The sequence below is a fragment of the Bidens hawaiensis genome, unplaced genomic scaffold (genome assembly GCF_021521415.1).
Source record: "Bidens hawaiensis isolate Kalapana, Puna unplaced genomic scaffold, B.hawaiensis_p1.1 tig00021192_1, whole genome shotgun sequence".
In the NCBI taxonomy this organism is placed as follows: Eukaryota; Viridiplantae; Streptophyta; class Magnoliopsida; order Asterales; family Asteraceae; genus Bidens; species Bidens hawaiensis.
The window spans coordinates 1-72,089 of NW_027493280.1; the positions used below are offsets into that span (position 1 = coordinate 1).

The 72,089-nt window shown below is 33.2% G+C and overlaps 6 protein-coding genes across 7 annotated transcripts in view; 4 read left to right on the plus strand and 2 right to left on the minus strand.

Annotated features, from left to right (window-relative positions):
• Positions 1-8,794: 8,794 nt before the first annotated feature.
• On the plus strand, positions 8,795-10,577 carry LOC143562984 (transcription factor TCP8-like). Its single transcript, XM_077050637.1, has 2 exons — positions 8,795-10,414; positions 10,490-10,577. Exon 1 carries the CDS (start codon positions 8,958-8,960, stop codon positions 10,407-10,409), a length of 1,452 nt encoding a protein of 483 aa, XP_076906752.1. The 5' UTR covers positions 8,795-8,957; the 3' UTR covers positions 10,410-10,414; positions 10,490-10,577.
• Positions 10,578-23,652: 13,075 nt separating this feature from the next.
• Positions 23,653-27,517, minus strand: LOC143562985 (protein EI24 homolog). Of its 2 annotated transcripts, none has more exons than XM_077050640.1 (11): positions 27,371-27,517; positions 27,231-27,296; positions 26,515-26,622; positions 25,528-25,580; positions 25,298-25,432; positions 25,169-25,232; positions 24,985-25,070; positions 24,716-24,798; positions 24,552-24,628; positions 23,892-24,007; positions 23,653-23,794 (listed from the first exon to the last, which is right to left on the minus strand). In XM_077050640.1, the coding sequence occupies exons 1-11, from the start codon at positions 27,428-27,430 to the stop codon at positions 23,728-23,730; spliced, it is 915 nt and encodes a 304-aa protein (XP_076906755.1). In that variant the 5' UTR covers positions 27,431-27,517; the 3' UTR covers positions 23,653-23,727. The 2 variants fall into 2 exon arrangements, with proteins under 2 accessions (XP_076906755.1, XP_076906753.1); XM_077050638.1 differs by having other exon boundaries at positions 26,475-26,622.
• Positions 27,518-31,206: 3,689 nt separating this feature from the next.
• On the plus strand, positions 31,207-33,336 carry LOC143562986 (nifU-like protein 2, chloroplastic). Its single transcript, XM_077050641.1, has 4 exons — positions 31,207-31,343; positions 31,417-31,507; positions 32,570-32,880; positions 32,980-33,336. Exons 1-4 carry the CDS (start codon positions 31,224-31,226, stop codon positions 33,169-33,171), a joined length of 714 nt encoding a protein of 237 aa, XP_076906756.1. The 5' UTR covers positions 31,207-31,223; the 3' UTR covers positions 33,172-33,336.
• A 2,544-nt stretch (positions 33,337-35,880) lies between these two features.
• Positions 35,881-36,729, plus strand: LOC143562983 (agamous-like MADS-box protein AGL82). The gene has a single exon (XM_077050636.1). It carries the CDS (start codon positions 35,884-35,886, stop codon positions 36,727-36,729), a length of 846 nt encoding a protein of 281 aa, XP_076906751.1. The 5' UTR covers positions 35,881-35,883.
• Positions 36,730-41,081: 4,352 nt separating this feature from the next.
• LOC143563004 (YTH domain-containing protein ECT3-like) lies at positions 41,082-45,028 on the minus strand. Its single transcript, XM_077050655.1, has 9 exons — positions 44,930-45,028; positions 44,529-44,577; positions 43,882-43,943; positions 43,643-43,784; positions 43,156-43,523; positions 42,244-42,708; positions 41,731-41,943; positions 41,511-41,642; positions 41,082-41,407 (listed from the first exon to the last, which is right to left on the minus strand). The coding sequence occupies exons 2-9, from the start codon at positions 44,554-44,556 to the stop codon at positions 41,309-41,311; spliced, it is 1,509 nt and encodes a 502-aa protein (XP_076906770.1). The 5' UTR covers positions 44,557-44,577; positions 44,930-45,028; the 3' UTR covers positions 41,082-41,308.
• A 26,825-nt stretch (positions 45,029-71,853) lies between these two features.
• LOC143562987 (uncharacterized) overlaps positions 71,854-72,089 on the plus strand; it is a 725-nt gene continuing 489 nt past the window's right edge. The window contains exon 1 of the mRNA XM_077050642.1: positions 71,854-72,089. This exon is cut by the window's right edge and continues 154 nt beyond it. Coding sequence (XP_076906757.1) covers positions 71,947-72,089 — 143 coding nt within the window. The 5' untranslated portion in view covers positions 71,854-71,946.

Genomic DNA, 72,089 nt, shown 5'->3' on the forward strand with positions numbered 1-72,089 from the left:
CAAAACTACCAAAACCTCATGGAGAATCCACACAAGTGGGACTCAACGCTCCTGACTTGCGAGGAGGTTACAGACCTACCCGCATCATACCCAAAGACACAAGCAGGAAACTCGGGAATTTCTGCAAGTGACAAGGACTTCCGCGGGAATAATCCCATGGAAAACCTTAAAAAACCCTTTTCAAAACCCTTTGCTTAAGTCCAAAAGTTCACCTCACTTTATTAAACACGCATGAGAAGAACATTGGACTGGGGGGACTTGAAGAGGTAGGTCCCAGCAGAGCCCAGTTGGACCCGCGAGACTCACCTTAAACAGGGATGTCTGCGCAGAAACCAACTAGATCCGCAGGACCAACCATGCTCAGAGACGTGACGTCCTTACGCGCAGTACGCAAGCTGGTCCCGCAGGAAATGCCTCCCAATGGTGAAGAACTCCGCCTGTCCCCGCAGCCTCGGATACAAGCCATTAGGGAAGGCCACCCGCGCAGCAAGGCTACACGCACAAGACACTTAGCTCTCATTCAGTGTCACCTGAAGGAATGAGCGAAGCCGGGAACAATCCCGCACAAGGGCGGGAGGGGGAATACTCCCGCCCAAATAAGCCAGTCCGTACAATACGGGAAGATCTTCTGTACTGTACCTGACGAGGTATGGGAAAAAGATCTGACTAAAGATACGACAGCTTATGGACAACAGTATGGCAAGCAGCATGCTCCTACACTGTATGTCACTATTAGCCGCTGCCTACTCACCAACTCTTGTCATACCACGTGCGTAGCCGGCAGTTGGTGGAAAAGGAATAGTATACAGCAGGCCTGGTCGCTATCAGCCGCTACCTACCCACCAACTACCAGCAGGGCACGTGCGTAGGCCACTGTTGGTGGAACAGGAACACTGTTGCAGCCGGCCATACCTCCTTGGAAACCTACCTTCGGCTATAAATACCACAAATGGTATGATCATCATATCTTAACATATCTTATCATATTATACCTGATATCTGCTCTAGTAATCTCTTAATATACATTTATATTTAAAGAGCAATCTAGTCTGATTCTCACGCCGGAGGGTGGTCACAAGGAGGAACCCCCCCCCCCTTCTCGGTGACAAGCTCACGGTGTCTGTTTTGCAGGTTATCAGAAGAACCATCTTCTCAGGGTCTAACCCCTCGTGGGAAACATCTATCTAACCCCAGGTTACCAGTAATCTGCCCGGGGTCCGGCTAGTGTTTCTTCACCATCCTTGTATATGTGAAAACATTTATTTACTAAATTTTCCAACAGACTGGCTTCTCACAGAGCATTCTCCGTCTAAGTTCACTTAAACGAAGCTTGTGATATATGTCACAGATTGTAGTTGCTTGTTTGTGTTGACTCAATCATGTTTGAGAAAGAAAAAAAAATAAGTTCAAATAATGAAGGCATCTGGATGGGTTGCTGGTCAAGAAGCACAATTGGGTTAATTATATAAACATGTATGTATGATTTTAAATATATAATAAATATATAACTAAATGTAAACTTAGTAGACATAAAATATCCCCAATTTAACAGAACTTTTGGATTGAGCCACCTCTACAAAGCCCGCCCATCCCCTTAGCGATGCCCTCCTTCGCCCCTTCAAGCGTTAACTGGCTAGCACCCCTGCCCTTCCCGCCCCTCCGGCATGGTGTTTTGTTTCGTGTCACTCCACCTGCAAAAGTGTTGCTAACCAGGGCCGTCTCCAAGAATTTATATGCCTCGGTCGAGCCGAAATAAAAAGGCCCGTAGACCCTAACGAGTAACGAAATATAAGCAAAAAAAAAATTTAGGCCTTATGTAAATGGTTTTTTGTTTGGTTTAAACAATTAAATTTTTAAATAGGCTTACTTGGTTAGGATTTAGGTTGTGTTAAAAACTTTTTGTATAAAAATAAGCTTAAAAATGTCTTAGGTAAGACTACGACCTACAACCTTTTAGTTAGGAGTCATACCCTTTGTCACTATACCAAGCTAGTTATTGTATAATTAGGGTAAAACATTAAATATACATATTTTTTCATAAAAATATTTTATATATAAAATATATATGTGTGTGTGTGTATAAATATATATATAATATTCTCAATATTCGTTTCATGTAACATTCGTTAATTTATGTTTTTATTCGAATTTGAATTTGTATTTGCATTCGTTAAACAGACCCGATTTGTCGTTTCAATGTATTCCTGTTTATCGTGCATCATTAATATTTCAATCTTGATGATTTACGTTTATCGATAGCTCATTTTCTATTCGTTTGTCCAACTCACGAAACTACGGGATTTAATTTATTAATTAAACGATCTTCAAACAATACGAGTATAATATAACAAAATATCCAAGTTTATAACTTATTGTTACATTTTTATAATATTTTAAAGTGTAAGGTTCAAATTGTAATTTTACTTTAATTTTCTTTCTTAAAACAAGTTGATTTTGCAAGGGCCTTAAGTGTAAAATATTTAAAATAATATATAATATTATTCTTTTACCCAGCCCAAACCCACCTGTCACCCCCTACCTCGATTTTTCGGCGACAGCCGGAATCCGGCGAGAAAAGTCCGGCGAACATAAAAAACGCCTTAAAACGTACGTTATAAATCAATTAAATCTCGTAAAACATTTAGACTATAACGGAGAAACATTAATCATCGTTCATTAGCGTTATAACAACATATTATGTGCGTTTCGATCCCGAACCCGCCGGAATTTTTATAAAATCGCAATAATGATTTTTAAACATTATACGCTTCAATTAATTTTGTGCCTCTGAAGATTAAGTGCCCCGGTCGGTTGCCCGAATTGCCCTATGCCCCGGCCGGCCCTGTTGCTAACTAGGACCCTTCACGCTACCCTAACAAAAAATAATACATGTATATGTATATTATAACTAAAAAAACAATCAATATAAATAAAAATAAAAAATAAGTAAAAACAAATCATGCTCGAGCTAGAAAAACTATTCATTAGCCAGATAGAGATTGAAACAAATCGAGCTCAAGCTCTATTTAAACATGTCAAGCTCGAGCCAGGTCGAACTCGAACGTCGCTTGGCTCATTTAAGGTTCGTATGTCCACATTATGTGATTGAATTATTTTTGAGATATTTAATACATCAATAATGCATATAATAAATTATTTCAATTTAATGAGGGAAAATGACCATATTCAATCATCTCCAAATTTTGAATTGGTACGTGTGACATTTGGAGGTAAAGTAGTCGATTCAAATTTAAAACCAACCATCGCACAATCACCCGCCTACCTTTTAATTTCTTTCATAAATCGTCTATAAATTATACAATATTTTTACTTCACTTTTAAAATTTGAAAATTCTTTGATTATGAAAAAATATTTTAACGTGGTTAATACTACAAATTTGTGACATGGGACTCCTGGGTTTGACAATTAGGGGCACGTTAGGTACAAACCCATTTTTAAATATGAAAATGAGATTCACACAACACATCTTGCTAATATATCCGGAAGCAAAGAAAACCTATCTTTTCTCATAAACCAATCAACGTTTTCAAGATGATGAATGACATAAAATTATTGAGATATTTTTGGATAAAAAACTGCTCGACCTTCAAAAATATTAGTTGGCTTGATTGGTGTAACTGCATGTTGTAACATTTGGTGTTTGTTGGTTTGTAGCTTCTGTGCTTTTCTAATGAAATTTGTCGTTTCAAAAAACCAACATATTTTTATGCAACACCTTGTTTTTAATCAAAAGAATAATGAAAATTAAATACATAATTGAAAATTGACATCCACTTTGATGAGGTGGTAAAGTAATTAGATTACTCTTATTAATGAACTAAAAGGTGGTTTGGCATAATAGAAGGTCATGGGTTCAAACCCATTAATGTGCAAATATTTGGTCCTTTAAAAAAATTAAAAATTGAAAATTCGGTATGTGTATAAACTTTCTTTATTTTACATATATAAAGTCATTACTTTATTACATATGTATATTTAAAAAATTGCATATAAATTCCACTAATCCATTTTAGTTAATTCCGATTAATCAGTGGTACTTCCCGATCGCTTAACTCGCATTTAGCGATTTCAACCATAATGCATCTAATTAACTTGTTTATTACACTTCAAACAAAACATATACATTATACCAGCAATGACTAGAAGCGCCAATTTGTTAGTTAATATTAAAAAGTTAACAAACGGTTAAAAATGTACCAGTACTTTTTATTATTGTTTTTAACATGTCCTAAATTGAATATGATTTTATAAAAAGTTTTCGTATTTGTCAGAGCATTTAAGAGTATCAATTCAACTATCAATGTTACACTAAAATAAATTCAACACGAAATCTTTTAAAAGCGTGGACACTCGAAAGGTTTGTTTCAATATTTGCATTAAATTTTTAACTAAATATGCTTCATTTAAATTTAAAACACATAAATTTCTTTTTCAGTTTAATTAGTTTATTATATAAATACCAATTCATTTCAATTTATTTATTATGTCATTTTTATGAGACGAAACAAAGCTATATTATATAGTTTACCTTGGTAAAGGGACTCGGGTACCTCTTGCGCCACCCACTCGCATAGGAATATACCAACTTATGCAATTTCATCCTCACGCATGACTAACATGCGCAGTGTATACATTGATGCATACACTCATAAAATGGGCCTCCACTTTCATGACAATGTTAATATAGTGTATAAAAGTGTTTAACTTATTTATGGCTTATGTAACACACTTAACGTCTCGTTGTTAGCAGGTTAATATATTGAAATTCCATGTTTATGGCCCGTTTACTTAACCGACATAGATTTGAAAATGATAAATATGGATTTTAATTTTTGATAACTTTTGTTTTTTTAATGTATCTGTATCTATTTTTATACATCGTTTAGTGATTTGTGTCATTAATCTAGTTAAATATGTCACAAGTCAGTGTTATAGGATTGCCTTAAAACATGTTGTGTCATTCATATTATTGAACTAGTTATATTTAACCATGTTAAATGTATCATATCATGTAATCCTCTTATTAAATATGTCATTAAAAAAGTTAATGTTTAGTTAAGTGCACGCCTTTTCTATTATCTAGTTTCGTCAAACATGAACTGTTTAGTATAACACGACATGTTTGAGAACTTAATAATCATGTTAATAAAAAAAATAAGAAAAAAACTCTTCAATGGATAAAGTTGTCCATGATACGATCTATGGTTGTATAATAAACACTTATTGCTTTTTATTGTCTAAGTATAGGAGAAATAAGTAACTGAAACTAGAAGTTCCAATTAATAAACATTAGCCCATGTGACATCATATTAAATAGTGTATATTGTGTATATTTCTTAACAAATGCAGAATAAATATATATATTTTTTCAAATATAAATGTTTACATTTATTTATATACCTGTTTAATATAAATTATAAATTATAATTATATGTTAACACAATAATCTTCGAGTCATATTATTATGTATAGTATTAACAAAGATGATACATATTTAATAATTAGTTCACTTATTGTTGTTTAAAAATGTTAAATATTTGAATAAAATAAAATTAATTACTATTATAATTACTGGAGTACTCGCTTTGCAAGTACAAAATATGGATGGTTGGTGGAGATGTAAACAAATGTCCTTTGTATTAGGCTGAGGGGTGTGGAGCGCGAGAGGGGGCGCGAGCACCACACCACCGAGGCGCGAGAGGGGCGCGAAAGGGGCGCGAGCACGCAGACCAAGGCAGGCGCAAGGCCAGTCACGGCTGAAAATGGGCGTAAAGTTGGCTTGGGAATGCGTGCAGAGCCGTTGGGGCTTAGAAATAGAGCCGTTGGCTCTTTAAGTTTATTAAAAAAAAAAATTTTTTCTCTATATAAACCAATATCAACCCAATATCACATACCACACCCAAAATCACATAAAATACTTACCACAACCTCAAAAAAACCCAAATCACCCCATCTTCCAAACCTTTTTTGTTAAACATGGCTGGAAATTGGTACCCAAACCTAGATTCAGATTACAGTTACGACGATTTATGGTCGGCACCGGACCAACCGATGTTTTATTCGGGGTCGCAACAATCATCCGGCTTTCAACCATCCAACATACAACCGTCTCCTAACTTTGTTGTTCCGGAGACACAAGAACCAGAAGGTGAAGCTGCGGGACAAAGAAGGCGCGTCCACCGGAAAAAACAAGTTGCAACGGACGGGTCGGGTTCGGCTTCGACTGGAAGGACGAAACGGAAAACCACTCCGTGGTCATCGGATGAGAAGGAAGCCCTGTGTCGGGCTTGGATAGTCATTTCTGAGGATCGGCGTTGCGGTAATTGTTTTAACGTTTTTAAAAATGATTTTTAATAAAAAAGTTTTTTAATAAAAAAGTTAAATGACTTACAAATTTATTTATGCATTTTGCAGCGGACTACCAAAAGAGCAAGGTCTTTTGGACAAAGGTTAGGGAGACGTTCTATTCGCTCGTTGGGAGTACAGAGCGGAACGCCGATATGATTTCGGGTCGGTGGACCGAAATCAGAAAATTTGTCGGCTTGTTTACTAATCTGTTCAACAGGAACGCCGGTCGTATGAGACCAAGTGGCAGTGACGATTTGGCGGTTTATAATTTCACTGTCGAAGAGTGGAAGCAGGAGTGCCTGCGGAGGTATGGGACGGTGAAGACGTGGGACGATGTAAAGGTGTGGGAGAGGTTGAGAAGGTGTTCTAAGTGGGTTGAGCTGGTGGCGCCGGACCTTGATGCGGAAGTAGGGCCGAAACGGACTAAAACTAGTTCGTCTGGAGCGTATAGCTCTTCCGCCGGGTCGGATTGCCGGGTTGGATTCGACCTAAACGTTGCGGGGGAGGAAACGTCTTCACCGCCGAGGAGGCGGCCATTGGGAAGGGACGCCAGGGGGAAAAAACCGGCTGAGGGGGAAGCCGTAAACATCACCGATCTTGTTGAATCCCTCAATAAATTCAACAAAACCATGGAGGTGGTCTCTAATGACAAAAAGGAAAAAAAAAGAATGAGAGATTTGGACTTCCTTACAAGAGACTTCAGTAACCTAAATCCGGTTGACCAAATGCTGATGGAAAAACAAAAGGAACGTATCCGGAAGAGGTTGATCGAAGAAGACCAAGCCGAAGAATAAGAATAATGTTTTTTTTAGTACTTTATTTTTTTTTTAGATATTAATGTGTTTTTTTAATTAATGTGTGTTTTTTTAAATAATTTATGAGTTTTTTTAATAATACGTTTTTTTAATACATTTATAAAAAAATAAAAAAAAAACCGCTCGCGCCCCCTCTCGCGCCCCTCCACCGCTCGCGCCCCCTCTCGCGCCCCTCCACACCAGGGCCCGGGGCGCGAGCACCACAACCAACACCCATCTTATCAAGTTTCTCTCTCTGCCACACGTCACAATATTATTGGCTGGAGCCCCCACTCGCGCCCCCTCTCGCGCCCCCCACACCCCTCAGCCTTATTAGGCTGTCTTAAACATTCTGCACTAGCCTTGAAGTGAGCACTATTTCCACTATATTTAACCCTCAAATATCGTTCCACTTTTAGAAGCCCATGATTAAATACTGCCCTTTTGAATAAAACACAATATAAACATTTAAATGTAAGCATATAGCACTAAAATTTAAATAATTGTTATTAAATTAACTTAACTAGACGAATAAAACACAGTAGCGGGTTTGATTGTCCATTGATTCAGCTTGAGATTGTACCAATTACAAAAACAAGTAAAATGATAGAAGTTTAGAAAACTTGAAGACTAAGAACTGAATCTTTATGAAATGATTAATTTCAATTTAAGCAGGTTTTCTTCAATACATGAATTGATAATAGATTTACTGATCTAGGATTACTAATAGCTTAGCAATATACCACATCTTATCTAATAATGTTAAAACCATTACTCCTAATGTCTAACTAGAAAGGTTAAATAATATTAGATCACTTTTATTTATGTAAATAAGGTTTTCAATAATGGTCTACTGTTATGGTGTTCATCCTTACAAAATGAATGTAGTGGATTTAAATCCTTGCAAGTACAAGATTAGGTGGATTTTGGTGAAAATAAATTTGCAATTCAAAAAAAAAATAAGACAAGAAATACAGCCATAATAAATAATAAATACAGATGCAATATATAAACTTTAAAAAGTTAAATTATTAAATGCATTATATCAACAAGACAACTCAATATTCAATGTTTTGTCATATGCTTCATTCCAGGAAAAATAATAATATTTATTTATCACAAGAATAAGACATTCTTCAAGCATTATTGAAATTTATATTTCATATCATTTTAACTAAATATTATGCCCTTTTTTCTGTTTAATGTATATCTGTAAGCCTTTAATACTGTTACAGTAAAATTTTTAGATTCAAATATTGCTTTTACTGTTTTCTACTAGAACATGTTAAACACAAATTTTGATTTACTTGATCCTGTTAAATACTAACAGGGAAGATTAAAAGGTTCTAAAAATTACCAACAACTCTTTTAATAATAATCCAAAAGTGTGTATAATATATTAGCATAAAAAGACAGACAGAAAAATAGAGGAAAAGGGTAAACTATTTTTTAACATTCTCCAACTAGCCACACCCCACCTAGGTACCCCTAACCCACCCCACCCCACCCCCTTCTCTCTCTTCTCTAGAATAACCAGACAAGAGTCAATCAAAAACCCCACAAACTCCAACTCCTCTAGCTGTTTTTCTCTCTCTAGACCCCCCTCTTTTTAATTATTATTATTTTTCTCTCTCTCTCTCTGACCACCCAGCCCTTGGCGGCGGAGACTGGTGGTGGCGGCGGTGGTAGAGGAGATGATGATGCTTCTGTGTTCTTGAACCCACCACTCAACTCCACTTACAAAAAGGTTATCTTTTTATGGAAAGAAATTAAAAGTACAACAAAAGTAGCACATGGAACCATCAGATTTGCAGCAGAGCAATAATAAACAACAACAAAACACAACGAGTCCACAACACCAACACCAACACCACCACCGCCACCACCTTCACCACCAACAACACATGGTGGTCCCATTTGATGGCCGATCTGTTGTTACCCCATTCATGGGCTCCATAAATAATAATAATAATAATAATAATAATAATAATAATACTTCCAACACCAACAGTACAACCACTAGCTCACCTCCGACCACCACCACCACAACTCCGGTGGACCCATCACTAGCAATCGCCACCAGATCCGACGATCTGACCAAAGACCCACCTGCGCCGGTCACCGCCGTACCACGAAAACGGTCAACAAAGGACCGGCACACCAAAGTCGACGGCCGTGGCCGGAGAATCCGAATGCCGGCCACGTGTGCGGCTAGGGTTTTCCAGTTGACCAGAGAATTGGGTCATAAGTCCGACGGAGAGACAATTGAGTGGCTGTTGCAGCAAGCTGAGCCGGCAATTATAGCCGCCACAGGCACCGGAACGATTCCGGCGAACTTCTCGACGTTGAACGTGTCGTTGCGTAGCAGCGGCTCCTCGCTGTCGGCTCCGGCGTCGAAGTCGGCGGCTCATCAGTTTCACGGCGCGCTGGCGCTTGCACACCACCCGTTTGAAGAAGGGTTTTCACAAATGTTGGGGTTTCATCATCACCAGCAGCACCACGGCCAACACCCACATCAAAACCCTAATAATAATATTCTCACCGCCGACCAGATCGCCGACGCAATTTCCACTGGCGGCGGTGATTCAACCGATTACATGAGAAAACGGTACCGAGAAGATTTATTCAAAGACGAAAGTAATCAAACCGAAACAACCGTCGGAGCATCGTCATCCTCACCGTCAAACAAACAGTTAAAAACCCAGCAAGAAGCCGGTCCTTCCTCCGGCAATAATATTCTACGGCACAATATGATGCCGACAACCGCCATGTGGGCGGTCGCTCCTGCCGCCGCCACCGCCGGAGCCGGAGGTGGCAACACGTTATGGATGCTACCAGTTTCCACCAGCAGCAGCAGCAGTAACCACCACACGACACCGGAGTCTCAGCCGATGTGGCCGTTTCCGGCAGCCGGCGGCGGAAACACGATACAAGCGCCACTACATTTTCTCCCGAGAATTAATCTTCCAGGGGCAAATTTGGAATTTCAGCAGAATTCGAGGAGTAATCCGCTGCAACTCGGGTCTATGATAATGAACCAACACCCTCAGCAGCAGCCATCTCAACATTTGGGACTGGGAATGAGTGAGGGTAATTTGGGTATGTTAGCAGCTTTAAATGCTTATTCCCGAGGTGGTCTGAACATGAATTCCGACCAAACTCAACAACCTCTTGAGCACCATCAACAGCAACATCATTCACAAAACACTGACAGTGGTGATGAAGACCAAAATGACTCCACTTGAAACAGGTATCATTTCACTTCCAAAATTAGCAAAAACATAAATATTAATTTAATTTAGTTTATTTTTCTATTTTTATGTAGATTTTGAAGTTGAGTGATGCAATTTCACAAGATGAAGTGAAAAGGTATATGCTATGATTTTGATTATTATCATCTTTTTTTATTATTTAATTATGCTTTTGTTTTTAGTTTTGAGAATTTATGTTTTGATTGTGGTGAATGCAATTTGGTAGGTTTGATGGAAAAAGATTCAAGAGAGATTGTATAGAAGGATAGATTGATTTGTGCTTAGTATTATAATTTTATAAATTTGGTTTGTTAATTAAGTCCAATCAAGTGAGGGGGGAAATATCTAGAAATGTGATTGACAATCAAGTGTTTAATAATTAAAATTTTGATTAGGGGTTAGATGATGATGATGATGATGTTGATGTTTCAATTTGCGTCTTTTGCATGTTGTACAAGTCAACTTATTATGTTTTGGGATTTTTTAATATTGTATTAGTTGTGTCATATGACTCATATCTTGAGTTTTGATTTGAAAATCATTTTTACAAACTAGAAAGACTAGAAAAGTATAGATCACATATTAATTGTAGCATTACTTACACTCAAGTTGGCCAATACAATCAAAACAGCACAATTTTAATAATTTTTTTTAAAACGTCGACTTTCTTATGTGTTATCATCGCACTTTCTAATATGGAGAGTTCCGTTGCCCTACTCTGTCAGACTATGTTGTCTTAATCTGGCTTTTGCTGGCTTGGGAGTTTAGTTTGGGCATTTCCCTGGGAAATCATACCACCAATTGCCACTTAACAGTCGTTGTGCCGTCACAAGAGCATAACTTTCTAACGTAACACGCGATATGACGAAAATTTTGGTGGACTCGGGAATAAAACTGAAAGCATCGCAATGGCTAGCTCAAATCGCAGGCAATATACGATTTTATATTGCCTAAATCGCAATGGCTAGCTCAAATCAAACTGAAAGCGTCACAAGTGGTCTCCATTGGAAAATCCGAGCCTCCTACCACTAATTATTATAATTTAAAATGTTAATATCTTAAAAATGCAACTTTACTGTAATCTTTTCAAAAAGAAATGCTCATGTGGACCATCTCTCTCCATTCAATGACCAAGTTAAGGGGGAAAGATAGGGCCAAAAATGCATTTACCTTGTTGGAGGATAAGAGGATTAAACACATAGATTCCTACTTTTTTATATCCTTTAAAAACTGAATATATCACTAATTTTTATATAAATTTTGTTAAACATATATGTGTTGCTTTTTTTTCGCATTTAATTTGTAGTTTCTAGGTATTATATTACATTTTTACTATTTATAGAGTACAAAAAATATATAATTGTAACAGAAAAAATATCAAATAACTACGTATACACATATCATGGTCATCTATAAATATATACACGTATACCATAAAGTCATAAACCATGTATCTATATTGAATTGACAAGTCGAATATGTTTTGTTTATTTGTTAGTGGGCATTCCATTTTAGAAAATTATTAAATAACAATTATTACAAATGTTCATATATAGCTTGCTTTGAACATGGGTAGATTAATTACATACTTAAATTTCATGTTACGCAAACAAACATAGATAGAAATATGCACCTTACATGATAAGGAATTTTGAAACGATGTTTACACAGATATAGTCATTGTTTGTCTAATGGGCGCCACTTTTCATTAAAGCGAAAGTTATTTGCGTGTGTGATCCATGTTGAAGATGATGGTGGAGATAGATTGGTTTTTGAACGTAAATTTTTTGTCATTTGATGGTTTTGCTTAGTAAATTTTTACAAGTGGTATCGGTGGTGGTCCATTATTTTCTAATAGATATATTATTTTTTTTGCATTTCTTTGACTAGAGAAGGTATGAATGTTTGTTCCCCAATTCCTCTTCAAAGATTATCCAATGTTTGTTATTAAAGAAACCCCACCTGGTCCTCAAAATCTTGCTAAAATCAAGGGAATTTTAAGTGATTTGTTGATTGATTTCAAATCACGAGTAAAGTAAACAAAATCCATGAAAACCTACCAAAAAGTGAGATGTTTGATAGGTTCATGAGTGGAAAGGAAGGTTTTGTTTTAAAAAAGAATATATTTTTGAGGGTGAAAGGGAAGTGTAGCACTATAATGTAGATTTAATCAACATGCAATTGTTGTGTTCGCCCTCAATGGTCCCTTAACTTTTAAACATGACCAATTAATATTTGTATGCATGGTTGAAATGCATAGTTGACCGTTTAAATAATAATCAATCAATCATATCATGAGGGTTTAAATGACATCTTACTCTCTATCTAATGGAAAAAGAGGTTGCTCATAGCGAGACCACTATTTAGATAATAACATGGCATGTATCTTGATTTTTATCGAAGGATATGATGAATCGGTAGACGTCAGTAAGGATAAAAGATAAGTTAAAAAATATGGTGTGAAAGTTCTTAATTCTTATGCTACTTCAAAAAGGAAAAGGTATAAAACTAAAGTAGCTAATAAAGTCCAAGATAAGCATGGGGAGATTAGAAAGAAATGCTGAAAGGTTAACAAGTAACGGAATGAGAATGCTGATCTAGTTGTCACTTGTCGTGGATAACATTGTTAAATTAAGTATTTCCAATTCATGATTCAAATATTATTCGGAGAATAAAGAAACCCAAATGTGGGTGAAAGATACGAATCTGTTGTATATTGAAGATTGCATGAGTCCCAAAAGTTTGTAATACTTGATTCCTATAGATAAATCCGAATGTTGATATTAAAATATGCTAGGACAGTCTTCTACCGATTCGAGTTATTTACTTTGATTATTAAGGGTGTACTCCCCTAATCATATGTTCTATCATGTATGTCATTTGTTTGAAAATCGGTTAAGATTTTATTTTTACTAACTTTTGACACAAATGAAATGAATGATAATATATGGGTTTGTGTTTCTCATTGTGAAAGTATTCTTAAATAAGAGTTTTACGATGAGCTATAATTTGTCTAAAATGAAGTTAATAAACTTGAAAGAAGAAACTAGATGAAACAATGTAAAGGTTTTGTATGAATGAAGCAAACATTATTTTTTATAAAATTCTACCCATTGGTTTACTTTCACACCTATGCACACACTTGGGGTGCATTATTTGGTCTGGATGATTCATAAATTCCATCATGTAAACTTTCGCTAGTTTCTCAGGTTAGAGAATAGAGAAAAACGTTCACACTGACATTGGACACTTCAAGGAGGGCACAATAATCCAATTGGCTCAAATTGAATGATCTAATCATTCACACTAACATATCAGTAGATTGTCTCTCGGTTTTAGCGCATTTAAAAACCATTATGAGCGCTAGCTATAGAATTGAACTTTTTTTTTTCAAGGCAAATATGAAATAAAAAAAAACTTTACTTGGTTAACAAATCCTATCAGGGAGCAAGAAAAAGTTGTATTTAATCATGTTAAGAAGTGGATTTTTTAGCCAAGCTACCTGATCTAAAATAAACTTGTTATCACACTTTATAAACTCAAAAGCATATGGTGACACATTCAGACAAATAAAAAGTTTACTCAATCGAATATAGATATAAAAGAAAAAAAAATACTCTTGTATCTTTTACACATTATTGTAAAGTATGCTATTATATTGTATTAAACAGTTTTCAGAATTTAACAAAACTAAGAAATTATGCATCATCATTTTCCGTCTCACACGTATATTGCTTTTATGTGCAATTGTACTTCTCTTTTCAGATATTTGACTCATTTCCTTTAATCCGGACAATGGGCTGTTGTACGTATAATAATACGCATCATTTTCCATCTCACACGTATAATAATACTCATTTCCTTAATTGACTCGTTGGTTAACATTCTGAAACAAGACCATTTATTTACCAACCAATCTATGGCTCTCTACTTCTTTTAGGTTTCTATCTTACTGCTCTTATAATAATAGTAATAGCAACAATAAATTATTATTATTATTATTTGAAATTATTAAAACGAAAACCATTTAAAGTTATAATAATAAATTTTTGTTATTATTATTTGAAATTATTAAAACGAAAAACAGAAAGGGGCAAGCAACCCAAACAAAGCAAAGACAAAGAAAATAAAGAACAAAAACAAAACATATGAAAAATTAACAAAATTGAACTTGCACTTCTCTCAAACAAAATAGCCTTTCGTTTACTTCTTTGTTTCGCCCATAAGAAAGAGGTTGATTTGATGCCATCCACTAATTTCGTCATCACTAAAGGAGCATTATTAAAAATGAGATCATTCCTTGCCAACCATATCATCCGACACATCACAACCGAAATAGCTTGAACGCATGACACTTTTCTTTACAATTAATCTTCTTACTTGGGTACGCTAGAATCTCCTCCACCACCTCGAAGTTGGTTCGCCTTAGAATCTTGACCCAGTTGGGTATTATTGGCTAAATTCCATTAATACCCTTGCAGTCATCAAACAGATGTTGTAAAGTTTCTACCCTTTCGCTGCAAAATACGCGCCACAAATCATCAATGGTGATACCTCGTGTAGATAGTGCATCTTTAGTCGCAATGCGGTCCAACAACAATCTCCAAATAAAACAAACTAATTTTAATCGGAACCCACTTAATCCAAAATGTGAAATTTTGTACATGATTATCCGCATTGCCTGTTTCTCATCTCAATGATCTAACAGAGAAAACCGAGCATTGACCATCAGTATCTTGTCACTTCCATGCATCTGGATTAAATGAGGCAACAATAAAAGAAATAAGATTTAACACAATTACGTAAATTAATTTGTAACCCAACTGAGTTGGGCCTTTTTTTTTTCTATCTTCATTTCACTTCATTTTCTTTTCTACCCACTCATAACAATCAATAAGACAATAAGCCACATCCTTTTGTTTTTCCAAAGCAAACAATGATGAAAACACCATATAAAGCGGTTGTTCACCGGCCCAACAACCAAGCCGAATAGTGTTTTATCCCCTTGTGGTTTAAGTCGCTCTACCACGTTTCTCGTAATGCAATTTTCCTCACTATTCAGCCGACCCATATGTTTCCAACCCCTAATTAAAGAAGGCTTTACCGGAATAGCTTTCCTTTTGTGTGTCCCTCTATATATTGCTGAAATAGCTTTTACCCAAAGTGAGTTATTACTTGGGTTTATACGATACAATCACTTTGCTATAGCCTTTAAACTGCCAACACCTATTCCCCCACGTTCTTTATCCAATATAATTTTACTCTGCGCCACTCAACTTATCTTCTCATTCGCATCCAACCCTCCCCATAAAAAGCGTCTTAGTTTGCACATATGCACTAAAAGATATTTTGTAATTTTTTTTCTTTTCATTTTTCTAATAAGTTGATATTCTTTTTAAAAAAACCGTCGATGCAGTGCATATGTGCAATATATGTATTGCATATACATACAAAAGTGTTTTATACTGCATATAATACAACATAATTACATTACACATTACACACCATTGAATATATGCAAATACAACACTATTGTTTGCATGCAATACACACTATTGCATATATGTAATACAACACTAATGCACATGTGTACTATATTGATTTTTTATTTTTGCATATATATGTGCATATACAATATACACAATTTCGTATATGCTATTCAACGCTATTGCACATATAAAATGCACACTAATGCACATATGCAATAAAAAAAAGTCGATGTGTTGCATATATGCACTACAACGAGTTTTTTTTATCTTTTTTTAATATATATTTTTTCTGTTGAAGAATAACAAATATATAAGAAAGATAAAAGAAAAAAAGTTATAAATATTTTTTAATTAAATTAAAAATATTTTCTTTATTGGTTTTTTAGTTTTCTCTCTAAATAAAAGTTTTATCCTGATTATTTCCTTATATATATCAAGTCATGTTAAAAGTTGTAATCAAATATATATATTGAGTTATTTTGTTGGAGAGTTTATTCCAAAATTATATTTTACTCAAATACCTATATATAATATATCAATTCACCACTGAAATATTATTCGATTCAACTACACTACATGGGGCCAGGGGCCTGTTTTGGGTTAATGAAACTACAAGTCTACAACTATAAAAGCCATACAAAGTTAAAACTTGGAACTTTAGAAGGAGTCGAGTCAAGTTTGTGTGAACAAGAATGTTAGGTGTTGACTTTTGGGAGTCAATCAAGGGACTTCATTATCAGTATGTTTGCTTTTTAATGCTCTTAGAAAAGTGGGTTTATAGTCCTTTTGACCGTTCTCATGCAAACAAAAAACACCGAAAATGACCATTTTTTATATAATGTACCACAATTATTTCTAAGCAAACTCAAGATTCCCTTGGATTGTGTTTTATTATAATTAGGTGCATGTAACTTTGATTAATTGACGCACGAATGTTACCCGAATACCTGCATCAAATATCAGGGATTATGGATGTAGTTTTTCAAAGTTAGGGAACATACGTGAAATCCGTACAAACTATAGAAAGCGTCAATGTAATTAACTCTTAGTTTATTATTTTAGGATTTTGTAAATCATAAATCTACCTAATTTATCAGTTATCAACTTATCACGATAAAATATATAAGGATTTTTTTCTAGGAAAATACTTCCTATTTTATCCTAACCCTTTAATATTATATATAAAAAAGATTACCAGATAAGTTTTTAACTTTCGTCTGATGTGATTTTTTTATGAAACAGTCGTCGTTATATTTACTATAGAGGGGAGGAGGGGAGGAGGGGTAGAGGACGACCGAAATTGACTTGGGATGAGAGGATTAGGCATGATTTGATAGACCTAAACCTCTCCGAGGACATGGTTGAGGATAGGAATTCGTGGAGAAGTAGAATTAAAGTTTAAGGATTTTTAGAGAGAATTGAATACCTTAGGGCTTAGAATTAACTTATTTAGGTCACATACCATAATGGTATTTCCCTTACATATATTATTATTATTATTATAATTATTATTAGCTTTTATATAGCTGTTAAACTGTGATCTTATTATTAATATTATTATAATTAGTAGTAGTTTTTATATAACTGTTAAACTTTGATTTCCTTTATTTTGCTTCATACACATGTACTTAGAGCCGAGGGTCTCTCTGGAAGCCACCTCTTTATTCCTTTGGATAGAGGTACGGTGTGCCTACATCCCACCCTCCCCAGACCCTACTTATAGCTTTGCTGTCGGTGGGATTTTACTGGGTATGATTGATTGATTGATTGAGTCGTCGTTATATTTAACATGTCTTTAAACAAAATAAAACTTCATTTTCTTAAAGACTTTATGTTCATATTCAGCTCTACTCTACAGTTTGATTGGTGATTGTTTGAATTATCTTTGAGATATGTGTTCTATAGATACGACTATACAAGGAGCATGCACCACTAGCTGTTTTGAGGATACGCTTAAGTATAAAAGAGTTGTCATTAAATTAATTTAAAAACATATATTTTATAATGTTGTTGTTTTTCTTTTTACAAATAGAGGTATGATGATAACTATTAATGATTTTAATGATACATGTTTGATTGATTTGAAGTCATTTCTATTTTAGTGAGATGGTAAGATGTTTGAATGTAAATTTGAAAATTAATAGTTTAATATATGTAGAGTGTATCATTTAGTCGTTAAAAAAATATTTTATTTGAAGTATGCATAAATTACATTCCTATATATATATGTGTGTGTGTGTTAGACTTATAGATTAGAAGTTAAGAAAAAATAGTATGCTAAGCTATAATAGTTAGAGCACCTGCTTGATTTTTTTCATTTTATGGACGCGAACATGACTATACTGTTACGGCGATAGGTGAAGGACAAGAAGAGAGAGACAAGAAATGTTTTTGGCTACGAGCCATCATAAACGAGTGATGTGAGAGGGGCGGAGATATATGGAAAAGAAGTCTATGTGATTAGGGTTTTTGGTCAACATGAAGAGAAAAAAGAAAGAAAATGTTCGCAAAGAATAACAAATTAACAATATGGATGATCATCAATATCTAAAAGAATGTTACCATGTGCGACGATACTTATTTCTCTAACATACATATCAACTCTTAGAAATATGATTATAAACATGATGAATCTAATGTGTATAAACAAGTCTAGAGTTTTGGACACCTAAAATTGGAATCCCTTATGACTTTATAATAATTATATTTATAACAGATTTAATAAAATGTGGAATGGAACTATAAAAACATTAAAAAGATTTTTTAAAATCTGATCATGTCTTTACGTAGAAGATCCAAACAAGTTATCGTGCTTCAAAGTAGGTCCCATAGTTTATATTTTTCATTTTTTAGTATGAAAAATTAAACTCAACCAAACCATCCAAGAATAGCAACACGCTGTCTAGGCTTCTAGCAAAAGTTTTGACACCCTAGTAATCTCACTGGAAACTACTAGTATAGCTTTGACCAGGTCTGGCTTGATCTACGACTAAAGATCCATCATGTACATATTTGATAACATAAACCCTGATAATAATGATAGGACATCGTCCAACTCCTAAGAAACTAAGATCCCTCCTAATGTGTGCATAGGGATTTTTTTTCTCGTAGACATTTAACCTAATAGCTGAGATTAATGAGTTGAATTTAAAATTAATTTATTTCAAGCTCTATTTCTTAAATTGAACTTGGTTTGTTTTTTTATTTTTTTATTTGCTTATTGTTTAACAAATTTACAATTCACAATAATCATTTGTATATAAATTTATAGTTACAAATATATATAATTTACCTTTTATAGTTATATAATTACATGTATCATGTAGGTATATAGAACTATAAAAACTTTGTTATATTTAGGCAAATTGAATTTTAATAATCCCAACTAAATGTTATTACCAATAATAGTTGCAACTAAGTTTATTCCCACTGGTGGTCTCAAATTTTTAAAAAAAATAGCTTTCAGTGATCCACCGTTAAAAAAAACTTAATGGCGTTAAGTTTTTATGTTTTTTACCGTATTTCGAACTAATTTTTAGGGCTTTTGAGCAGAATGAGGATACAAAATGATTGATGTAAAACTTAGCTCGAAACGATGCTCAAAACGACTTAATTTTTGTTAATTTGAAGTTCAAACATCCGATTTGAAGCACTAATCAAGCGTTTGGTCATTTGGATATGAGTTTTACATTAATCGACTCATATCCTCCTTCTGATCAAAAGCTATAAAAAATCAGTTTGAAATTCGGAAAAATCTTTACGTCTTTAAGTTTATTTTAACTAGGTAACATTGAGAACTGATTTTTCTTAAATTTAGAACCACCGGTGAGAATAAACTCAGTTGAGATTATTGTCGGCTAATAGCATTTAGTTGAGATTATTAAAATCCAACATGCCCTATATTTATATATAGTAGACTCATTTAAGGTCGTAGTTTATAATTTGAAGTTCAAACACCCGATTTGAAGCACTAGTCAATCTCTATGAATCTTTGTACTTATTTATTAAACTAACTACAATTAGGTTGCTCTACTTGCGAGTTGATTCTAACGATTCTAACATTGCTAGCTTTCTGCCCCCCCCCCCCCCCCCAAACAAACAATTCAATGAGATCAGTTCTTAGTTGTTTCATGGTAAACCCTGCCTGAATTGTCATAGTGTGTTTTATGATTGATGTCTTAGTTTACCCTAGAATTCATAGTTTATAATAGTTAACTCCACCTTCCCCACGCACATCGGAACAATGTCGGTTCATAGAATATTTGTATTAATTAATAATATAAATATTAATCTAAACATTAGATATTTGTATACTAGCTTGATACCCGTTATTATATGAATAGCTAATAAAATTTCTGTTTATGTTTTAAAAAAGTGTCTCTTTTAAACCGTAGAAAATAATATTCTTTTAAAACCTCTTATATATCAATAAGGGCCTATATGATTGGTCTTAGTGGTTGAAGATTCTAGCTTATCTGTAAACTTTGTTCTTTCATTAAATATTAAATTGCCAAAATCCAACTAACCACACGCATTGCGTTCTCAAATTTCTTGAGTTTTGTTTATGAGTGAAATTAATTTTCTGTTTGGTATGGCAAAGGATTGAAATGAATGTGGTAATGTAATGGACAACATAAAGGAAGAGTTATTATTATTCCAATGAAATGTTTGGTTACCACGTAGGAGTGAATAATCATTACTTTGTGGTGTTTGGTATGCCAAAAAAGAGGAAAAAATAAATTTAAAATGATTGTGGGTGGCGGTGGCAGGTGGTGGTGGGCCGGAGGCGGTAACGATGGAGGTTGTTGGAAAAAAGGGAGCAATATTTACATTCTTTTATTTTTAAGGGGGAACATTTTTGTTTATAGGCCTTATATTATCAATTATTTGCCCAACACATGTACGACATAGCAGAACAAATCGGATACGTCCCAATGGTCCTGAACTCTAGCTTAGCTATGTTAATCGACATATCAGAACGTGCATATGTGTCCGTGCCATCCTTAATTGCTTATAGAAGGATGTTCAAATATTTCTAGACGATCTTTAAGCATTTGCTATGTTACGATATAGCAAGACCCCCAATACTTCCAGATGATACAAATGCTCCTCATGCATATAGTCATGCATCTAAGATATCGACCTGGGTCAAACCACATTATCCTTATCCTTCATGCTATTCATAATACAGGGGCTCGTGAATCATGTTTTAGATCAAGTATACATTCTTATATTTGGCTAAAGATGCATCTAGGTATTAGTTTAGAACATTTTATGGGGTTGAGACAGGTATGACACTAGGTACTACCTGCTGATTACCATATATAATCATATATTATATAATTTAGAAATGCAATAATTAGTTTGTTGAAGTTGCAAGAAACTCGAACCTGTTAGTCATTAGAAGTGTAGTTAAGTATAAGTAGTGTTTTAAAAACCGGTTCAAACCGGCCGGTTGAACTGGTTAAACTGGATTTCGTACAACAGGGCGGTATTTAGAGCCCGGTATTTTTGGCCGGTTTACTAGAATATCGTACCGGCGGTTTTTTTCTAAAATACCGGTTTTTACCGGCAAACCGGTTTTAAGTCTGAGAATTTTTGATATTTGCGGCCCATATTTTATCAAAATTACTTTTCATCCAACAATTAATATTCAAACGTGCAAACTTTATGACTAATTTTTAAAATTGAGTGATTTTGTATTATTTTTTTTAATATGGATTACTTTTGGATTATTTTTTGTCATGAAATTATTTACTTTTGAGTTATTTTTGGAGTTTAACTTGCATTTATAGAAAATTACAAGGTAAACTATTCAACCGGTTGAACCTCTCGGTATAACCCGGTTCAACCGGTTGTATCATTTTTTAACCCAATCCGGTACGAGTAAAAAACCGGTTTTTAAAACATTGATTTTAAGTCACTTTTAAATACAAATTTTATACACGGTTATTGAATAAAAAAATCATACATGTTTTACTCTAGGGTAGTTTAACTACTTATAGATAAATAAGCCTTTATAAATGAACTCTCCATAACAAGTGTTGGAAGGTTGAAGCAGCCATGCTTCTATCTAGCATTTTAGGAATCATCCTCATGTAAGTTAATCACATAATTATAACCTACAATGAATTTTCTTTCATGGTATAATTAGGGGTAACAGTTTTTAGGTAAAAGGGTATTTTTAACGTGTGTCGTAACTCAATGATAACTACATCCAAGGGTGATTATTTACGAACAGATTCAAAATAAAAAATATAAAAGAAAATACTTGGTTATTAAGTTTATTTAACTCATTCAACAACACCCTATGTCCATGATTAAATTTTAAACTTTATTCACCATGTGGAGTCATATTCCCGTCCACTTAAGTCCAATACAAAATCTTATCTTTCATAAATTTGGTGTCCCCACTAATATAAATTGACAATGACTTGGAAATTTTGAATAGGATATTAGTATTTTCTTTTTTTTTTCTTTTTATATAAAATAGAAGAAAAAGTCAAGAATAAATATCTAAAAGTGATTAATTATAAGTGGTTGTGGGAAATCATTTCTAGTCATCATTCCATTTTTACCTATTTGCATTCATACTTTCAACCAAACTTATGCATGTAATATAAAAGGGACTCTAGATCATGTAGTGTTTGGTTCCCTTTTTCGATATTCTTTTAGCAGCTAAACAAATACTCGTTTTATTATATCATTTCGTTTCGGGTTAAAACTCCAAAATAATAATAATAATAATAATAATAATAATTATTATTATTATTATTATTAAAAAAAATAAAGCTTTGCTTCTTATCACTTGGCTAGAACCCAAGAGGCTCCTTTTTCAATATTTAACCTTATAAGTTTATAAAAACAATAGCTTAAGTAAAATAATTTTAATTTTCTAAATTAGCTAAACATAACTTTGTTATAATCTGATTTGAGGTTTTGCATATTTAATCTTTTGTTTTCTCAAATATATTTTTTTAAAATAAAATATTTACCAACTCGAATAAAATACATATCTAGATTGATATATAACATGAAAAACATGATATGTAAACTAAACAGGTACGTTTAATTATAACTACAGGTGTTTAATATTCCACTTGAAACCGATTAAACTAACACCGAACCAAACCGAAACCGTTTAATTTTGAACAAAATTACGATTCGGTTTCCGGTTTCCAGAATCTGAACTTGGTCCAAGCTGAATAACAAATAAAGATAATTATTTAACTTTTGTCATTTAAGTATTTAACCCACTCCAACTACAACTTTAGCCCAACCCAATCCATTTACAATTTCAGCTCAACCCAATCCAATAACAAACATTATTCAGCCTTTTATGGTTGAACCTGATAAAAAACCATAATTTGGCTTTTAACCGCCTGAATTCAGGTTGGTTCAGACTTAAAAACCTTCACTTAAACGTAAAACACTGGAAACCGGGTCCGAACCGATAAACACCCATAATTATAAAAGAACAGAATAAAGATATATATCAAACAACATGCAATGGAAGAACGAAAAAGTAAAATGATAAGTACTACATGCAATGAATGTTGTACGTTTGTCAAATCCAACTTCAAAGAAGGATTCCCAAAGAACCTCAAATAAGATGTGAACACACATGTAGGTATGTATGTTCCATGTCAATCATCTTCACACCAAAAAACAACACTTTCTCAAATCCTAAAGCATCTATATCACAATGTTGTCTTGTCATTTTCTAACCACTTTTCTATCTGCAAATGATCCCATAAAACAATTAAATGTAATCTTTGTACAAGCATAAGAATCTTCAAGTTCTAAAGATCAGCATGTTAGTTTCATAGTGCTTTCTTGTCATGTGTTTGCTCTTGAGATTCCACAGGAAGAAGAGACAAGATTCTCATCCTGTAAATAAAATGATAATCAACATAAGTTTGGAGTGAAATGCTCAATAATTGATATGACATAATATATAAGAGATTATGTAAAGTAGATTACTTACAATGACTTATCTGCAGCATAAAATATAGGAAGCTTTCCAAATTCTTCACCTCTCCATCTCACTTTATGAGCGTTAACTACACTTTCGGCATCTGAACCTGCTGCAGTCAAAACGAACTGGAACAAAAAATTATTAGTGCTGTTAAATTACTGGATTAATTTCCTAAAAATATCATATAACTTAATGATCATTCTACACCTTTCCATTATATTTGTTTAAATCCTTTTGTTAGTTGGATTCTGATCGACATTAATGATACACATGATGAGCATGTGTAAGATTTTAGGAAAAAAATGGGTAGAAAAGAAAAAACTAAGTTAAAAATTGGTAAATAAAATAATTGAAGTTAAAGATGGGCATATATGAAATTTTAATGTTTTCGAAAATTAAGTGTAAAATGGTCACTTATTAAAATTGTTTTTAATGAATTGGGTATATTTAATATTTTAACTCCTTCGTAAGGGCATCTATGATATTATTAGATTTACATGGGTATATAGGATATATTCCAAGTTTATAGAGGTATATATGAAATTGCCCATTATTAAACAAACTCATTATCACAATCTTGTAAGATATTAAATATGTAAAAACAATTCCAAAAAAATCTGAATTCGCTTTCCTGATTTAGTGGTATAATAATAAAGTGTGAGTATTTACCATTGGAAAGAGTACCGCCATTACTCCATAACTCACTAAAGGAGAAAAAAAGAAAATAGCCAGAACACAAGGAGATCCTGAAAGTAGAACTTAAATACTCAAATTAACAATATTCTCACTTTTTAATCACACAAAAAACTAAACAATGAAAACCAGGAAAATACCAAAACCAGCAAAGAATGCCCAGTTTGACTCGAAAAAGTCAAGCCTTTTATCCAAACTCAGTCCAGAAAAGTTCCATTTATATCTATGAGATTGAAAAGCTATAATGAGAAGACATGTGGTAAAAGTATCATTAATATTGTAGAGGTGACAATTTCGACCCGTTTACTATGAACAGGTCAAATACAAGTTAAGTTTTAAGTGAGTCAAAAGTGTTTAAAAAACCTCACTTAAAAGAGAACAGGTCAAAGTCAAATGGGTTGACACATACTCAAAGCAGTAATACGCATACATCCATGAAAGAAGTACAAAATTGAGAGCCTTCCCGATATAAGGTACAAAGCCTGTGAGATAAACCTGCTACATATCCATTATTTTCAGCATATATTACCAAAGAGTACTATTTAGAATATATATATATATATATAACATGATATGTGAATATACATATATACCTCCAAGAAGAAAAAGGTCAATAGGAGGACCGAATACCCCTGTTCTGCTATTCCTATCATGACCCTGCAAAAAATTATAATATTGTCACAACTAACAAGATAACGTGCATCTAAAGTATATAATAGTACCGCCCGAGGTCAGTTGGTTTATCAACGGATGTTGAATTTTGTGAAGTTGAAGGTTCATTTTGGCTAGATGGAGTTAAATTTGTTGGCCCGTCTTTTTCAGTAACCGTAAGCCCAAACTGAGCAATATCATTGTACCTATAGAAGTTGTGTATGTGTACATATATTATACATATAAGCCAGCAAGTTACAAGAAGCAACACAAACATTTAAAGAGAAGAAAATATATGTACCAGATGGTGCTTAAAATGAAGCTGAATATGTACAAAGGGTAGAACCATAGAGCCTGTTAACAAGCAAAAGTATCATATCAAACGATCTGTAATGCTAAGTTTCACAAGAAGAGTCGTTAATGGCACAATTGTTTTCAGTTTCATATGAAATTCAAGATCATGAGTATAACAATTATAAAAAAATATATGCATCAATAACTAAAGGGAAAGAAACATTATTAAACATAAATCAAGCATTTTTATCTGATAATATCAAAGTGCAAGTGAGTATGAAGATGTAGGATTAGCAAGGGTAAAGGTTTCCATTTTTTTACTTGTACAATTCTGAGTACAACATATACAACAAACTGTACAACAATAAACGAATATATTATGTTTACCAAAGAAACACAAGCGGGGCATGCTTGTCTTCGTTCATGTAACATTAACCGAACAAATGATTGAACACAGACAATTAAACGAATAAGGTTTCTTGTTTGTGCTCGTTCATTAAGATCTAAGAAAATGAGCGTGCTTGTGCCTGTTTATGCCCATTTGTTAATAACATAAACAAATGGTTCATAAGCATAAAAGGACCAACATAACTAAACATAGATGAACGAACATAACTAAGCAAACCCTAATTAAAGATGCACTTGAACATCAATATGCTGGACCTAAAAAATTAATAAAGCTAGACTAAATTGTAATTGGTCATATTTTAATTTCATAAAATTTAAACTAAATTTGTAACGGGCCTAAATATTTTTAATGAATACATAACAAACAAGCCTAAATGTACGTAAGCAAATAAGCATAAACAAATTTAAATGAACAAATGTTCAAGAACGAGGCATGTGCTCATGTTTGTTTAACTAAATGATTGTTTATAAGCATCATAAGATATACAATGTTTTAAAGGCAACTGCACTCATAACTTAAAATCAGCTTTCCTATTATATACTCACATAAATAAGTTGCAAGAGTCCAAGTCGTAAGAAGGCATACAATCTTATCGGCATCTCCAATACGCACGGTTCTTGATAACCAACAGGGACTCCAATCGGTAAAATCCATTCCAGCGTAGGAAGGATAGCTGATCTTAGAATGAAAATACTGCAACGTAATACAAAATTTTAAGTCACTCTACAGAGTAGATGATCAAATAAAGATGCATTTCAGTAACAGTTCAACATATATATAAAAAATATTATAGACTTCTTTTTTATTTTTATGTATTGGTGGCACTACTGGATAATAAGAACCTTGTTGCATTAAAACTTCAAAGGCAAGCTTCTTACTTTAGAAACTGACTATGTATATCAATGTTAACAATTATGCAGATTTTCCAACAATTTCAGTTGCGGATTACATGGAAAATCTAGTATTGTTTTGATCAGAAGTAATCATAGTTCTATTCATGGTTAAATCTTAAATCTTTAACCAGAGACGATTTGTTAAGCGTGCTTTGACATAGAAACCTCTATTCACATTATGTGCAATGATCTATTTACCCAAAATATATAAAAAATAGATAATAACTAACCACTGTTACCTGTTCTCAATCAACATAAACAGGGATTCCTATAGAGTTATCAATTTATTTCACACAGACAAATACTCCTGCTCAATTAAAGTTCAAACCTAATTCACAACCTTCAAATCAAATTACAGCTTGCTATGTAACAAATTTATTACAATATAAACTTAAAAACCAGGATCACCTTCCTAGAAAGATGAATCCGTTCAAGAGAAAGCACTGGCCAGTTCGGATCATCAACTGCTTCGACCTGAAGAAGCAAACGGATCAATATTAAACAACGAGAAGTTGAAATTGAAGATAAAAAGTGCGAAATTAGGGAACCTGAGACAGTATACGGCAACTCTGTGCAGACAGCAAGCTTCGCGAAAGCCTTCGAACCATAGCAGTGATGCTAGCTTGAGTTTTGTACGGTAACGTGTGATCAAAGGGTTCATGTTTTCCATTACTGATGATTTGGGGGTTTTGTGAGACAGACGTCAACTGGTTTAACTAGCAGGTTTTTGGTTATGTTGTGTGTGTGGATATTTTCTGATTTGGTCCCTGATACTATTTGTTACAGGTTTAGTCCTTTTGATTTTTGATTGTTTGGGAAATGGGAAACTGGTTATGTCATGGTTAAACCATTAGTTTTGAATCCATGAGGTTAAAAAGGCGGCCCTGAGACGTAAGGCGATAATATTTCATGGTTATGTAAGGCGATGCTGCATGTGGATAGATCACTATACAACATTAGAAGTGTGGTAAACTCACAAAACGTGTTGATAATATGTTTTTCGATTGAGACGACGCTTATAACTCGAGTGAAGTTGAGAGGGCAAGAGAGAAGCAAATAAGAAGAAAAAACATATGCACGTTCTTTATTTTTCTTCTATTTTCATTAAAACTTGAAAGAAGAAATAAAAGAAAGTCTAAAGATTCAAAATTGTTATAAATCAGATAGTTATCGCTTTTTTGTATTCTAAATAGTATTTTTTTTTCTTCAATCATCTAGTTAGATGTCTAAAGATTAAAAATGATATAAAAGATCATCTATAAGACTACAAATAATGTGTAAGTATTTAGTGTCAAGCATGAAGGCAAATGCATTGGCTCCAAGGATCTTGAGCACCTAGGAGATAACGCATTTTAAAACCTAGCCTATAGCATGTTTATGATAATTTTAGCTGTTAATTCTTAAATTATTAGAATATCCAACCAGATGTATATGATATATCATATAATCCAGTGGGTGAGAAAAAGATTCTGTAGCAAACAATGCTAAAATATTGTGTGATGGTAACGTATTACCCCTCAATATTAAAAATGAAGGATAAGCTAGTTTATCATTAAAAAGAAAAACAAAATGGATTTGTATATTTAGAAAACTAAGTATTAATCATGACTCGTTCCACATAGTTATACGTATCAAAGTGGTGAAAGAAACACCCACTAGTAAATTTTTTTTCCTGTTGAGTAAATATGTATTTTCATTTTTTTTCACAAAGGATATAAGTTATTAATCTGTTGTGAATGAATTTGGTTGTCGGTAGTTATCAATGGTAGTCTCGTGCCTTTTTATATGAGAGGTTGTGTATTCGAGTCTCATTCGTGAAAAAATGTTTTGCATGAACCATGAGATATATCACGGTTGGCTTTCGAGCGATGGATTTCTCTTAAAATTGGTGACGAGTCATGTCACACCCTGACTCAGGGCCTAGGCGTGTGATTCGTAAGTTGGTACCTGTTTTGTAAATACATCAGAGTTAAATGTTGTAAAGCGGAAGACTTTTAATAAAATATTATTATATTCAAATCACGGGGTTTGAAACACCCGTTAAGTTATACAAAAGTGTTTGGATATTAAAACCACGATTTACGTTATTTTAATATTAAAACATCCTTTGAGCCATCAGATCGTCTAACGGCTATCCTCTGTCTCCAAACACCTATTCTCTATTACCTATAAAACAGTTATAAAAAAAATATGTTAGCAACACATGCTAGTGAACACGCTGACTCAAAATATTTTAAGTTACTTAATTATCCCCTCGGGTATCTTGTGACCCGGCCCATCGTGGCTTAGGAAACAACCAAGTTAAATATACTATTATAAACCTCTAGTTATACTTGAAACCTCTCAGCGATACCGCAGCATCGAGGTCTTGGCAACTATTCAATATACACGAGATAATCCCCTCTCGGACATTATTTGGGTCCGGCCTAACGTGGCGGAGGCATTAGCAAGTGTGGTGCGGTGTACCCACCGTCTGCCCACATATGTAAGGATCCAGACAAACGTATACAATAGCCTGAGGGCCAGTATTACTTTTGTTTATAAAGTTTTAGGGATATAATCCCATGCAAACATTCAAGACTTTGTTTTATAAAAAAAAGTTGGACGTATTCACCTTTCTTCTTGGTTGGTGTTTCTCACCAATTTGTCTTGTTACCTCGAACCTATAGTACGAGAATAACTTTTTATAAGTACTAGATCAACGATCTAGCTTTAGACCTTTAGTCTGATTGCATAGCCTTTACCTTGACATAAGGACCTCTAGTCCTTTCTTGTTAATCACTTATAAACCTTTGTTTCTTTTTCGTGAAGAAACATATATTTCAACTTTTTTTTATAAAAATATAAAATCTTTATATAAAATAAAGAAGTATTGTTTTATCTATAATCTCGACTTTATAAAATCTTATTTCCACTTTATAAAATCAAGGTACGGGCTATATCCCTGACTAGGGTCTAAGCCATTTATATTATAATAATCGGGCAGAACCCCTACATTGAATGGCTTATTTATAGAAATGCTTGTGCTTTACTTGAAAAGCACTTCTACTTGGAGGTAAGTCGAGAGGGTATTTAAGTAGGGTTATGGCACGCATTTCGAGGTAAAGCTTGTCGGGATATCGCCATCTCGGGTCGTGGCACGTAAATCGAGACAATGTGTAATTGGAAGTGTGAGTTGGATGGTGAGGACCACCCCCCATGGCCGGCCTATTTATAGAAATTTTTGTGCACCTTCGCGTATCGCGAAGCTGCACTAGCTTCGCTGAGTTGCCGCGTAGGCTTGCCACGTCGCGAAGATGCATAACTTGGATTCTTCGCGTATCGCGAAGATGCAAAACTTTGAATCTGTTCATTTTTAGTCCCTGGTCTTTTGGTAACTTGCCATATCTTGATCTTATCATCATCCAAAAATACAAAGGTGGCTCTTAAGCGGGCGAAGTGCAAAGTGCGCCATCATATCGCCACATTGCGCCCATCGCCCTTCACCCGTGCCCGTGCGCGTCGGGTGCTTCGCACCCTCTGCTAGGACTAGGGAGAGTGTTGGCCATTTAAGAACATTTCCATGGAATGTTCTCTCCTTATAAAGTGCTTTATTTTTCTTTCTTTCTCCAATCTGGGATGGAGTCTCCTTACTCCATTCCGTAACATAAACTACTTCCATTATTTGTCTTATTTTTCTCTTTACATTTGCCATGAATATTTTTAGTCCTTAAGTTTTATTAATTTGTCAAATTTGGACCAAAATTTTTGTGATGTTACAAGTCAGGTCACCAGCGCGATATGTGATTGTTATTTGGCTTGATCCTCCAATTTGTTAAAGAGCTACTGCTCTTTAACAATGCGCATAAAGAAAATGCAAGAAAAATGGCTAAAAACTATGTTATGCATTTCATGTTTGTTTTTCATCTTCTATTATGTATTTTAGTTACCTTTTAATTATAATATGTAATGTCTCTTTTGTTTTTACCCAAAACTAATCAAGGTATCTAGTGGCAATAAATTAAGAAAAATGTACTAAAGTTGCAGAATTGAACAAACCATATATGTATAAAAATGACACATAACTCAAAAAAGAAAATAAATAAAATAATCTAAATTAATAATTTGCCCATGGAAAAAACAAATGAAGTTAGATAAAAATACCATAATTACAAATTTTAAAAAAGTGACTTTACAATAATAAATTCACAAACTAGACTGAAGTTACTTAGGAAGTTATTTGTGCGAATGATACAGATATGAAACCATCATTGGTGGGGGTGGGTGTTCCCCTTTCCTCAAGGCTGAAACCCTGCACAAAAACTGACCTAATACAAATACAACTCCGTCTTCAAACCATCAAGCCCTGCCTGCCTGCCTGCCTGCAACATATCCTTGATTCTAATCGTAAATTCGAACAAGATGCAAGCTGTGATGTTGAGCCAGTCATCTTATTCCTACGTCACCAGACCTCAACAAACCCTTGATTCCACTTCTGCTCCATCTTCTACCTCTTATTCCACCGTCAATGCGTTCCCTAAGGTTTCCTAATTAATTAATCTCATGTTTCTGCTTTCTACTGTAATAATTTAACCTCTGAATTAATAATGTCCAGATCTCTTCTTTCCTCGGCGCTCGTGTTGCTATCTCCAGAGGTGCTTCCTGTTCATCTAAGTTTCGATTTCAGCAGCCGAAACGCCGGATAGGTAACCGGTTTTTAAACTTTTAGCTGATTGATATTATTCATGAATAAAATTGATCGAGGTTAGGGCCTTTCCTTAGCTGATATTATTCCGAACCTAACACTCTCTGTTCGTGAACCCGCCGGAAGGCCACTTACGTTTGTTTGGGTAGTTAATGAACATGAAATTCGGTTCGAATTGTTTATGTCAGCTTATTAAAGGTTTATTTTATTTTTCTTTTTTTATGATTTTAATATTTAGTTAACTACCCTAGCATTTAAACTTCTTTTATGTTTGTTTTTTTTTGGTTTCTATTTTTCAAATTAGTTTATGTTAGTTTGTGCCCGTTTATGAATTTAACGAACGAATGAACATAAACTATAACACGAACAAAATCATTTTATTTAAGAACCAACATGAACGCAAACTTATTTTCGGTTATGTGTTCATGAACTATTCGTTTGTCCAATAAAAGCTCAATGAATGAACATGAACATGAACAATGCCTCGTTCCATTCGGTTCGTTTACAGACCTAAGTGAGATCATGTACTAAGCAGTTAATGCGGAAAAATATCGGATATCGGTCGAGGACCGATATTTGAGATATCGGTTACCGCAGTGAGGTATATATATATAAATATATCATGTGGAATTTATATATATAGCACTTTAACAATAACAATTCATTATATTATCCTCCTATTAACAAATTATCCTTTTGCAACACTAACAATTGTAGCAAGTAGGAACTGATTAATACTCGAAACACCAACATTAAAGTATTAAACACTAAAAGTTGAAAATTAAGACTTAAAATGCTAATATCAAGAATATCGGTGAAATACCGGTCAATATCGGTCAAATCTCGGTCAATATCGCAAATATTCGGTACCGATATTCTGACCGATAACCGAGATACCACCGAGATTGACTGCATAGATCATGTATTTGAATTCTATTGTATGCATTGGATCATTTGTTTTTTTGTCTGTTGTAGTGAAGTAGACACTATATCAAATAACTGGAAGTGTATGCAACTTTCAATGATTTCTTGACATGTGCATTTTAATGGTTTTGTGTTGCAGTTATAAAGGCTGTTGCAACTCCAGAATCTGCAGTAGAGCTACCTCTTACTGCAGAAAATATTGAGAAGGTACTGGATGAAGTTAGACCTTATCTAATTGCAGATGGTGGCAATGTTGCATTACATGAGATTGATGGAAATGTGGTCCGGTTAAAGCTACAAGGAGCTTGCGGTTCATGTCCAAGTTCTGTAACCACCATGAAACTGGGAATTGAAAGGCGGTTAATGGAAAAGATCCCTGAAATTGTTGCTGTTGAACCAATACCAGATGAAGAAACTGGCCTTGAACTGAATGAAGAAAACATAGAGAAGGTATATATTACTTACTGATTATCTGATTTTTGATATTGAAAGTAGTAATAATCAGTTCTTAATGCACATTTTTTATTTCCTTTTGCTTAAACATTGTAGGTTCTTGAAGAAATAAGGCCCTATCTTGTTGGGGCAGCTGGTGGAACACTAGAATGTGTGTCCATAGAAGAGCCGATCGTAAAAGTAAGGTTAGCGGGTCCTGCAGCAAGTGTGATGACTGTAAGAGTAGCTGTCACTCAGAAATTGCGTGAAAAAATCCCCGCTATTGCTGCAGTTCAACTCTTACAATAGATTCCATTCCGCACCTGCGTTTCTATATTTTTAAAACCTTAATATAAAACGTATGTAAACAGCATATAGCAATGAACTAATGCGACACTATCAGGCAGTAAGCTATGTACAGTTTCATTTGTTATCAAATATGTTTGTTTAAAACAAGTATAATAATGGCTGCCTTCTAAATACAGTTTTGTATCTTGTGGGGATTTGATTTTTAAAGATAACTATTGATATGTTGGTGAAGTTATGGGTTCAAGTTTCAGTATTCATTTTGGTCATTCATGATTCATATATACTGTTGACAAGTTACTCTTGTGTTCGAAGTGTTCGGTTGCCAATTCGTATGGAAAAATGTGGACGCTTAGACCCGAGTCTTCCTAAAACATGAACCTGTATCAGTGTTCTTAAAACATTAACCTGTATCGATGTATAGAAACGCAGCCCAACTTACCCGATTCTTGGCTTCGTCGGGCCAAAACAGGATCAGGACTTGAGTCATGTTGGTGCACATATGAGAACTGGACCTTGAGATAATGGGTCAGTTTTGGGGTTGGCTGGTCGTCGTTCTCAGGTCATGGGTCAGTATTGGACCGTTTGTGTAAGTTGGGCTTTAAAAGTCGAGAACTGGGCTGGGCTGAATTTGACGTGCGGCTTTGTTTGGGCACAATGAAATACCTTATGTTCAAATAGCCTGTTAAAACCAATTCAAATGACTATTTCAACATATGCATACACTTACATATAGTGTCTTATACATATAATCGGCCCTTTTACATATGTATCTATACTCTATATAAAAGAATAGCACTTTGCTTATGTGTCGCGCTCACGTTATTCCTCTTAACACAATTTTTAAACCGTTTTTGTTATATGGTATTCTAATGGATTATGCGCGACCCATATTACTCAATTGGGTTATAAGATATTTAGCCTCCATGTTGATACAGAGCCCTAAACATACTTTCATATGTGCCTATAAGTTACATAAATATAAGATATGATGAAGTATTTACGTAATTCGCTTCTAAAAAACGAATCCATCGAGGCAGAAGTACCTGCAGTTGAGGTAAGTTTTGTGAAAATCGCTTGACTCTTACATACTTAATCATGCTTGCAAATTTGATACTACGAATACTACATACATATACTGTTAGAGCATCCACAAATACAATAAGCCACGCTTATAAGGTGTTTCTGGTGCGTAAGTGACACATTTTCAACCAATCATCATCTTTCTTTCTCTTGTGCTACTCACAACTATTTAAAAACACCATTTCTCTTAACTCTCTTCTCTATCCTAGTCACACTCTCACATACTTGTTTTTTTGATGTTTTTCTTGAAGAACTAATCCACAAATTTCATCCCAAATTACACCATCCCTCATTCACATCACTCTCTCTCTCCTCAAAAACTTTTCTAAAAACAACTATATAGGATGCTATTATACAATTTTAATACCAAAAATATAACATCATTACTTAAACACGGAATTCATATATTTGAGTAATTTTGTTCCACGGTTCTTTAAATAAATGTAGGACTTATGATATCAAGGAATTGGATGATGTAATCATTAAAATTCTTAGATTTGATTTCTACTGGGTGTGTTAAATGTGTATAATGGAACAATTATGGCTTATGGTCATTAAAGTTTATTTTAACTTGAAAATGGATATTAAAAATGGTGACCTACAAAAGCAACTTGAATGACAATAGGTTCTGAAGATCAATTTGGTTTAAAATGATATGTTTTATAGATTTGAGTAATAATATTAGTGGAGATTGGCAGGTTGCATTCCATTTTCCCTGCTACCACCACAAATATGTAAAATTTTAGACTTGTGTTGTCTAATAAGATGTATTTTTTTCCTTTTTTTTAAAGCTATTATATTATATGTTAAACATATAATAAGCTTTACCTTTGCCAATTTCTTGCAGATAATTACTATACTGGAAGCGACGCGAATCCAAAATTGTATATGACATGTGAAACCGAAGATGGCATAAGTACTATGTATTATTATATGTTATCTTTTTTTGAAAACCCGTATAGTACAGCTATTGTCTTTCTATATATCAAACATATGCACGGCTACAAACATACACATTTTATAAATTCTCATAAGAGTTATCTACCTCTAAACAAGAAACATATATATTGAACAAATTATTTTTATTGTAAATAATAAAATTATTCAATCATTTACACAATCTATGAATTAAAGGTCACTTGGTAATTAGGTATTATAAAGTTCATTAATTTAGGTCAATTTTACTAAAAATTGCCAATTCAGAATTAGATACAATAAAACTAGGTTGCAAACTTGCAAAGCATATTTAATCGTTTGAAAATCAAAATAGCGATGTTTAAGATTATAATTTTGGAATATAAATCTTCACCAATATGCGGCACATTATTATTTTATTTTGCAAATCAATGGCCAATTAGGGTTTTCACAAAGAATTTATTACAAGATCCGTAATTTTAGAATTTAAGACATAATTAGCCTTATTTTATTTTTGTCAAATAACCGGGTGTATCTTATTCCATAATTAGCCAACCCTCACTTATATTTACTTGTCTTCTCCCCTCTCAAAACCATCTATATTCTTTTTCAAGAAAACCAAATCTCCAAACTCCCGGTAAATTATTTTGCATATTATTAAAGTTTTCCTTGTTTTTAATAGATTAACATGTTATTGGGGCTTTAATTAAGTTGCAGATGGGTCGTGCAAAGCTAAGAATGGAGCTTATTCCGAAAGAGAAAACCCGAAACACCACTTACCACAAACGGAAACATGGGATCATAAAGAAAGCTACTGAATTTACAATTCTTTGTGATGTTGATACTGTTATGATCATCTACCCTCCTAACTCAGACATGCCCGAGATATGGCCCGAAAACCCTGAAAAGATCAAGAAAACGATCGCATCGTACAAGACGAAAAGGGGTGATACTGGAAAAAGAACTTATGATCTTCATGACTTTTATGAGGACCGGAAGAAAAAGATCGAAGACGAGCTTGTGAAGGCGAGGAAAAAGAATATTGAAGCCAAGTATGCGACATGGTTCGATGATCTTGACGGGTTGAATGAATCGCAGCTGAGGCAGTTTGCTATGGGGTTGGAAAACAAGGAGAATATTGTGCGGGCGCATCTTGAGTTCAAGAAAAGAAACATGAACGTTCAGTTGCCGTTCATGTTTGATCTTGAAAACAAGATGGGTCATTATCAAGACCGGGGTGCAACAGGTTTGCACCTCGGTCTTGATAGTGGTTCAGTGATGAACCATGGTGTTATGAACCGTGATCATGCATGGTTGGCTAATGCACCGATGGGTGGTTCTTATGTACCAATGAAGCATGAGCCGATGGGGTTCGGTTATCCGGGCGTGTTTGATGGTGGTATGGTGTATGATGGTCCTAGCCAGTGGGGGTTTCAGATGCCGGTGGTGCACGGTGGCGTGTTGCCGGAGTTTGTAAGGCAGGAACATGAAGAGCTGGTTAATAATGGTGGTGGTGAATTTGTGTTGGATGATCATCTTGGAAGGTTTACTGGTAGTATTTGAATTGATTTCTTAGCATTTTGATGGTTTATTTATTCTGTTAGTTCTTTGGTTAACCATTTTAGTTTTTGTTTATGGTTCACTGGGAAAAACATTTAGTTTTTGACTTTTTTGGTTATTTAATGGTTAATCAGGATCATTTTGTCTGAGAGCATCCCTAATGCCATCACTTTTACGCTCATAAATTGTATTTTTTGTATAGTTATTGGGATGATTTCCATTATTCGGTCATATAATGATATGCTTATATATTCCAGTCTCGTTCATATAAAGCATGTCATTTTCATAAGAAAATTTGTTTTCATCTATGCGTGTCTATAATTTTAGATTACGTTCCCTATCGTCAAACAATCTAGTTATCTAAAACCACATTTGCCTATGTATAATTGTTGCTTCTTAGAACCTCGAAGCGTGAACCAAAAGCCATTGTATTATTTCACTTCCCTTAAGCCACCCCTTGCGTTTTCATGTTTTTTTTTTCTAATTAAACCCTATCATTGTGTATTAAATTGTTTTTGAATAAATAAACTTGTCTGAAAATTTTCTTAGTATTAAAGTTTTGTTTAATTTTGTCTAAAGATCATGGTCCATCTACGTATTTATGCCCAAAATCCTAATCAAATCTATGACCTAAATAAAAGAAAAACTTAAATTAATGATTACCAAATTAACTGAAAACGATAACATTAAATACAGCCGAATTCTTAGGACACCATCAATGCATTTGGGGAGGTCCGTGGTATCTTTGACGCGGAGATAGAAGAAAAAGGTGAAGGGATATGATAAATAGGGTGATCAGACCGACTTAACCGAACTGAACAATTTACTAATGGTTCGGTTAAGCAATAGCCGATGGTTAGGTTAAGCTATAACTAATTAACGGAAATTGTGGGTATTAAGTTATAACTAATTAAATGAAAATTGTGGGTGTGTTATGGTTGCGGCATGTGGCATAACTTGTTGGGGATTTGGAATTGAAAACTTGGATATTCTCATAGTAATGTGATGCATTTTCATATCGAAGTATTTTGGTGGTTCTTCCAAAATTTCTATCGGAAAGAACTCAGTAACATAGCAAACCAAAAATCTAAGCAAAGGGAAAAGTGAAGAAATAAAATAAGTAAGTTTTCATCCTACATTGGTATAAGTAAGAAAGTGAGTTCTTGTTCTACATCGCTAGATTACAAAACTTGTAAGTTTTTTACAAGGAAGAGAGCTCACATTATAATATTTTTATATGACAACACACTCTCGGTAATCCTAACGGAGAGTGCAAAGCACCCGACACGCACAAGCACGGGCTCGGGCGACGCAATAGGTGCAACGTGGCGCTTTGATAACACACTTTGCAACGCGATTGGTCCTTAAGTAACCCGACGTGAATGTTATGCTGACGAGACACGTTGGCTGCCACGTGGCCTAGCTAGGGTTGACTTGGCAAAGCTATAGACTCGTTGCGCTACGAGACGGCCTTTGTTTATGGTCATCGTGATACGCGACCAAACCAAATTTCAGCTATAAAAGGAGAAGAATTCAGACTTCATTTCCTCGTCCAAAATTCTGACGTCTCTTTCTCACTTTCATATATTAGGAGTATTGGTATAATATCCTTGAGTAGTCGTAGCCAATCTTATCGAAAGAAGCTTCGTACACGAATCCAAAAGCTCTGCCTGATCAAGGTAAGACTTTGTGTCATCCTATAAAGTTTCTAATCTCGCGATTATCGTTATGATTATCGGGTTAATACTAATCTAGATATACTACATTGTGCTTAACTAGGTGCTTAATACCAAGAAGCTCTTTATTTGTAAACTTTCAATGTGAGACATTCGAGTTTTTGTACAACTCAAATTTGTGTACTAGGGTTTTCCAATAGTGTCATCATGATTTTTAAACTTATAAAACTCATGATAGATAGTCCAAATACTTAATATTTTCAAAAGATTTTAATTACATTGCAGTGATTAAGTCTCTATAGACTTACGAGATGGTTACTACTGTTATTGTGAGGTTTTGTATACAAGGCTTGCCTAATGGGTTATTACACGTTACTTATTGGACAAGTGTTAGCCAATAAGTAATATGACTATAGTGTCAGATTCGGCCGAGTAACAAGTATCTTTCGGTAATTTGTGAGCAGACAGATGTAAAAACATCTTAATGCTGTAACTTTAAAATTTGTCATTATAAATGAATGTGCTTACCAATATTTCTGCTGATCAATTGCCATTTACAGTAGAGGCATAGACATGATGTCTGCAGGCTTCCGGCTTAAATAAGTGGCTTGTCATTAGAATAAAAAAATATATTTTTTTAAATTAGGGTTTATCCTACTTATGTTTGTATAAATATGAGTTTTATTCCTAGTTTATAAAATTAGAATGATGGTGTTTTTATATTCTGATAAATTTTTCCTAATTACGCCACTGATAAATTTTCTGCTGCTAAATATTTTAATAATAAACACCAATACCACCACTCGTGTTAACAGTTTCCCTCCCAGGGTATATACATAAATCTTAGTCCCTCCAATATTTTTTTAGTACCACTCAATATATCAAATTCAAATCTATTAAGTTGTTATTAATTTACTATTATTTTTAATAATGTAAATATTATAAATTTGTTTAATAGTATCAATAATAGTATCTCTCTCTCTCACACACACACATATGTATATATAATTTTATAAATATAATAATGCATTTACACTGATAATAATAAATATTACTATTATTATTATGATCGAGATTGATAAACACGAAAATTAACAGGGAAAAACAAACAAAAAAAAAGTAAATTAAAAACTTTATAGTTTTTTTATTTAATATATTAAAGTGAGATCATAAAATGAAAAAAAAAATAAAATTTTAGAGGGGAGTAATATGCTGAATGAAATTGCTGAAGAATTGAAAGTTTTAGTGAGAGGTATGACAAGGGAGGATGTACGTTTAGCCTAACCTATTTTGAAACATAAAGAACAACAAAACAATCGGGAAGCGTATTTGCATATTAGAGTTATAAACTGTCGAAGGCAGTTTTCTATTTATAATTTTAAAATCCATTTTGTTCTAAACTGTTATTCAACAAGTCATTTTTTTCAATAAACAAGTCGATAGAACAACCAACAATAACCCCTTCTAAAAATCAGGATAAATTTTATTTGTTATGTATTGACATTCATATTTTATTCTCTGTGTTAGATATTTATTATTTATTTTTAATAAAAAGAAGGTACAGGCTTATTTTTATTCTTTGTAGAGTAAGTGTCAAAATCGTCACTGAGGTTTGATTAATAATATGACTTTAGTCCAAACAGTTTTTTTTGCATATGGGTCGTTAAGGTTTCTCACTTTACCAATTACGTCCAAATTATTAACTCCATTTAATTTCGCCGTTAAGTTAAGAATAAAAGTGACTTTTCACTAAAGTATAAAAGGGCTTTCAGTCTTTTCACATAATACATAAAAGTATAAATTAATGTTAAAATAATCTTTTATATACATAACAATCTTTTCCCCCCTTCCCTAATCAACCCCGCCATCGGCAGTCTAGCACCCCCTTCCCCAGTGAAAGACCACACCACCACCGCGGCACCGCCTGCGCAATCACAAATCACAACCAAAAGGCATGTTTTTTTTTTCCACCGAAACCCTCTTCTCCACGCACCCATCTTCATCAACAAACTTATCTCAAACCCTTTTCCCGTCCAACAGCCCCAGTTATAACAACAAACCAATCTATGAGCTTCCCCTTATATTTATCAGGTTCAGCTCATCTTCCCACATTAATCCCTAGAATTTTCACAAAATTTCAAATAAGAAATCGCTTAGTTCACCACATTTAACACTTGAGACCTTAGGGCTTTTATTTGGTGGGATTAAAACGAGTAGATTGACATAAAACTTAACTCAAATGGTGCTCGAATTGACTACTGGCAAGCGAAGAAAAGTAACATGGTTAACGATTTGGACGTAACGAGCAAAAATTGAGAAACCTCGATAGTTTAAATGATAAAAAAAACAAAAAAATATATTTTGAACTAAAATTGCATTATTGACAAAAACAGGCATTTTACTTTTCTTTTTAAAGATCACAACTTACGAATAAACCAGTTTCAATTTCAAAATCATTTGTTTTCAACTCCCTGCATGTTTTCCTCTAATACCTTTTTAATATATTCAGTCCCTAGTATGATTAATATAACTCAAAAGCTTGATAGAAGCATGAACATCTCATAACTGTTGTTTGTTTGGAGTTGCAAGCATTCACATCACATTTGTTATTTCTTATAGATATAAAACTGATATTAATAATAAAATAAAACTAATAATAAAACTTAATTCATTCAAGCATTAAATTCAAGGGGCAATGATCTAATATCCCTTGAACCAACTCTTGTTTACCATCCAAAATAAAACGAAAGCAAAATGAAAATTGAAAACCCTGATTTTTACATCTCAAAGCCAAACAAACAAGAACAAAACAAAAGCAAAAGCAATTTCAATCCAAACTACTAAACCATATAAATTAAAAACCTACATCAGATCATATCATACCACCACCACCAGCTCGTCCCATGTTAAGTGTTGAGAGACAGATTACGGGTCAGATTAACAAGAGGCGCGGTTGAATCCATCGACCCATTACTGCTCATTGAACCTTCGCCGACATTTTGACTCTTCTACAAGAATAGAGAAAAAAAAACATCATTATATTATAACCCATCACAAAAAAAACACACTTGATTAACATTCATCACAAAACTAAACACTTGATTATACCTCCTTAATGATCCTTTTGGCTTTTATCAACTTCTCTCGGTTCTCATAAAAGCTAAGATCGTCTAACAAAGACGTTTTCGCTGAATAGCTTTTGAAAATTTCAAGCATTTCTAAACCTTGTTTCAAACCCACCTGAAAAGATATACAACTCAACATCAAGCATGTTGGTTTTGTAAACAAAAAGTAGCAACAATAATAATTAAAAAGAAAAAAAAAATACATCTTGAGTGTCCCTAGTGTATGTAACAGGCCGGTTATCGTTGTTTTCAAGAATTATATGTCGCAGCAGCGTGTTGGGAACATCCTTAACGATGTGCCACTTAACAGGGAAAAAACCATTCCATTTGTCGAGCTGCCAAAAATCCATATTCTTTTCATAATCTACGGGTCCGATCATTTCAGCAACACCCACAAATTGCCCGCTTCCGTTTACCTGAAAATAAAACCGATATGAAGTTGGGGGGAAAAAAGCTAAAACTTATAAATTCATAATAGAATTATCTACAACTGTAATTTATTGTAAAATTACTAATTAAAAACTATGAACTTGCTAAAGCATTTAACTGAAAATTGTAAATTTGATATTAAAAAAAAAAGAAAATAACTGTAAATTTATTATAGCAATAAATAAAAAGTTGCAAACTTATCATAAAATAACTAAAACATTTTAAATTTATCATAAAAATAACTTAAAGTTGAAAATCTATCAAAGAAAGTGACTAAAAAAACTTACTGAAAAAAAGAGGAAAATATTTGTTTTTCCTTCAGTTTCACGAAACGCAGCATCTAATTTCTTGTTGCCATTAGGTGTGCTTGACCAAACATCATATTTAAGGCACTTGTGAACATCATCTTCACTATAGGATTTGATTACATAAAACTTAGCATGATCATACTTTGTCTGAAACGCATCAAGATTATATTTGTCGCGTGTGAGTGAAACACCCATTTTGTCTTCTTCAACATGCGTGCTTACGCTCTGAGCCCGTGGGCCCCGTGTTAACTCTTCAGATTCACCACTTGCATAAGACTTATCCCTTGATTTGTACCTATCATTATCATTCCAAAACCTACCACCCGAAGCATAATTCATAGCATAGTTTGAAAAAAGCCCTTGGTTTTGGTAACCAAATGATGAAGCATTACCGGACGGTTTATACCCTTTCGCAAAATCCACAGATTGGTAACCGGACCCCAACTACACCATAAAAAAGTTATGTTAAGTCATGAATGGAATAATCACAAATAGGGTAAAATGTAAGCCTCTAAATGAATCGAACGTTTAATGAACATTTTGTGATGAGAGCAAAGGGAAGTCCGTAACAAACAATAATAAACAAATTTTGTTCATTTAGTTAAACAAACAAAAACGATCACATGTCTCGTTCATTTATGTTTGTGAATGTTGGTTTATGTCCGTTCGTTTACGTTCATTAATATTCATAAGTTTACGTTAAGTCTGTTTGTTTACATTTCTTCGTATATTAATTTATAAATTCTGACTCATTGTTCTTCACATTACGTTTAACTGGTTTCACTCAGTTGTGTTTGTTCATCTATGCTCACTTATTGTTGGCAAACAAACACGAACATGCTCCGTTTGTGTTCAGTTTGTTTAGAAGCCTAGTAAAAAGGTCAATTATACCTTGTTAAGTGACCTTATATGCTGTGCCTGAAGAACCGACTTGGGAACACTAGAAGTAGATTGTTGTCGATACTTCATATCCAAAGGGTAATTTGTAGATTTCCCAGCATACGTGTTGTTTACGATTCTTTTGGAATTGAAATCACTGTATTTCATCCCGTTTGAGCCCGTACCAGACTTCGAGCCAAATGATGACATGGCATCTGATGAAGAAAAATAGGGTTGTTGCCCATCGACACCCATAAAAGTCCCAGCCGCATAAGGATTATAACTAGGCATATAATAAAGAAGCGAACCGTTATTATCCGTATAATGACCGCCACTAGAGTTCATATGACTTTGACCATCGCTATATGCTCCATTTTGACCTACCAACACAATAAAACAAAATAAATCATTTCTGATCACCAAGATACAAACATAATATAATCATCAAGAATCAAGGTTCACGTAAACATAAAAGAACAAAAAGCATGCAACTTTTAACCTGGATAATGATAATCATAACAGCTAGTAGTTGAGTAAGGAACACCTTGCCCTGCAGTTGCCTTTGTGGCAACACCGCTTTTAACAGAAACCCCTGATAATGGTTGGGCAGAGCCCGAAGGTATGCCTTCTTTTCTAGAACCCTAAAAGAAAAAATCAAATCAAGTTAACTTAATATAACAAGCGTACAAAATTAAAATAATAATTCAATAAATGTTCAATAGTGTTAAAGAGCCTCACCAGATTTTGATCATCCATTTTAGCACCAGTGCTAGACTTCAGACCAGATGCTGATGGCTCGGCTGATAAAGCAGAGTTAAGCAAAATCACTAAATAAATTAATAAAAAACATAGTTGCACACACACATTTACAACGAATAAAATGATAAATGGTTTTATCAACTAAAACCAAACATACGCTAATTCTGAACTTTAAAACGCTTCAAAATGTCAGTTTTTCTAAATGTGATCTTTTAGGCTGACAAAACCAGAAAAGATCAAGAATCCAGAAGGAGTTTTAAAAAATTTAAACTTTAGACAATCAAGCCTGATAAAAATCTGGTAAAAAACAACAAAATAAATAATTTTGAAGCAAAAAATGACATTTAAAAAAAATGTGTAACCTTTTTAGGCTGATAAAACCAGAAAAGATCAAGAACAAAGGGGTTCTTGAATATTTAAACTTCTGACTTTGACTATCAAGCCCTATAGAAAACGAGAAAACAACAAAATAAACAATAATGAAGCAAAAATTGTCGTTTAAAAAAACAAAAGAAATCTTTTGAGGCTGATAAAACCAAAAAAGATCAAGAACAAAAGGTTTCTTAAAGATTTACACTTTGACAACTAAAATAAAAAAAATCTAAAGAAAATTAAAGAAAGGATACACTGTAAGATGTTCTTGTCTCCAGGCATGTTACTCTTCAAAATTATCGCCTGAAAAAAAAACCAACTCTAAAAGTATTAACCGAATATATTTCAATATATCAAAGTATATTTTGATGCCAACAAATGGGTTACTTGAAGCAAATAATAATGCGATGCTCTGTAGATAAAAAGAACAAGATTCTTCAAAAGAAAACAAAAAAGTACAATGCATAATTGGGTTACACTTTCTCTAAATGTGAACACATCAAGAACCACACAAACCCTAAAACCCTAATTCCAAATCAACACAAAATAAAAAACCCATATATAAAATTGCATAATTGTTGTAAAAAACTTTGCTTTTTGATAAAAGGACAGCATTTTTAGGGTAAAAATGTAATCTTGATGGTAAAAAGGTGACCTGAAGTGTGATCGCCGGTGATGACGGCGGAAAACGACGGTTGTGGACGGAGAACCGATGGAGGCGGTGGAGGGGTGTAGAGGGTAGAATAGTGTGGGCGGGTTTGAAGAGGGGGTTGCTAAACCCCTAAATGTAGATCCAACGGTTGAGATTGGATGATGGAGTTAAAGGGAGGTTATTTGGACGGTTAGAAGTGTCAGTTACAAAAGAGTGAGATTATCGGATTATCACTTTTTGAATTCTTGGATTAGTTACATAAACATTGGTTGATCTTTTTAGGAGTTGCAATATCTTAAGTTTCTTGAAACCGAATTTTGAACTTGCTCAGTTTCAAGCCGAAAAACCCGAATTTCAACATGTGTGTATTTATCAGTTTGGGTTTTGGGTTTAATGGTGTAGTTTACTAGATTTTGTGGTGCATATAGGTCTATGTAACTTAGAGTCCTTAGTTTTAAACATGGTTGAGTTTTCTATAACCAAAAATCTGATTTTAATAAGATAGGCGCTTGTTTGCTTGGATTTCTTGTTTCTTACTTCATGATTTTTTGGTTTTGTAGCAGGCTAAATGTTTAATGGGATCCGCGAATGGAAAAACCTACAGCCAATTATGTGACATTTGTCAATTTCGGGTTATTTTATACTTGTATTCTTAATGTAAACCCGACCCGTTTTGTATCCCGAACCTTTCGATATTATCAAAATGATGAATTATATGTTAAATATTTGTTTTATAGTTGTTGGATAAAAAAAAACACCCTTTTCGGTTCTTAAAATTCCCCAAAAACGCTCAAAACGAACTCTTGGGACTAAAACTACCAAAATGGAGACTTGAAGAACCCATTTGTAGTTTGTGCTTTCTTGGGTCTATAACCAACCCATTTTCATGAAACACCCTTTATGAAAGACTCATTCAACTTACCCTGTATATACACACCCATCTTCTTCATTTGTGCTTGCTCGTTTCTTTATTTCTCTCTCAAATTCTTGAATTCTAAGGTTGTTCTTCATAAGCTAATCTTTCATTTTAACTAACTTCTCAATACTTAAAGCTTGATGTTACAACATATATATAATATACACTCCTTGTTTACCTTCGGTCTTTAATTTCTCCGGTCTCGGCCGGTTGAAATGTCGAGCTAGTAAGGCAAGGTTACATGGAGGACTTTGTAGTCCTTGTTTATATATTTAACAAATCTAACCATATAACTTGTTATGCTTGCTTAACTTCTACATATTTTAGTTTATTGTTCATATTTGTCAAGTTCCATGGAAATGGGTATGTGGTGACTAGCCTCGGTTTCATCCCGAGTTGAGAACCGAACCAAAAACCGAACTTTTGTTTAAAAGCATTATTGTTAACTTTTTTAATGTAAAACTTGAGTATTATTATTTATAAGTTATTTTACAAGTTCCATGGTAATTGGGTATGTGGTAACCATCCTCGGTCTTATTCCGAGTCAATGACCGAACCAAAAACCGAACTTTTGTTTAAAAGCTTTATTGTTAACTTTTTGAATGTAAAACTTGAGTATTATTATTTATAAGTTATTTTACAAGTTCCATGATAATTGGGTATGTGGTAACCATCCTCGGTCTTATTCCGAGTCAAGGACCGAACCAAAAACCGAACTAAACCGAGTTCACTCGCTTAAGACACACAGGTGTGTTTTTAGCCACCAAAACTCATATTTTTCTTCAAGATTATATTTTAAATCAATTTTAGTTAATTTCTAAACATACTTGGCATGTCGGTAACCAACTTGATCTTATAACAAGTTCGAACCGATAAGGTCGTATACTCGCTTAACGAACGTTAAGGTTCTTCACAATAGAACTACATACTTGGTTAAGTCTATTTTGATTTTATTGAGTTATCTCATAACATTTATTATTTTGGGAAGTTAACTGTGAGCTTGGTCAATTATCAAGTCTCGAACCGACAAACCCGAACACTCGTTTAAACCTCGTTTTGGTATTCTTATAACCAAGGGTTTGCAATATCGCATTTTAACCTACATTATTACTTAACATAGGTTGAGTAAAAAAAAAGAAAAAAACTAATGAATAGAATACCGAGACCCGGTTTCGAGTAAGCTTATTTTACAAAACTCGTTTCTTTAATTTCTCAAATATTTACATTTTAAATCCTAAACTTTATTTATTTACTTTATTTGTCATGTATTTTATTTTTAACCCTTCCAAGACTACCTACTAACACAAGACCCGTTTAATATAGGTCTTGCTCGTTAAACCGATCTCTCCGATTATTAACGACACTATCTTTCAAGTTACTTATTAATGTGAGTACTTTTTCATCCCCTGTTTTCCATTTTTCGTTTTGGGGGTGGCATTGCATACTTATTCAAATTCAAATGATTTATACTTGAGTCTTAAACCACAACACGTATTGTATATGTTTACTTAAATAAATGCTCGATTTGGTGTTATATGCTTTACATGATTATGTGCAAATTCTTGAATGCTAAGGCGGGTAGCCTCTTGAATGCTAAGGCGGGTAGCCTTATCAAAGTATGATTATACGTTAATTCCGAGTATATATGGTATCCCCATATAGAAAGGTGTTGTCAATGTATTCTTATTGACGATTTCATTATTGTCGTCAATGTATTCTTATTGACGGTTCGTCAATGGTTTCTTATTGACGGTTTTATTATCTAAATTGTTGCTATTATTTATTGTTTTCATATAGTAGTTGTGGATTTCATACTATATACTTATTGTCCAAAACTATGAAAATTGCTCACCAACCTTCGTGTTGACAAACTCTATTTTATGCAATGTTACAGGTTTGATGTTAGCTTGATTGGATTACTTGAAGAAACTTATTATCTTGGCGTTAGGATATTAGAAAATAAAAGAACAAGTTATTTGTCTATCTATCTATTTGGCATTTTGTATGAACAATTGTTGTGTTATTTATGATGATATGGATTTAAATGAATTGTTTAAATATTGTAACTTTATAGTGTCATTGTGCAATGAGTAATTATGTCGCGCCTCGACGTTTCCGCCTTCATTGGTCGGGGTGTGACAAATTACGTAATTTTGGTTCCTCGGTTTTTAACATAACTGAATTTTTAATAACTAAAAACTTTAAAATTTAATAAGGCGGGTGTTCATCGATGGTTCTGCTTTCACAAGCCCAGTCCAAGAGGAGGGCGACGGACCCATGCCCACTCTTTCAATATGCCCATAATTGTTAAAAAAATATAATTTATTTATCTATAATATATATAAACGAAAACCCTAAAATCCTACGTGTCGCGATGTGGTCGCTCCCCTTGTTTATGGAAGCCACCAGATTTCTTGATTTTTAAATGGAGGCCTCTCATTGATTTAACCCGAATTTATGGGTATGGGTTTTACCAAAACCAGATAGCTCTTAAACGGGTTATAACATCTCATTAAATTAAAAATTAATCTTACCAATTATTTGATGTGAAAATCCTATAAAATAGAGATATACTAAAATTTAATATCCAATTTAAAAAGAAAACGATATTATTTATAATTAATAAACAATTTTATAGTAAAAAAACATAAGCGGGTAATGGGTTCCCAAATCCAGACAGCTTTTAAACGGGTTATAACATATCGTTTATTTATGAAACCCTTTCATCATCAAACCTTAAATATATTATTAACTTTTTCACAATAAAAAAAATTAAAATCCAAAAAATAAATATTAAAAAGCAAAAAATGTAAAACAGCCATTCTCTCAATCTATCAGATTATTTTATTTGTAAATGAAGGCTTCTCACGCATTTGACCCGAATTCACGGGTAAATGTCTCATCAAACCCAGATAGCTATTAAACGGGTTAAAACATATCATTATATTAAAAAATAATCTCATCAAATATTTGATATGAAAATCCTATATAATAGGAATATACTAAAAATTAAAATCCTATTTATTTTTATTTTTTAAATATTATTTATAATTAATAAACAATTTTATAATAAAGAAAATAAACGGGTAATGGGTATCACCAAACCCATATAACTTTTAAACCGGATTATAAAATATCATTTATTTGTGAAACCATTTCATTATCAAACCTCAAGTATATTAATTATTAACTTCCTTACAATAAATAAAATTAAAATCCAAATATACATATATAAATATTAAAAACGAATAATGTAAAACAACCCCCCGTAATACAGGGGATAAAATCTAGTATAATATATATAATTGAAACCCCTAAAATCCTATGTGTCGCGATGTAGTCACTCTCCCCTTTTATGGAAGCCACCAGATTGTTTGATTTTTAAATGGAGGCCACTCATTGATTTAACTCAAATTCATGGGTATGGGTCTTACAAAAACCAGATAGCTCTTAAACGGGTTATAACTAGGGATAACAATGAAACCCGAACCTGATGGGAAAACCCGAAACCCGACATAAATGGGGCGGGTAATACCCGACCCGTTAGCGTTTGGGATGAGTTTGGGATTAGTTTTGAAATTTTTCGCTGGTTTGGGACGGTTTTCGGATTTCTAATATACCCGATTACCCAACCCGAATACCCGATAACATAGACCCATTTACCCGATTATATACCCAATGTACCCGATATAACTTATTATATTATATATTTACTATATTCCAAATATATTATTTGTCGAAACTTGTTTATGTTAATTTTTTGAGATATTTTACCTTTTTGATAACCATCTTTGTAATCAATTAGTTATATTTTGTCAAAACCATGGAAGAAACCCGACAGGTTTTGAGCCAGGTATACCCGATAGGAAACCCGAAACCCGACCGATAATTACCTGATTAAAACCCGACGGGTTTGGGACGGGTTTGGGATAGACTTTTATAACCGGGTATGGGTTTGGGAATACCTAAACCCGACCCATTGCTATCCCTAGTTATAACATCTCATTAAATTAAAAATTAATCTTACCAATTATTTGATAGGAAAATCCTATAAAATATGGATATACTAAAATTTAATATCCAATTTAAAAATACAAAAGATATTATTTAAAATTATTAAACAATTTTATAGTAAAAAACATAAGCGGGTCATGGTTCACCAAATCCAGATAGCTTTTAAATGGGTTAAAACATATAATTTTTTTCTGAAACTCTTTCATCATCAAGCCTAAGTATATTATTAACTTTCTTATAATAAAGAAAATTAAAATCCAAAAAGTAAATATTAAAAAACGAAAAATGTAAAACAACCATTCTCTCAAACCATCAGATTGTTTTATCTGTAAATGAAGGTTTTTCACGCATTTGACTAGAATTCACGGGTAAAGGTCTCACCAAACCCATATAGCTCTTAAACGAGTTATAACATCTTGATATATTAAAAATTAATCTCATCAAATATTTGATATGAAAATCCTATAAAATAGGGATATACTAAAAATTAATATCCTATTTTATTTAAAACTAGATTTTATCCCCCGTATTACGGGGGGGTTGTTTTACATTATTCGTTTTTAATATTTATATATGTATATTTGGTTTTTAATTTTATTTATTGTAAGGAAGTTAATAATTAATATACTTGAGGTTTGATAATGAAATGGTTTCACAAATAAATGATATTTTATAATCCGGTTTAAAAGCTATATGGGTTTGGTGATACCCATTACCCGTTTATTTTCTTTATTATAAAATTGTTTTTTAATTATAAATAATATTTTTTTAAAAATAAAATAGGATATTAATTTTTAGTATATTCCTATTTTATAGGATTTTCATATCAAATATTTGATGAGATTATTTTTTAATATAATGAGATGTTTTAACCCGTTTAAAAGCTATCTGAGTTTGATAAGACATTTACCCGTAAATTCAGATCAAATGCGTGAGAAGCCTTTCGTCCAAGTCGCTAATAAAGGAATCCAATATAAGACTCCTTGCCAATCACCCATCTAATATTTTAGGTTTTATCACAAAAATACACAATCACAGTCCCCTATTCTACAGCTACGGGTCTCTGGATTCACAAAATTGCAATTGATCAATGAACCCTAATACGGGTTTTTCTTCTCTAGATAAAAAATTGCAATCGATGAACGAACCCTAATTCTCTGACGGTATGTTATAATCTGCAATTTTTCATCTCTTTTAACTCTTTTCCATTCCCATTACATTACAACTTGCCGTCGATTATAATTTTTGGGTTTCGAATCTAAAACAATCGACTTGCTGTCGATGAGCATAACAAGAAAGAGATATTGTATTCTAATCATGCTCTTCTAATTTCTGTTTTTGGGTTTCGAATTTGTGGTAATCAAGAATATGAACAAATTATCAAAAAGGTTTTGAATGTTTTTGTAGTGTGATTTTAAAATACTCAAATCATCTATAGATTTTGTGTGGATATAAATTAGTCTTCTTATGTGCCAGAGGCTTATTCTTTGTCTCAATTTGACTAGGGTTGGTTAGCCGCTGTATTATTGTTTTCTATCATACTACATTATTATTTTCAATCCAGAATTTACAGGGAATAGGAGAGCAGTTGAAATATTAAGTACACAATTTATTCGATAGAAAAGTTTAGTTTTTTTCATAGTCTGATTATCTTTATAAAAATTGAAAAAAATTCTAATTCCCTTTATGGCAACAAAATGTGATGAATTTGTGGTTTGGCATACAGATAATAATGTTGTACATATACATTACTTTAAGATAACTATGTTATCAATTGAGAAGAATGGTATTAGGGCTTAAACCATACTCACTTATATGATTAATTTTTATTGTGATTTATTACATGTTCACAATATTAAGAAGGCGGCTGCAATTTAATGTTTAGCTCAATTTTTTATCTTACCATTTCTTCAATTAAAACCTGAAACTTTATTATATTCCATGGTTTATTTGATGCCATTATTTGTTTGATACTTTAGGTGCTTATCACTATCGAAATGTGTTGTGTGTTCTTTGTCAAATTATTGAAGTTTTAGAAAGATATCACTTCCTTTCAAACAATTTTCAAATCACTTTTATAGCTTCTCAACTAATTAATGCCTTTTGTTTTGTACAGATAAAGAACGGAAACAATGACAAGGATGAAGTTGCAATTGTGTTAATTAACATGTTGGAGGTGGTGACAAAGAGGCATAATAGTAGACGAGTCAACTTCTAGGTATAACAAAGTAATATTATTGATCTCTTTAGTTAATTAACATTATCTAATGGAAATATTTTTGTTTCACACATGCAGTTTGATGGAATCAACTGATGGTGGTGCTTGTGGAAATGAAGAAGGGTCAGTTGCTTCATTGATAAATATTATACTCACATGTCATCAATGCAAGGGAGAATGTGTAAAGGACGATAATGGCGTGGACAATCTTTGACAAAAATTATCAACAAGGAAATCAAAGTGTCTTCATACCTAGGAGTTTGTTTGAAGATTAGTAGATCTCTGAAAGCAAGTTGTTTTTATCTTTACAACGTATTTAACTTTTCACACATAAGTGCTGTTTAAAAAGCTCACGTAAGATTTACTATATTATAAAAAACTTGGGTTTTTAACTAGGGTGAATGCAGAGCCTTAATGCTAAAAAAATGTATTATTTACAAACCGAATGATAATTATCCTTGGTGATCCTGAGCTCTATGTGAAAAGAGTGGAAACAATTAAGGTTTTGATGACCACATTTTATATTGTTGTTGTTGTTGTTATTATTATTATTATTATTATTATTATTATTATTTTCTTTTCAACAAATACATGATTGTTGCCAATTGTTGGTTGTGGGTTTCACTGCAGAAAGCTAAAGGGTCCGTTGATGCAAGAAATCAAGTTTTAGAAAACTATTTTCATTTACAATTACTAAAACTAACATTTTTCTAATTTCTATTTATTTATGGGTATCAAAGAAGGATGATTTGATGGTGGGAGCATAACTATGGTTATTATCATTGTTGTAGCTACATGTACTTCATTCTGCATTGTGGTGGTATGCTGCAGAAGCCATTATATTTGATTGGTTTAGCAGTTGGTTAATGCTTTCTTTCCGGGTAGTGAACAGTATATTACACTTGTCATAATGATACTTTTAACAAATCACAAGTAATCAAAAGCTAAAGTAAATATTTATTACTAAACAACAATGGTAAATATATATGAAAACTAATCAATACATTATTAAGCATTTTGTAACTAACTTTTGATCACTATTCATTACTACAAAATTACAAATTTTTTTATAAAAACTCCATCACAACTCGAGAGATGTAAATTTGTCTTATTTATATAATACTTTAATAATTTTCTTTTTGTTAAGTCGGTTTCTTTTTCGGACCGTGTATTGTACCTAACCTAGTTTACAAATAAAACAATCTGAGGGCTTGAGAGAATGGTTATTTTACATTTTTCGTTTTTTAATATTTATTTTTTGGATTTTAATTTTCTTTATTGTAAAAAAGTTAATAATATACTTAAGGTTTGATGATGAAAGGGTTTCATAAATAAATGATATGTTATAACCCGTTTAAAAGCTATCTGGATTTGGGGACCCATGACCCGCTTATGTTTTTTTACTATAAAATTGTTTATTAATTATAAATAATATCGTTTTCTTTTTAAATTGGATATTAAATTTTAGTATGTCTCTATTTTATAGGATTTTCACATCAAATAATTGGTAAAATTAATTTTTAATTTAATGAGATGTTATAACCCGTTTAAGAGCTATCTGGTTTTTGTAAGACCCATACCCATAAATTTGGGTTAAATCAATGAGAGACCTCCATTTAAAAATCAAACAATCTGGTGGCTTCCATAAAAAAGGGGAGCGACCACATCGCGACACGTAGGATTTTAGGGTTTTCGTTTATATATATTATAGAAAAGATATTATTTATAATTAAGAAACAATTTTATAATAAAGAAAATAAATGGGTAATGGGTATCACCAAACCCATATAGCTTTTTAACCGGATTATAACATATCATTTATTTGTGAAGGCATTTCATTATCAAACATCAAGTATATTAATTATTAACTTTCTTACAATAAATAAAATTAAAATCTAAATATACATATATAAATATTGAAAACGAATCCCCGTAATACGGGGATAAAATCTAGTATATTATATATAATTTTGTTTTAACCTAAAAGTCTACCAAATAACTCTTTGGTTTAATGAAAAGTGTTATAGACTATAAATATTGTCAACTTATTTATTACATAATTGAGAACGTGATTTTAAAGGCCCGTTTTTTACTCGTCCCAGGCTCCAAAATGTTAAAGGGTTCTCAGAGACGGTCGTGTGCTTTCGGGTTTCTAAGTTTGGTTTAATCTTGGTTTTTGTAGTAGGCTTAATGCTTAATAGGTTTGTATAAGTAGGAAAAGTGTATAGCCCAATACATGTAATTTGGGTAATAGAATAAATAATTAATGGGTTGTATAGTAGGAAAATTTACAGGTCAATTTGTGTAAAACGGGTTCCTTAGTTTTAACCAAAAAAATGTTTATCTAATTTGGCTTTGATTTAAATCTGGACTGAAAACCGAACATGTAATTCGGTTTAGTTTTAAACAATTTTAGATTAATTCAATCATTGATTTAATCGGTTTGAAACCAAATATATTTATTTAACCTATTTATCAATATTTGATAAATCTAAAAGGTATGATTGGAGCTTCTATTTAGAAAATGCGACCTCAAATTTTATACTTAAAATATCTTATATGCCGGGCAAATAAAACTTCAAAAAGAATACAAAATTAAATGGTATTTGGCTAATTCGTTTTTCAAACTTTAAATACTAGTCTTCTAAATAAAAATATTAGAAACCTTTTTATTTATGAAAACTGAAGTCTTAATGAGGAAAATTTTGTTTATAACCTTAAAACACATTCTAATGACTTATGTTAGTTATGAAATTAGTTTTAAGCTAATATGAAACTTTTATCTTGAACTGATCGAAAGTGTTTAAACTAGTTCTAATGTGTTCTGAAACTGATTTGAATAGTTCTAATGTGTTCTGAAATTGATATGAAGTGTTTAAACTTTAAATTAGTTCTGATGCTATTTTAAATTGAATTAGAAGCACTCTGAACTCTTTTAAACTGAATCAGAATTACTATGAACTCTTTTAAAACGATACAGAGTCTTTTCTTCGAAACTGAATTCAATATTTTTCATTTAGACATATAGTGTTTCGTTTAAAATCTAGTGTTATTGGTTAAGCTTGGTGTTTCCATGTTCACGGTTAGGATATGGTGTTTTTGGTTAAAATCTGATAAACCATCAAGATTTTTGAACCATCCTAAACTTGCGAACCAACCCAACTTGTGAGCCAACCCACCTAGACTTAAACCTATTTCTTTTAAATTCTTTTTAAGCACTTTAATAATTTATTCTGAAAGGAATTTAAATTGCGACATATAATCATTTTTTTCTAATGAAATAGTATAATAATTTAGACTTAATTGCAGTTTTGGTCCATGTGGTGAAACTCAAAACCTAGGATTCAACCCCGTGGTGGATATGCATGAGTAGCTACATGCGTGTCATCACGTATTATTAATTCAGTTTTGTTTGTGGGCACGTTCGCTTGATATGATTCAATTCATACGTCAAAATCCTTATCGAAGACTCAATCTTCACCGTCCAACTTGATTTATTGAGTCCAACTTAAAGACATATACAACAAAACCATCAACAAGGATGAGATCGATATCATACTTGTACCGGTATCGAAATACCAATACCGACTTTTAACAAAACTAGGTACCAAATACCGTACCAAACGTAGTGGTTTGGTATTGGTATTTCAATACGGTACCCACTTTGGTACCACTTTGGCTTTCCCCTAATCTCCATTAATCGTAACAAATCTATACCTAACTAAGGGTAATCAAGAAACCAAAAATCGTATCAGATTTCATAATCAAGAAACCATAATTCCAAAAATTGTAACACCCCGGATAAAGCGGAAACGCTTGAGTATGACGTACAGATTGCTCAAACACACGTGACACTATTAGATGACCATAATAACGTTATTTCATTTAAATCTTCATGTAACACAAGTTTATCAAATAATACAAGTTGTAACAAAAAATAAACAAATGATAAGTTGTTCTTTGAATATCCTATAGGCATGCTATGTATAATAACCCGAATTTTCAGATAATAATTATAATAGTTAAATGGTTTCATATTAATAGAGTTTGAATTTGAAGATATTTTTAACATTTCGTTGGAAACTCCAATAGGTAAAACACTTTATAATTTAAACTAATAGATAAATAATCAAATCCTTGAAGGGAACCTAATCCTATTATTCAAGATATAAATTTTGAACTACATCACCTTTTAATGCATCTACGTTAAGCTGCAATACCGTATTTATCGGGATAAAACTCTTGTCAAACGCGTTTTCCTTTCGGCCAATTATACTCTCTCAACCTCATATTTCTCTCTCTCAAAAAAAAAAAAAAAAAAAAAAAAAACTGCAACCAATTCTGCCTTCATCAATCGCTATTCATCTTCGGTTCCGTTGCACTCCGCAGAGAAAACATCAGCCTTCGTTTGTGACCGATTTCTATTTTTCGACTCAAACCGCCATCACAAATCAGACGCTACCGGCCGCCGCCGCACTCATACGCCATCGCCGTAGTCTTTGATTCGTCCGTTCGGCTATCAAGGTAACCGTTCAGAACCTTTTCTGAGTGTATCTGGCCTATTTAAGTTTAGAGTCTTATTTTATCTTTGATGAAGACTAAGTCGTTTCCGGCAATTGAAATTTTTGATCCAATCATTTATATACACATAAAAATATGACGACCCAACTAAATTATATTAACACCTTGATGCTAAGTCCTTGTTTCTTGGTTAACACACACTGTTGGTTGTAAGAATTTGCAGATAAGTTTTGTTCAAACCGTCTTAATTTACGTTATACTCATGGCTTTCAAGCACTCTGTTATGGTTGTTGGAGATGAGGGCAAACAAAAGTTCTTTTTATTTTTCCCCTCTAGTAATAAAGAATATAAGTAGGTGCATGCATACAGATATACAATAATCTGGTTTATTGTTTGTCAAATGAGACATGTGAGTTTATTTGAATTTTGTATGTTAAATGAGATTAAGTGGTTCCATGATCAAGAGTATTGCATAAAATAAAATGATTATATAAATGACACATTTTTTTAGAAGTTGTAAAACGTGGTTCTTAATATATATATATATATATATATATATTAAGTGCATTAAGAGCGCGCACGCGCGAGTGTGTGTGAAACATCAAACACGTAATTGAAGGTCCTAAAGTTCACATTGCCAGAAACTCCATTAATCAACTAATAATAATGAATTACTTAGAAAGTCTAAAATTGAAACATGTCGGATTTGTAGGCTCTCGTGTCTAGTTAAGGACAACTTATAATTATTTCTTTTGCTTATCGGCTATTAAGGTACGGTTTCTGGTTTCTTTCACTCATAGTATTAATTATATTCCGTTACTTCGTAATACGGTCTCTGTTTTCATTCACTTTTAGTATTGACTCTTATCCGTTACGTTGTAGTACGGATTTTCGTTATGCGTCAGTTACATTTTGAGTTTAGTTATTTTATATAATATATTTTTGTAGCATGCAATAGATCATATATTTTGTACTCTTTGTGGCATGTTCCCGTTTAAACATATGTAATTATATGCTTTTAGCTTTAGTACTCTGTTACCCGAACACTTTCTGACTTGTCGTTGGGGCGTCAACGACATGACACTTGTCGTGACAGTGCGTAATTAAAGTTCACGGCGTCTCTAACTAGTACTTGTGGAGTATTAGGGCCACTTAGGGGCGTATGGATCGATCCTAGTTCTGTTCTGATTTCTGACTTCTGACTTCTGGGGGATGGAACAATGCGTGTACGTCACACGTACCATCTCATAGGTGCATGGACTAGCTAGCTATGTACCCCTCTGTTTCTGGCTCTGGGTGCTTCTATGTACACGACTTATTTTTGTTAATATACCATTGTCGTCGTGTAGTTTGATATATGTTTCTGTATCTGTTTCTTTATATGTTTGTGATTATGGTTAAGTATCTGATTCGGTTTCTGTAATAATTTGGTTATGTTCTGTATTAGCATCTGCATCAGTTTTCCTTCAGTATCCGTATTATTTTCAATTAGCCTTAGTTATGGTTTTAATGTCAGTTATATTTTCTTTTGCTTTTCGTAAGTTCGTCTTCACATGTACTATTGTTCTATCCGTTACTGGGCAATTTTTGGCTCAGCCGTGTTTTCTTGTTTGTGTTTGTCTTATTTTGTCGGCAGGTAATCCGGGAAATCAGAGAAATCAGTGATGAGAGTGAAATGAAGCTTAAGAATAAAGACTTTATTTATTTTCGCATTTAATAAATTGGACTTAGGAATTTCTTTCGTTTTGATTTTAACTCGTTGGTTGCACTTGGATTATTTTTATTCCTCTTAAATGGATTGTGTTTGGTTTATGATATCTGTAATAGTGACACGTCAGCCTGTTCCGGGTTGGGTGTTACACTATGTGTCTTCTAACTTTGTTCCTCATATCTTTGCATCTGTAACATATGTATAAACTAAAGTTAGCTATGAACACAGTTGGCGAGATTCCCTCAGTTTGATATAATACGTAAAAATCATACAATTCATGGACAAGTGATAAACGAGCAAGTAAAGTCCTTTCCAGTTGGTATCAACCAACATACTTGGGTAATCGTGCAAGTAAGATCCTTTCCAGTTGGTAACTGTGACATTCGTCAATTTCGGGTCTTGTTTGTATTCGTTTTTGTATTTGTTTATTATGTAAACCGCCCCGATTTGTAAACCGAAGCTTATGTTATAATCAAAATGATGGATTTATGTTACAATATTGTTTCACGCTTGTTGGGTCTTGAAAACATCATATTTTTATTATTTATTTATTTATTTATTTATTTTTGTTGTTTTGTGTTTTTGTCTTGATCCATTTTGCATGAAAACTCTTGTGTCTCACACCCATATTTGACCACCAACATTACCCTATATATACACCACCTTTCCTTTTCATTTTCCCTTGCTACAACTCCAAAAAAACAAAAAAACTCTCTCAAACATCAAAGATTCAAGGTTATCTTCTTAAGTGTTCTTGAAGGTTTTAGTCTTTCATCTTAATTAGTTTATGTAGCCTTATTAATACTTGTTTATGGTTGTGCAACATATATATAATATACACCCCTTGTTTACCTTTGGTAGTTACTTCTCCGATTCCGGTCGGTGAGGTTTCGGACCTCATAAGGCAAGGCTTCATGGAGGACTTCGTGTCCTTGATATATATACATCTATATAACTTGTTTATACATATCAATCTTGCTTATTTTAGTTTGTTGGTGATGTTTACAAGTTCCATGGTTATGGGTTTTTAAGAGTCTATGCTTCGGTTTAACCGTAAATAGCTCTAAACCGTAAACCGAACTTTGTTACTAGTTTTGTTAAATAATTGTTTAAACATACTTATTGTTAGATCTAAGTTTCTAAAATCATTTTTACAAATTCTATGGTTATGGATTTATAGAATCTTACCTCGGTCTTAACCCGAAACACGATCAGAACCGAAAACCGAACTTTTGTTTAAAGACTTTATTGTTAACTTTTGGTATTTTTTATTTGTACATTATTATACAAGTTCTTTAGTGTTTGGACATGTGGAAACCATCTATGAACTTGTTGTGAGATGGAAACCGAACCAAACCGATTCTTACTTGCTTAAGACACACAAATGTGTTTTTTTAGCCATCAAGACTTGTATATTTCTTTAAAAATAGTTACAAATTGATTTTTAAATATTTTCTTAAGTACTTGGAAATGTTGGATCCAACTTGATCTCATAACAAAGTTTGGACCGACAAAACCGAACACTCTCTTAACGTGCGTTGTTAGTTCTAAAACAATGGAACTACATACTTGGTTAACTCTTATTAAATTTTATTGAGTTATCTCATAACATTCAATATTTTGGAAAGTTTACTTTGGGTTTGACCAATTATCAAGACCCGAACCGACAACCCGAACACTCGATAAAAAAAACCCGTTTTAGTATCTTTATTCCAAAGGGATTTGCATTCTTGCATTTTATCCACCTTATTACTTAACATAGGTTGAGTAAAAGGTTAGATACTTTAACCCGGTTTCGAGCAAACTTACATTTTTAAAGGGTTATTATTATAAATTCTTAAATAGTTACATTTTAAGACCTTGAACTTTAATTATTTACATTTCTCAACATTTATTTTGTTTAAAGACCTTCAAGACAACATTTCTAAATTCAAGACTTCTTTTCTTTTTAGGCATTGTGCGTTAAACTCGTCGTTCCGACAAATCTCCAAATTATCATCTTCCAAGTTTACTACTTGAAGGTGAGTACTTCATACCCCATTTTCCATCTTTTATTTTGGGGGTGACATTTCATACTTATTCAACAAAATGCTTTATATTTGAATCTTAAACCACAAACGTAGTTGTATACTTTACCTAAATAATTGCTCGATTTGGTGTTCTATGCTTGTATGCCTATGTGTTTATCGCTTTTGGTTGGTGGAACTATAAAATCCTAGACTATTTGGCATCCCCTTATAGCAAGGTGTCGTTAACGTAATGCAATTAACGATAACTATAAAATCCTAGACTATTTGGCATCCCCTTATAGCTAGGTGTCGCTAATGTGTTTAGCGATATCTATTTATCCAAATTACCACTTTTATTTATCGTTTCGTATGCAAGTTTTGTGGCTATCTTTATTATATACTAATATGATTAAACTTATGAATTGCTCACCAACCTTTGTGTTAACAAACTTTATTTTATGAAATGTTGCAGGTTTGCATCTTGGTTGATTTATGATTGTGAAGAAAACGACATCAAAGACCTTAGGATATTAGTAAAAATGAACAATATCAAATTTGTCATATTTTGTGATATCTTGTTTATGGTTATTTTATGGATAATTGTTATGTGACATTTTCAATATTGTGAAATGAAATGAGTTTATTAAATACTGTCACTTTAATTAGCGTCATGTGCTTATTGACAATCGTTACACATCGGCATGTTCCGTCGCCTTTGGTCGGGGTGTGACAGTAACAACCAACGTACTCAGATAATGAGGCCCTTTTCCACTCGATACAAATAGACTTGAGTGCAAAGGGGGGCGTATGATCATACTTATTGAGGCTACCACGTGCAAGTAAATTCGAGTAAGTAACCAAGTAACACATAAGTCCATTTAGTGAATTGTAGTTTGTAATCGAAATCGTAATACTTGAATTTGTAATGGATATGCAACCCAAAATATGAAAACGTTTAAAAAGGGGTTGTGAGGAACTCACCTCGAACTCGAAGATAACTATTGTAATATAAACTGAAGGCATGATAACAAAACCGAAGCAATCAAAAATGCGTTAAAGGATCCAACACAATTGAACTTCTCGAACTATAAATGAGAATAAATACAAAAATTTAAAGACTAACTAACAGGATTATATGGTTTAATTATTTAGTTAAAGATGACGCGCTTATTATTTTAAGGCGTGGATTATTTTAATATTATAGCTTTTACAATGTACGGATTTGAATGATGATCATGTTCTCGAAGAATATTTAAGCTAACGAATTAAAACTAACTAGTTATAATTCTAACAGGTTAAAGTTTAACAAATTAAGACTAACAAATTATAACGCTCACGTATTTAAAGTTTTACGAATTATAAAACTAACTTAACGGTTTTAACGAATTAAAACTATAGCAAAAGAAATAAAGTTTAACGAATTAAAGTTATCAAACGAATTTATTTTAACGGGTACTAGGTTAATATTATTTTAATTACAAGTTTAATACTAAGGTTGAACATTATAATGTTTACGGGATTTTGGTGTTAACGGATTATAGAGTTTAACGAACGATAAATATATATAAATGTTAAACGAGTTTAAAAACCGAACTTGATGGGTTTTGAAAGTTTGATTTTTAAGCAAAATGACAATTATAATTTTTATAATCGATTTTTAAGTGATTAGGAATAATTTATTTAATTTAAAATGATTTATGAATATTTAATTTGATTAATATAATTATTAAAATGGATTAAAATAATTAAACAAAAAGAATAGCCTGACCCGGGTCCTTATGATCACAACGAAACTAACCCACCAGTTGATCCAGCCTTAATACTTGCTAACAAGATGGAAAAATATATATTTATATAATACTTTCAACTTCATCTTTCCCACCCAAGCCCTAGGGTTCAATTTGGTTAATCCAGTCCATGTTCGTTAGAATTACATTAGGGGTTTTGTTCTACGGCCTATGACGATTCAAAATCATATAAAAAAAATACCTGGAATGGTTGTGTTTCGTCGTAGAACTAGCACTCGCCGGATACGGAACTTTAAGTTCAAAGTACGGCCAGAAGAGAGTGATTAAGAGAGAAAGAGTGTTGTGAGCGAGTTGGAATGAGGACGAGGTCTCTATTTATAGGTGTAATTGGGTCAAAACGAGTTAATTCTTTTGATTTGATCGCGACTTAAAGTCCGGCGATGATTACGGAATTTATTGGCAGTTAACATCTAATATAATCAAATTAATTCGTTATTTATAGTATAATATCGGTGGTTAATGATTTTCGTTTAACTTAATTGAATTACATAACACGTTTTAGTGGTGAAATGGCGATCTCCGGCGCCGGATTCCGGTGGCCGGAGGGTTGCTGGGAAAACGAGGGAAAAGGGGGGGGGGGCTAGGAATTTGTTTTAAATATTTTCACTTTAGTCCTTGGAGATTCATATGCTTGTTTAAACTGGTTTTAAACTTTAATTTTACATATTGGTCCTTGTACTTCATAATATGTGTTATATTTATATTTTCATGAATTATAATTAAGACTTGAGTATTTACGTGTTTATTTCGTAAGGCTCGGTTAACGACAAGACTCGGGATTTTCGTAAACGAATAAAGTACTAACCATTGAACGAACATTGAACATCAAACGTTGATGAACGTAAAGACGTCTATTTAAATACTTGAAAAAAATTCGAAAATTCGAAACGGGTCGGGTTTTTGGGTTTGAAAAGTAACGAATGTTACAAAAATCGAAATACACAAAATATCCAAAAAAATGTACAAATTTCTATAGAAAAACAAGAAAGATTGGTACGAATGCATGTGCCTAATACCAGGTAGTGGTACCTAGTACACAAGAAAACACTACATATTCCACTCGGTACTGGCCTAATACCAAAAAGATACTAGCCTCGATACAATTTTCACCAAAAACCGAAATCAACAAATCTTGGGGCCGGTGCCGAATATGCTACATCGGTATGTGTAGCATTACAAGAACGGTGCAACAACAGATTCTTAGTGTTTGGGCAGTACTAAAATTTTGTGTTGAATTTGATCAAAAATTTTTCTTACATTCATCCAGTTATACTACACACGCCTAGATGTTTTGAAACTTATAGCCGTGTGCTTTGAATTTTTCACGGATTCTCAATACATAAACACGTGATTTGAAAATGTATAGCCGTGTATTTTCATGCAACATTCTTCCAAAACTCACGTAACATTACCTTTTACCTATTTTACAAGTTTAAAGAGCCGTATAAAAATTACCATTTAATATATTCATGGGATGAACAAGCAAACACTTGTGGATTCACTAGGAAGGAGGGCTAGCCGGCTAGGCCCACAGAGTTTAATAGCCCAACGTGAACCAATGAACCATGTTAAAATTGTAATAGGGCGTCAATTTTTTATTATCTTTTACACAAAATATGAAAATAGTTAGTCAGTTATCATTTTTAATTCGCCAAGACTAAGTGTTATGGATGGATGTTGGTTAACAAAAAGTACCGTCACGTCTGCCACATAGGTGTAGAGACATTAACTAACCAACCTAAAAAAACAAGTGTTATGGAGAGGGTTAATTAACCAATGCATTAAAAATATAAAAAAAAGCAAGCTAATCGCTCTATTCGTCTCTCTCATTTTCACACTCATTTTTATCTATGAATAGCCTTACACATGACGTATAGATGTTTACCAATCACATACAAACTTGATGATCATGGGTGGCTCATGAGACTTTGGTTCTAGGCCACCTTCACCGTTCCCGGATGCGTGTAGCAGATTTCGAGATCGGGATAACGTCATTTATGAATACACAAGTAATAAAATGGGTTTGACGATTGGGCCAACCTTTTAGGCTGGCCAGTTTTCTATTTTGCGTAAAGGCTACGGCCATCTATAATTGTTTTCATTTTAAAGCTTTTATGGTTTTCTAAGGTTCCTTCTTTATGCTCCAAATTATACTGAATAAAAGAGAAAAAATCACGAGAGATGTGCCTGAAAACCAGTCATACTACGGGGCTACGTGTGAGTAGTTTAATTAAGGAACCTTGTGGGGTAAAGTTTGTGGAGTAAGAAATCAAAAGTTGAAAGTTTTGTTTATCATTTAGTGAAGAAATTGTTGTGGTTAGAGTATCAAAAAAGGAAGCAAAGGTGGGGATAAGTAATTGGAAAGGGAGGTCGAATTATGATAAGATAATAGAAAATTTTCAACATTTTGCTTTATTGTTCTTTCTTTTTCATTGGGTCCATTTCTCTTTTAGAAAATTGTCCCATGTAGGCCTATGAAACGTCAACTACATTATTTGGCTATTTGTACGTCTATGAAACTCAAGATTCTAAAACATACCGTAACAACAAAAACTTATTTAACACTTAGAAGATAGGATCCACTAAACTAATAACAGGTCGTTTTCGGACCCAAATAATTTTAAACACTAATATCAACATATCGTGTTAAATATATGAAGTTTGGTCTCTTTCACATTAATAACATCAATAACATCAATGTCTCCTTTTCTTTTAATTTTTTATATAAAATATCAGTATTTTAAGTCTTAGCATAAATACCCCTAAAAGGCTGTAAAAATAACCAGCAAACGCATAAAGCCCTTTGAGATTGACCTAAGACCAACTTGTTTAGCTAAATGTGCATGTGAATGTAACATGAAACTGATCGAACTATGTTTTAGCTAAACCGAGACATGAAATCTATGTTAGATGCATGTCGTATGGTAAAATGATAAATTCACACCCCTAGTTAGAAGGAATGTTAAAGTCTTCCACGCATGTCATATGGATGTGTTTAACTACATGGTCATGTGTGAACACATATAAATGTGGGCTAGAGCCGGGCACGTTGATGCTTGGCTGCTCGCTTGTCAGTCGAGCCAAAGTTTATACCTTGTGGTTGTGGAAGACGTTTGGTAACGTGTTTTGTCGTCAAAAAAGTGGGAAAACATATGCAATTTGGAAATTTGAGGTTGTTTTGAGTTGGTAAATTTAATGAAAAGAGAAATGGGTAGTTAGTTGCACATGGGATGTTTATAAACAGAAATGATGTACATGAAGTTACAGGTAATGATAGTTCATAGACTTTTGCATCTTTCAAGGACATGGTGATTGTCTTGTGGAAAAACAAAAAGAAAAAGAACAAAAGATAAAAAGGGAAAAGAACAAAGATTTTGTTTATAAAGATTTAAGATATGATCTGTGTTAAATTTATTTTATTCATTTTAGAGTAGATGATGGTTTGGAGTTGTAAAAAAAATTGAACTTACGATTTAATATATATATTAAAAACATTTAAGAAAAGGTTGTGGTAAAAACGAAAATCTTGGTCTAGATCGACTAAGATAGATGGCATGAACCGGAACCGTTGTATAGCGATCATTTGCAGTTAAAGTTAAAGAAAGTGTTGAGTCGTTCATTCGTACCCATTCCAGTATAAAACCGTGAAAAATCTATGAACCCCGGATCGATCGGTTGTTTGATGGGCTAAGTACAACCTATCATTTAATGATGTTCACATCATCTTCCCTTATCTTGAAACATGTTACCAAAGAACTCGTATCATGGGACCAGGGATAAGAAATTCTGGTACAGCTTGAACACGGGACGAATATTAGAGGTTTATGTTGTCATATCTAATATGTTTGATATTCCACTAGATCTTGATTTGAAGCTCGTTTTTTTTTTTATATAAATGATGATAGAGACAGGTAGTTAATTGTGAGCCAAAGTAAAAATCAGATAACGATAATAAGATAGCCAATAAAAGATCGAAAGCTATGATTATCATTATAAAACCCTAACATAAATTACAAAACTTTCTTTTCACCCCGGGTGAGCTCCCTGATGACCGTCGTTCGAGTCATGCAAAAACCTAATTAACCTACGTAGTTAGGGTAAGTCAGGTATCGTATCTACCAGGAGTATGTGGTCAGTGTAATGTGAAACTAATTCCTAACATTATGAAGTAACTATTAAGAGTGTTGATCACACTAGCAATGATTTAGTTTTAATGTCAAACAAGCAATTATTTTAAAGTTCAAACAATTAACGAAAGCAAATCACACCCGGGGTTCAAGCATGTAACAAACAGCAATCTCATGTCATTTAACAGATTAAATATTAATAATCGAATCTAATTAATCAAATAGTTAAACCTTAGGCATCAACAATGGCTAACACACGGCACTGGTTATCAAACGGTCCCTGCCAGTGTGACTCAACCAAGGGCAATTGTATGCTTTATCACATTCAAACTAATTAATATAACCCTATGAACACGTATCACAGCAACTGGCAAACTAATCGTTCTGATCGAGATAAACCTAAACCGACTGAGTGCACAATAATACCAAACATCAATATTCATAGATCGACAATTAATAATTACAAATATTTAGTTATTAAAACATGAGAAAAACTGAACAAGTACAATACTCTACATCCCGGGTATGACTCAAGGAGACTAGCCACTCATGGTGATGATTTTGTCTTCACTTCCTATTTGGTAGGTTATGAACATGAATGAAAGGATCAATGGATAGGGTTTGATTTTCCTCTTTTCTGTAACCTCTGCTGCCTCTGCCTCTTTTCGTCCCTATCTTTTTTCGTAGAATCTGTCATAATAATCCTCCTCTTTCTCTCGTGGGCCCCAATTAATTATATGCCACATAAATATAACCCACCATCATATTTGTCATTCTTTTCTTTTACTTATACGTGAGTATTTCTTTTATTATTATTTTATTAGTTTACTTGAGTGGAGATAATAATAATAATAATGATGATGATGATATCACTTTGGTCAGTTTGCATTTCATCCTCGTAAATGCTCCAATTAGATAACTTTAACGAACAATAACCTAAAATATAAAAGCACGCTTGAAGCACCATAGTTCACACAATAAACTAAATAAAACTGTAAAATTAACATACTAATATATAAGCATAATACCCGACCATCACTCCCTTGGGGTGGTGGCCCATACATTGGCCAACCCCATACAAATGAAACCCTAAAGTCCTATTTATAGTTTACTGAACCTTTTCTTCAAGCCAAGCCGCCTCTTGCTGAATAACCCGTAAGTGTCACATGAAATGTTACTTAAAAGTGTGAAACGACCGGATCATTTAAAAACTTTAGACTCGACAATGTTTAATAAACGAGTAAACGATATTGTATGGAGTAACATATTATTTAAGTGGGTCATATCTAAAAGGACATTTTCACCATTTAACCCCCTTTTACAATTCACCAACCTGATTAGCACATTTACAATTTAATTACTATCTGTCAACCTTGCTTGGCACATTTTGATAAACATGCTAAACGTGTTCGTGTTACATGATTTTAGGCTAGGTTGACGTTTTTTACACACAAAAACATATGAGTGGTGTCCATGTTGAACAATTCAACTCACCAATTTTAAACCCGTTAATCCGACATGATTGATACTCCTACACGAAATGATAACGGTACCAATATTTTTTATTTTACAAACCTAAAAGTGTGTGTAGTATAGGAGGCAAAAAGAACTAAGAAGTCTAGAAAGTAAGGTAAACTATATGTATAAATAATGATAAAGAGGGACGGGGACCAATTTTTTTTTTTAAATATGTTTCTATAATTTATATTATAGGTTTTTTTAATCACTATGCAATGCTAAAGAAAAATAAAAAGATGAGGGTACCTGCCATCCCCTCACCGCCTCATCATTGAATATATGCATCTTTTTCCTAAGTTAAAAATAACAAATGATGATTTATTAAAATATTAAATTTAGTCCGTTAAAAGTCAGATACCTCCGTTAAAGAAAACAAACACAAGTCTGTTGATGCCGTCAACATCAACTACTTAGGGGCGTTTGTATCTTGGCTTGTATCATGGCTGCATAGCTGTCTCATATCTGGGTCGAAACAGGTGATATTTTAGTAGGTAAATTAACGCCCCAAATGGTGAAAGAATCATCATATGCCCCGGAAGATAGATTGTTACGAACCATACTTGGCATGCGGGTATATACTTCAAAAGAAACTTGTCTAAAACTACCTATAGGCGGCAGGGGTCGGGTTATTGATGTGAGATGGGTCCAGAGCTCTAAGACAGATGAGACAGAGAAAACAGAAAGTATTCGTGTATATATTTTACAGAAACGTGAAATAAAAGTAGGCGATAAAGTAGCTGGAAGACATGGAAATAAGGGTATCATTTCAAAAATTTTACCTAGACAAGATATGCCTTATTTGCAAGATGGAAGTTTGCAAGATGGAAGACCTGTTGATATGGTCTTCAATCCATTAGGAGTACCTTCGCGAATGAATGTAGGACAAATTTTTGAATCTTCACTCGGGTTAGCGGGGGATTTGCTAGACAGACATTATCGAATAGCGCCTTTTGATGAGAGATATGAACAAGAAGCTTCGAGAAAACTAGTGTTTTCTGAATTATATGAAGCCAGTAAGCAAACAGCGAATCCATGGATATTCTTCTTTATTTTTATTTTATTTTACTTTATTTATTTAATATAAATTCTGGAAAGATTTCAATAATTTATAAAAATAGGCCCCTTTAGTTCTTTATGGCACCTTTCATTCATGTTTTGTTTTATACTAGTGGAATGTGTCATGTTTCCCATCTTTCAATTATCATACCCATATGGTTCGTTACATCCGATCCAAATGGGTCAAGTTGGGTCCGACATATATCCATCTGTTAGGATCAAACATGCTATATATGTGCAAGAAAGTCCATCCAAGAACGAGTAAAATCGCAAAATGATGTGGTTGATGCAATGCTTTTGAAGCCAGGAACACAAACAATATTAAAAATGACTATTTCAACTTAGTTTTTTAGAAACAAGTTAATTTACTATATAGATATATAAACTGTTTTTAAAGTATAAAAACACCAAATTTCATAAATAAAATTATTTTTCCTGTTATTCATTTTTATTATACTTTTTTCTTAACAAATTTCTCAAACATTTTGTATCATGGCTGCATAGCTGTCTCATATCTGGGTCGAAACAGGTGATATTTTAGTAGGTAAATTAACGCCCCAAATGGTGAAAGAATCATCATATGCCCCGGAAGATAGATTGTTACGAACCATACTTGGCATGCGGGTATATACTTCAAAAGAAACTTGTCTAAAACTACCTATAGGCGGCAGGGGTCGGGTTATTGATGTGAGATGGGTCCAGAGCTCTAAGACAGATGAGACAGAGAAAACAGAAAGTATTCGTGTATATATTTTACAGAAACGTGAAATAAAAGTAGGCGATAAAGTAGCTGGAAGACATGGAAATAAGGGTATCATTTCAAAAATTTTACCTAGACAAGATATGCCTTATTTGCAAGATGGAAGACCTGTTGATATGGTCTTCAATCCATTAGGAGTACCTTCGCGAATGAATGTAGGACAAATTTTTGAATCTTCACTCGGGTTAGCGGGGGATTTGCTAGACAGACATTATCGAATAGCGCCTTTTGATGAGAGATATGAACAAGAAGCTTCGAGAAAACTAGTGTTTTCTGAATTATATGAAGCCAGTAAGCAAACAGCGAATCCATGGATATTCTTCTTTATTTTTATTTTATTTTACTTTATTTATTTAATATAAATTCTGGAAAGATTTCAATAATTTATAAAAATAGGCCCCTTTAGTTCTTTATGGCACCTTTCATTCATGTTTTGTTTTATACTAGTGGAATGTGTCATGTTTCCCATCTTTCAATTATCATACCCATATGGTTCGTTACATCCGATCCAAATGGGTCAAGTTGGGTCCGACATATATCCATCTGTTAGGATCAAACATGCTATATATGTGCAAGAAAGTCCATCCAAGAACGAGTAAAATCGCAAAATGATGTGGTTGATGCAATGCTTTTGAAGCCAGGAACACAAACAATATTAAAAATGACTATTTCAACTTAGTTTTTTAGAAACAAGTTAATTTACTATATAGATATATAAACTGTTTTTAAAGTATAAAAACACCAAATTTCATAAATAAAATTATTTTTCCTGTTATTCATTTTTATTATACTTTTTTCTTAACAAATTTCTCAAACATTTATGATGAATAATTAATGTCTTATAGGAGAAATTAAATTATTTGGTTTCCACCCTATACGAATTCAAGAAAGGAATGACGTCTAAATTATTATAAATTCTAGATATAAGGGTAGGGGCCTAGTGAGTACTCATTCCGATCCTTCAATAAACAGTCCTAACATGAATTTCTGAAACCATACCAAAATACGACAGGAACCTAACATGAAATTCGTGGGTTTACGCTTGATATTAACGGGTTCATGTCAGTTTAAAGTCAAACCTATGAACCCGTTTAGCTAAACCGTTTGTGGTTAGGTCAACCGACTGGTTCACGGGATTGACCTGTTTAACCAATTTAATGCATTTTATGTAGTAACTTAAACAGTTCTTCATTGGAAAAAAAATGTTATGATATATAAGTTAGTTTTTCCAAAATAATTGTCGTTAGCACTAGAATAATGGTTTTATAATAACATTAAAAAAAAGTAAGAAATAACATATACCTTTTATTTGAAAAAAAAGGTAAAATAATATAAGCAAGTCAATGAAACCATAAATGAAATATTTATCCATGTGGTCCGTTACCCGACCCGCACACCACTATAGAGAATAGCAATACTAATAAAATGCCAGATGAAAAATAGAAATATAATGCTTTAAAAAAGGACCAATAGGTCACTCTTGTTGTGGTTCTCCAGACAGCAAAGGCCCAGGCTTTTGATTTCTTATAACTTTATTTCTCATTATATTTCTTATGGTTTCTCTAGGCAACAAGTAAGGTATACTTACTAATAGTATAGTATTCATCAAGTTAGGCATCAACTATCATTGCACACAACCTTTCATCAATTCTCCCTAACATATAATACAATCATAGGTGGCATATTGTGTTCTCATTTCTCTCCAAGAACAAAGTGTTTCCTTCTTCAAAACCGTCTTCTAGAGGACAAACACTCGAAGATGTCACCGTGTGTCATAGCCTAAAGGGAAGAGTAATCGCACGCAACATCGTCTTTGTTTGAAACACAGGTACTATATTCAATTTCTTTTGTACAAAAACATACCCCTTTCTCGTCTTTCAAGAAACAAGATTTGAGTTTGTCCAAAACCGGTTGAGGTTGGTTGACGACCGTACAAACACAAAATTTTTTTACTGGTGTTTTGTGTAAAATAAGCGTACCTCAACTATTGGATATGTAAATAACACATTAAAAACAAGTATCATGCACTATACAATGATACAAAGCTTATTTTTTTACTTGTGGCACGTGACACCGGTGTTTATAACTTAATCGGGTTCGTCCTTGGTTGCCGACATGCTATCGAAGCGGTTGAAACAGTCAAACAACACAACATCAAGGTTATTGGGTTTGAAATTTCAATGATATGTTTTCTCTAGTGATTTTTTAGGAGATGCTGGCTTTTTCTTTATTTGCTGATGACAATTTAGCAATTATTTATATTTGTGGTGCAAGCTTACTATATTTGTTTTTTACTTTTTATGTTCTGTATTATTCTTTCAAGGGATTTGATTTGCTAGCTTGGAGACCATTAAAAAGCAGTATGAATGAGTACAATTCAGAAAGATCAAAACCTTGGAACATGTATACCGATTCGCCCCACAGCCCGCCTCAAATGGGAGGCGACGGTGACGGTCCATGGAAGAACTTCGGGACATCAATGAACGCTATTTCTTTTGGTTTTGT

Coding starts and splice junctions, on each gene's coding strand:
- LOC143562984 (XM_077050637.1), top strand. CDS start 8,958: ATGGAACCATCAGATTTGCAGCAGAGCAATAATAAACAACAACAAAAC.
- LOC143562985 (XM_077050638.1), bottom strand. CDS start 27,492: ATGGAAAACATGAACCCTTTGATCACACGTTACCGTACAAAACTCAAG. Junction 25,581..26,474: donor GACTCTTGCAACTTATTTAT/GTGAGTATATAA, acceptor GCTTGTTAACAG/GCTCTATGGTTCTACCCTTT. Junction 25,433..25,527: donor TTCATTTTAAGCACCATCTG/GTACATATATTT, acceptor CAACTTCTATAG/GTACAATGATATTGCTCAGT.
- LOC143562986 (XM_077050641.1), top strand. CDS start 31,224: ATGCAAGCTGTGATGTTGAGCCAGTCATCTTATTCCTACGTCACCAGA. Junction 31,344..31,416: donor CCGTCAATGCGTTCCCTAAG/GTTTCCTAATTA, acceptor AATAATGTCCAG/ATCTCTTCTTTCCTCGGCGC. Junction 31,508..32,569: donor GCAGCCGAAACGCCGGATAG/GTAACCGGTTTT, acceptor TTTGTGTTGCAG/TTATAAAGGCTGTTGCAACT.
- LOC143562983 (XM_077050636.1), top strand. CDS start 35,884: ATGGGTCGTGCAAAGCTAAGAATGGAGCTTATTCCGAAAGAGAAAACC.
- LOC143563004 (XM_077050655.1), bottom strand. CDS start 44,556: ATGCCTGGAGACAAGAACATCTTACAGT. Junction 41,643..41,730: donor ACACTAGGGACACTCAAGAT/GTATTTTTTTTT, acceptor ATATCTTTTCAG/GTGGGTTTGAAACAAGGTTT. Junction 41,408..41,510: donor CCAAAAGGATCATTAAGGAG/GTATAATCAAGT, acceptor TTCTTGTAGAAG/AGTCAAAATGTCGGCGAAGG.